At 45.4% G+C, this 61,761-nt stretch overlaps 5 protein-coding genes and 1 non-coding gene across 6 annotated transcripts; 5 read left to right on the plus strand and 1 right to left on the minus strand.

Annotated features, from left to right (window-relative positions):
• The first annotated feature begins 10,338 nt into the window (after window positions 1-10,338).
• Window positions 10,339-18,354, plus strand: LOC117865578 (nicotinate phosphoribosyltransferase 2). The gene is made up of 15 exons (XM_034749802.2): window positions 10,339-10,668; window positions 13,271-13,415; window positions 13,713-13,832; window positions 13,948-14,082; window positions 14,186-14,247; window positions 14,461-14,536; window positions 14,968-15,069; window positions 15,144-15,260; window positions 15,826-15,884; window positions 16,321-16,495; window positions 16,642-16,776; window positions 16,892-16,990; window positions 17,218-17,326; window positions 17,783-17,895; window positions 17,979-18,354. The coding sequence occupies exons 1-15, from the start codon at window positions 10,487-10,489 to the stop codon at window positions 18,054-18,056; spliced, it is 1,707 nt and encodes a 568-aa protein (XP_034605693.1). The 5' UTR covers window positions 10,339-10,486; the 3' UTR covers window positions 18,057-18,354.
• Window positions 18,355-21,149: 2,795 nt separating this feature from the next.
• On the plus strand, window positions 21,150-24,860 carry LOC117863371 (probable serine/threonine-protein kinase At1g01540). Its single transcript, XM_034747037.2, has 7 exons — window positions 21,150-22,573; window positions 22,868-22,972; window positions 23,088-23,210; window positions 23,296-23,466; window positions 23,553-23,682; window positions 23,766-23,975; window positions 24,423-24,860. Exons 1-7 carry the CDS (start codon window positions 21,939-21,941, stop codon window positions 24,564-24,566), a joined length of 1,518 nt encoding a protein of 505 aa, XP_034602928.1. The 5' UTR covers window positions 21,150-21,938; the 3' UTR covers window positions 24,567-24,860.
• Window positions 24,861-30,049: 5,189 nt separating this feature from the next.
• On the plus strand, window positions 30,050-32,496 carry LOC117863372 (small ribosomal subunit protein eS10z). The gene is made up of 5 exons (XM_034747038.2): window positions 30,050-30,172; window positions 30,275-30,323; window positions 30,709-30,991; window positions 31,586-31,718; window positions 32,237-32,496. The coding sequence occupies exons 1-5, from the start codon at window positions 30,170-30,172 to the stop codon at window positions 32,315-32,317; spliced, it is 549 nt and encodes a 182-aa protein (XP_034602929.1). The 5' UTR covers window positions 30,050-30,169; the 3' UTR covers window positions 32,318-32,496.
• An 854-nt stretch (window positions 32,497-33,350) lies between these two features.
• LOC117866042 (U2 spliceosomal RNA) lies at window positions 33,351-33,546 on the plus strand. The gene has a single exon (XR_004642740.1). It is a non-coding gene; the product is annotated as a U2 spliceosomal RNA (small nuclear RNA).
• Window positions 33,547-33,558: 12 nt separating this feature from the next.
• LOC117863370 (PI-PLC X domain-containing protein At5g67130) lies at window positions 33,559-36,961 on the minus strand. The gene is made up of 7 exons (XM_034747036.2): window positions 36,491-36,961; window positions 36,237-36,374; window positions 35,270-35,368; window positions 34,867-35,170; window positions 34,555-34,778; window positions 34,105-34,191; window positions 33,559-33,893 (listed from the first exon to the last, which is right to left on the minus strand). The coding sequence occupies exons 1-7, from the start codon at window positions 36,737-36,739 to the stop codon at window positions 33,741-33,743; spliced, it is 1,254 nt and encodes a 417-aa protein (XP_034602927.1). The 5' UTR covers window positions 36,740-36,961; the 3' UTR covers window positions 33,559-33,740.
• Window positions 36,962-53,850: 16,889 nt separating this feature from the next.
• LOC117862419 (probable receptor-like protein kinase At1g49730) lies at window positions 53,851-59,842 on the plus strand. Its single transcript, XM_034745887.2, has 9 exons — window positions 53,851-54,243; window positions 55,398-55,946; window positions 56,623-56,898; window positions 57,584-57,845; window positions 57,914-57,966; window positions 58,051-58,118; window positions 58,318-58,407; window positions 58,483-58,573; window positions 58,727-59,842. Exons 1-9 carry the CDS (start codon window positions 54,159-54,161, stop codon window positions 59,317-59,319), a joined length of 2,067 nt encoding a protein of 688 aa, XP_034601778.1. The 5' UTR covers window positions 53,851-54,158; the 3' UTR covers window positions 59,320-59,842.
• The last annotated feature ends 1,919 nt before the right edge of the window (window positions 59,843-61,761 follow it).

Here is a 61,761-nt window from a genome sequence, read left to right on the forward strand (position 1 = left end):
AGGGATACTGTCTCGCCGTGGACCAAGCACAAGCGCCTGTCAGAATGACCTGCTCACCACCCCTGCCCGTGGCGTCGAGTTGTGTATGACAACCACAAGCCTGTAGGGGAGCAGCCAGACGCTCCGCGGCAAGTACTACACAGGTGGCTGCCTGCCAACAACACCCGGTGTTGGACGGGGATCCCCTATGCTTGCTGTGTGCATTCAACTCCGCTTGTGGCGTCGTGGTGCAACAAGTCTCTGCCGGCAGCAGCTAGAGTTAGTGTTTTCCTCTCACAACAAATCAACCGTTTCAGCTTTTCAATCGGCTTATAAGTTGAAGCGAACAAGTCCTATGTTTTCTTATGTATCTTTTATGCTTTTTTACATTGAAATGATTCGTATTAATTAATTGGACTTGCATTTTATGTTTTTGTATAGTTTTTTTTTGCGCATGGACTATATTGTTTTTGGCTCAATTTTCAACCGCAATCACGCGTCGTTCTCTTTGAATAAAGAAAAATGGTCGCTTCTAATCGAATTCCGCACGGCGCAAGCGGCTCCTTCGTAGTACAAAGAGCAACGAGGAGCATGCATGACTGCTGTTAGCCCATGTGTTGTTATCTAGGCTCAGTTGGCCCATGCGTTAGTTTGCCTGTGGCAAAATCGGCGGCATATTTGTCGCGGGTCTCGTTGCTGTGCGGGAGGGTGGCCATGTCATCTCGGTGGCGCACGGCACGAGCGTTGGAGGTCGACGAGCACTAGGGGGAGTCCGGCTGCACTGCCTATTCGCGCGGGAGGTTAATTAGTTCGACTGTGCATTCTCGGTTCTCGCGCGCCTGCACCGGCGGCCTGGCAACTGGAGGAGCGGGTGCTGGCGCCGGCGACGGACGAGCGGGCGGCACGTACTAGCGCTGGCAAAGAAGACGGACCGAGACGCGCGTGGCGTCGGGGGCCGACCGCGCTGGACACGACGACGGTGGAGGGTGAGAGAGGCCCTTCCGACTGGGAGCTCCCTCTGCTCGGTGGTGGTCGTCATCCAGGCCAGGACGACTTCATCATTGCAAGGGCGCCCGTCGACCAAATTACCTCATCATCTGGCTTACAAATGCATCGATCCCCCTCCTGCTATTAATACGAACAGGAAATTCTAATCCCTAATCTGGTTCAAGTCAGCAAGAATTCGCGTTGGACTGACCAGGGACAACTATGACCTACGACTCCGCCGCCGGCGGCGCTCACGGTCTTCACCGTCGGCGCAATCGCCGTCTGAGCGTGCAGGCAGCTGACACGTGCGCCGGATGTTCGTGGGCCGGGCCGGATATAGAACGAGCCTCCGTGGGCTATCGTAATGTAAAATCTGCTTCACGCACGTCTAACTCCACACTACACGGTCGATAGTATTGTCGGCGTGGGCTGTCCCGGGCTGCAGCATTAGTACCACACCGAAAACAGAACCGCGCGACGCTGTGGGCGTGCCAAAATGCACACGCCGACCCACGGGCCCTCCGGTGACCACGCCGTGCGGCACGCCACGGCCCGCGATTCCTTGTATAAGAAAAGTTGTTGGGCCTCGGAGATCAAATTCTGACGTCTTTTCTTCTCTTTTTCCATCGGGGATCAAATTCTCATGTCCACTTCGAATCTTGCAAATCAGTTATTTACCAAAGCTGGGAAAGTCACAGCACGACGATCCAAACTCTCCAGGTGCATGATCTGAGCCGTGTCCAAATCTCCAGAGCCACAAAAATATTCAGGGAGTATTTTTCTGAAAATTCTTGATAGGGTATAGAACTGTACAAATTGTTGCAATTATTATGTCCGTACGGGGATATATGCGGTCCGGGGCAGGCCTCGGATTGCGTGCAGTGGGCTCGTTTATCATGTGTCATACAAATATGAAATATAGGTTGCTCTGAATTCTTGAGTTATTGAGAATGCCCTCTAAATCATGTGGATAAGTGGACCACATCATGTGTACAGTAGACAAACGAACCAAAGAAAAAAGAACTAACTTGGGCCGCACAACTTGGGCCTGACCCTTCTTTGCCTGCCTCGTTGCAACAGAGACAAAAGAAATGTATATTTTTTGAATACAATCACATCAGCCTCACACTCACACAGAATAATAAAAATGCTCCGTGATCCAGATGGTACCAACACACAGAGTCAAATTTGGCTCTTTGCCAAGCGCTTACAAATATGCTACAGCGCTACGCGAAAGTACTTGATGACCACCAATTCTGTCGCTTCCCAAGAACACGGGCCAAATCCAAATCCAGCTTGCGCGATCTGGTACCAGTGCAGCTCTTGCAGGTGGCGTTTTTAACAGAGATGATCCATCATAAAAGAAATAAGATAAACACCTCGAGATAGTCAGATAGCGACGCGTTCATTTGCTACTCCATGTGAGATCCTTTTCACGTCACCCTCTTGAAGCAACCACCTCTCTCTCCAACAGTGCCCATCAAGTGACGACGAAGCGTGCACATACCCCACCCCAGCATGGGCTAGACCTGTGCGAGTACTACAAGCTTTTGTACAACGAACTGATTTTATTGGAAATTCTTGACGAATTCCTGCTGGCCACGCACTAGAAAGGAATGAGCTGTGTGCGGACGTTTATCCGGAGGCCCATCACTTACGAATTATTCCTGAATTTGTTGGAAATTCCTTTCTTTTATTGCTAGCTGATCCTTTGAGAATTTTCTATTTACAAATGAACCGCGGTCTGGTCTTACGATTTTTTTTTTTCTTTTGGAGACGTGCTGGAGGAAAGAAGGATACTGGAGAGACTGTGAAAGCTACTGTACTTTTCGGTGGTTGGAATTCAATTTGAGAGGACAGTTTTGACCGCGACGTGCATGATCGGAGAGGCTGCCTGCCTTTGACCGTGACTGCGTTGATGGTGCTTTAGTTTGTATACGGATAATTACGCGTGATGGAGACGTCGATCGAAATGTGAAAATAACTTTGGATCAATGCTAAGGATTGGATTGGTCATATTTTTCAGTACACTAGTAAATCAACCCGTGCACACACGGGTTAGCTAGAAAACACATTTCAATTACAGCCATTTAATTTGCACCAGTTGATTTATACATTAACACCACCGTTCCTCTCAAAGATGTACATATAGCCGACACGGTTTTTTTTTAAAAAAATCTAATAAACAACCTCTTGTCCTTAAAACTTGAAGCATGGTAGCTAATTATGAAAGAAACAATTGATGTTGTGCGCTGTCCGAACAGGTTTCTTCTGGTTTTGCCTCTATGAAACATAAGGAATGCCTTTGAACAGTGGGGGCCTCCACCGCTATACAGTTTTCAAAAAAAATGAGCACCTTTGATTAATGATGAACCTCACTAAAGTAGAGCAGCAAACAAAATATACGAATTCATGCAGCACAATGAGACACACTGAGTAGCCCTATTTTTCTCCATGCTAGCAGAGACATCCAAACATGACACTTTCTTCCACACCATCCAAACAAGACACTTTCTTCCACACAAACATACGGAGTACACCATGTTTAGATATGTACTGGACCTATACTAAGCTTCCGTACTGCAGCTAAACTCAAACCTGTGTATTTAAGGAGTATTTATCACTTGATAAATTAGGAAATCGGGTCTTGGATGCCCCCCTATTTCCACCTATATGTACTACACCCAATAGTCTCTGCTAAGAATGTAGTCTCAACCCGAGCGAAACCTGAATGAAAAAGCTCAACTTGTTAGGCTCCACACCATGTTCAAACAAGCATTTTCAGGATATCAATCTGACAAAAATTTTCATGGCTGCAAGAAGCAACCTATTTTCTCAGATCATGACCAGGTTTTACCGGTAGTTTGGAAACACAAGCTATATCTGAAATTAGCAAGATTACATGCTATGCCAGGTGATTGGAATATTGAGCACACATCACCCTGCAGAAAATAGCAGAGCAGACCAATTACCCCCCACAAATTTCAGAGCAGCCAACTAAAGCAAATCCATCTCGGCAAGAAACACATTACACAAATAAGATTTGAAGCTCATGTGAGAGATACTTCATACCAATCAATATAGCAAAATAAAATACAGGAAAGAAATCAGGTGACATCTGGAAGAAAGGGTCATAATAATAACCATGAATAAAAATAGAATCTCAAAGCATGTTGATTATGAGAACAAGTATTCATAAAAATAGAATGAAATGAATACATTATCTGAAAAGGTTGATCTCCAAAAATGAATCCGAGTGATCATCCTTTGTCTTACAAATAATTTCAATACTAACAAAATGATAAGGGCACCGGATATAAGTTAAAAATTGGAACATAGACATAATTTTTCACACAGATGATCAATGATAAAAAGAAACACAATGGATGCCGTAATCCAAATATTTTTCATAAATGTAATATGCATGCTGTAATTACTTGAAAAATTACCAACTATTTTATCTGGGTGTACAAGGCTACAGCACCTTGCTGCCGCTCTAGAAGCAATGTCATGAAAACATTCAGGATTTGAGAGATGCCCTTGCTAACTCTCCAATTGCACAAGTGAAAACACGTTAGGAAATTTCAGGCTAGAAGGATAATTTGTGGACCATTCATATTCTACTAATTCTACTCGATAAACTGATTGCATAAGAAAATAATCTATATTGTCCAGATAAGTGTAACATATACCACCAAAACTAAAGTAGTAGGAAAACAATATCTCAAACAAAATGTGGATGTTGATTAACTATTTCTTAAAAGTAATTGGATTCTCTGGTGGATATTGATTAACAATAAAAAAAAGCTCTCATGCATATTGGTTGTTACTACACTACTACAAATGGGGTCACCTCAAGAGTCATCTAAATCTAATACATTGTTAGTCGCAGAACTGAAAGGATTAATCAGTCTTATTGGGTCATAAAAAGGTAAACACAACCTGCAAGCATGGTGATTAATTAAAGCGTACATGCCTCTGATTCTATTAGAACCACATGACCATGAGAATGATAAAATGAACTGACCTGCCCCTGATTCTATTAAAGAGACATGGCTATATTCTCATCTCAAATCTCCTTCGATAACAAGCAATGGCTAGCCTCTCCCCATCTGTGACAGCCTCTGCCTCTAAGCACCAAGGAGTCAAAAAAAGAAAAAAAATCCTAATCATGCTACTAAAAATTCACAGCAAAATATACTGCTGAAACAACATTAGACAGTAGGTAATCTCTAATGAAACATCTATCATCATCCACATCATGTTTTCTACTTGATTAGCGAATAATTAAATACAATATGGGTTATGCTTTTGCTACCTATATAGTATAAGCTAAGTCCCAAAGAGGATTTATATATACACAGATAATTACCTACAGTGAAGAGACTTCCATGCTTCCCTCCATAGATTTCATTTTGACCTCTCATTACATTGTTCTTGTATCCTAAAGAAATTGTAAACAAAAAGTGTTACGTCAGCATAATTTTTTCTATCAATAGTTAAAAGGACCTGAGACTTCCTAGTATGTCCAAACGTGTACCATCCCCTTTTTCTCAAGTGCCTTCCTAATGCGTAGAAAAACCAAAAACAAAAAGAAAAAATGGAATGCACCATTAAAACTGCAACTACATTCAAATTGCATTAAATCTGAAGGCCAGTTTACTGAACCATCCCAGTTAGCACCATGCTCCGTTCCATTTCAGGATCTATGAGCTGTGTGAAGATCAGATCATTATTTCAGTCCATAAATACTGATCTAAAACTTAGAACTCCATACCATGCACAGCAATAAAAATATGATCGTATATTAAATTGTGACCACCTATATTGTCAGAAACCAAAAGGCATCGAATTCAGTTCTTTTAGTACAATTTAAATAGACCAACTTAGTTTCCTTATGTTTCCGAATCACCAACTGCTCAAAACTTGAACCAAATCTATGATAAGTACCTGACAATTACACCACATGAGAGAGTAAAGGGCAAATCAGAGGTGGGTCTTACTTAAAGGTCAGAGGGATCCATCCCTTCCATTGTTGCTTTGCTAAAAATACATCAACGCATCCAATATCACTATGGCTGCATGACGATCAAAAATGTCAATTAATTATTAACAATTTGAAAGCTATCATGGTATGTAATAGATAAATATTACCATAGTCTAGCATCGAAACTTCTCTAAATTGTTCAAAGTGCAAAAGGGAAAAGTCCAAAAAAGGCATTCTCCCTCCTCAATCCCTCTGTTCTCAGATTTGTGAACACATGCACGATGAACCCAGCAGGAAAGGGAAAATCCTTTTCAGCATACCTTGTGTGCTCCAGATGCAGCAAAAACAGAAACATAATCCCTTTCAGTTGAACATTAAGAACCATATTGCAAGAAAAATTAAATAAAAAATCGCACTCACTTGGTCAGTCACCAGGCAGACTCCATCAACACCTACATCTGAAACTGCATTAGGGCATGCTACACTCAAGGCCAATGGGCTACACTATGATCAGAAATTTACTTTTCCTATGGAATTATTAGACACAACAATACAGCTAGATAGTCCATCAAGGCATCAAGTATACACTAACTAATAAGGAACGGCTCACAGTGCCCAATCTCCAGGACAAATGTCGTCGATTGTTCTCGGCCCATATGGAACCCTGGAGGTTCTACTCGTTCATACAGAGCGCAGAATAATCCAGTAGAAATGGCATCGTCCTCTTATTTGAAATCCATCTGTCATCCATGGAAATATGAAAGCTAGGTCCTTCTTACCATGGAAATCGAAACATGAAACTTTTTTTGATCTCACCGATGGATTGGTCGATCCAAGTAGCCAACGGTTGATATCCATGCATAGCCTCCCGCTGCCGCTGAGAGAGATTAGGAAGGGGCCAACGCGGAGAGGCCCCATCATCGAGATGCAGCGCTGCCGCTTCCTCCTGGTCCCATGGCCCTGCCGCCGCCACTGTCGAGGAGACGCAGACGGAGAAGGCGGCACGGTTGAAGGGAGGCACCAAGGTGGTCCGCCGTCACCACAACCGTTCCACCGTCGGCAGAACTGCCCAAATTAAACCGACTTAAGTGTGTTGACCATCATTTTAATGGTTAATCCGGTCACACGCACTTAAAACGGTGTAATCCGATAGTATGTCGGGTCAAGCCCGATTGAACCACTAAATACCTCGATTGAAACAACATGCAACAAGTCTCACACGAAGGTGAGCGCAGATGATACAATATGGTATTTCAGTTTACAAACATAGAGTTCCCATCTTAATTTATAAACCGAGTTCGAAATTCATAACAGATTACAAGCCAGAGTTCTTAAATAAAATACAGCGAAAGTCTAAATGATAGAGCGCAAATAAAGATACATGACGACATGAGTAGTCCGCCAACATGTCATTCAACACAAGACCACCTTAAAGCGAGGTCGAAGACCACTCAACTGACCACCCTTCAGATAAAGGACAACCATCCCAAGGTTGACCGGCAACCAACTCTATCATTTATTCACTAAGACCTGAAAGTAAACACCAAAGCAAGACTGAGTATACTAATACTCAGCAAGACTTACCCAACTATGGTATATACTTAGCCGACTTCTAGTATGCAAGGCTTTTGGCTGAAGGGTTTGTTTTGCCAGAAAGCAACTAAGAACGGACCCTTACTTTGAAGTTTTAGCATCCAAATTAAAGTTGAGCTAATCATTCTAAGTGAGCAACATTTTCAAAAAATTTCAGCGTGGAAAAACTATTAATTAGGTAACAACATCAACATCATTCTCATTTCTTTTCGTTCCACTTCTTACTACGATGTGACACGGTGATCAAGGTTCTCTTAACCGAGAGCGGCGGCGAATCGATTCGATTTATTAACCTTGCAAGGTGGACCTATACACACAGCATATGCATGCCCCGTCGAGCCGCATATGGTAAACAATTCACTTAAAGAACGATGGCATTTGAGAACTCCTGCGACCCTCGAGTACCAAGGGTGGGTACCTCATGAGTAATCACTCATTTCCTTTTGAACAACATTTCTAACTATATCCTCTACAAAACACGCAAAACTTTTGTTCTCTCGACAAGCTTTTTTTTTCCTCAATGACTCGTGAAGAAAAGTTGATACTTCGGGTCAAAATAAATACTCGATAGCTAGGACCTAACATGGTCATTATATGAAGAAAATTTAACCTAGCATATGTGTAAGTTGTGCACCTAGTCATCCATTATTACAAGTTCCAGCCAGTAGCTGTAAAATAAAATGCCAACTCATAGCATGAGGTTCATAAACAAAATGAGAAGGACTGCTAAGCACAAAGCCTTCTAGTAGGTATCCATCCGTAACTCACGAAGATTTATGACCATCGTTCCAAAGTATGCATTTTTATTATGTATGTTTATTAAATAACACAAATTTATGAGATTATGGAAGTGTCTTCATGCAGAAAAATCTGCACGTGTGACTTCAAAATGTTTCGTAATGGGTAATTCTAAAAATTACTTATGGTCAAGAATCCAAAAGTTTACCGATCTTGTCCAGAAGTAATATAATTGTGATTACAAGGGGTAGTATTATGGTGTATCAATCAGTCTAATCATTATTTATGTAGGTTGCATTATGGTTTGAAAAAAGAATCCTTCAAACATAAACTTTGACCATTGTTTCTCTAAGAATAGACTCCCTTCAGTCACAAATAAACGACAATTTTGGTTTGTCTTTTGGTTGCATATTAGCTTTGGTGTGTTCAATTTGGATAGTTGAAAGTGTTGTGAATAGATTTGTTTCAAACTGTAGTTCTATAAAAGTATACTTTTGCTATGTTTTAATTACTACTTTGGTATCAGTCAAATTTGTGCTTTTTGATAGGGTCTTGGTGCCCCCCAAACGTCAGAGACATGGGTGATCCTAGTAGCGCTACCATTTAGGCTGTCCTTGCTGCCCTTTTCATCCGAGAAGTGCTGCTTCTCCTCTCGCGCGGGACCAAAATAGCCACGCGCTCTGACTCTTGACGGTGGAAAATTCAAAGTTCCCCTGCCACACGTCGGGCGCCTGTCTGCGGGCTCCGCACGGCGGCTGCGGCCGCAGGAGATCCCAGCAACACGCCGGCGAGATCCACGAAGATTCCTGCAGGCCACGGCCACCAGAAGGAAAGAAAGGAGCGTGCGTTCCGCGCAGACCCAAAAGAAGGCACGCTTCGCTTCCCACCTACCGCCACCTGGCATCTCTCTTTCTCCCGTGGACTCGTGTCTTGGCGCAGAAACTCTCAGTCTCACTGGCAGTGGGACCAGTGTACTTTGGGACCCAGCTGCCGGTGGGCTCAAGTAAGTTCCCGACGGTGTTCCTCCGGATTGCTGATGAAAAAGGGCCGAAAAGTGGCCATAGATAGCGTCCAAAAAGGCCAGCAGTGGGCTGGACCGAAACGGAAACCTCAGAGGGAAGGATAATTCCGATTTGGTCCTCGGTATATGCTGGAAATATACTTTGATCCCGCAGTATGGTTCAAAGTTCACCATCCTGATAATCGATCGATCCGCAGAGAATAGACAGGGATTTGCGATAGAACAGGCAGGATTGGGATAGAAACAGTCGTGGAAGCCATGAGACGATTGTGACAATTTATATCCGTGAGTCATTTAAAAACTAAGCAATTGATGGAATGGCAACCAAAGTGAAATACTTATTGCAGTCATCACGAATGTGGTTACAATGTCGTTTTAAATCATGTTGAGATAGTGAGGAATCATTTAATCTATGTAGTCTGAAATGAGCGCACACGTGTATGCTCCCTTGATTTTTCGGTTACAAGTTTCATTGGCGATAGAATTGATGTCGCCGTTCCACTTGTCATGGAGTTATCCCAAAATGAAATGGCGTTACGTACAACTTTATTGTGACGTAAAATTTTGGCTAACATGTATTGCAGCAAAGAAAAAATCATACACACGCTACGTTCACCACTGAGCCCATATCGCACCATGCAACGCCAAATAAAATGGTGTTGACCAAAAAGATTATTGTTTCGCGCCAAATGAGATACTAACTATTAGTATAAATATGAGAAAGTATACACAAACAAAACTTGAACATGTTCCCTAATTGTGATGAGAAAAAAAATCGAAACAGTAGACATGGGAGACCCACGTGCCAAATCGGTGTCAAAGGATCAAACATCATGATGTAAACTCGCTTTCATCCAATCCGACAGACCAACACTGTTATCAGACGATGGTTCAAACCTGACGACCAGCAGGGGAGCCTGTGTCATTTACTCATTTGCCTTTTCCTCCGGTGCACGCCTGCAACCCTTCCAACGTATAAATAAGGACCGGCTCCCGGCCAAACTCCCAAATTCCAATCCGGCCCCTGCCTCCTTCCCGTCCTCCGCCTCCGCCTCCTCCCGCTCTCCAGTTGTCTCCTCCCGCCTCCCCTCCCCCTCCCGGAGAAGCCTCTCCCGCCCCCTCCTCCGCCAAGCCAGCCCTAGGCGGGAGCCGCCTCCCAGGAGCTCTTCCGGGAGGCCAGGATGGCGGCCACGTCGGCGCCGCCCGCGAGCGCCCACGCCAACGGGAACGGCACCCACGCGGGGATGGCGGCGCAGGTGGGGGCGCCCACCAACCCCATGGCCACGGCGCTGCTCACCGATCAGTACCAGTTCTCCATGGCCTACGCGTACTGGAAGGCCGGGAAGCACGCCGACCGAGCCGTGTGAGTCCTCCCTCTCTCCCCTTGTCCCGCTTCGTTGGGTGCCTTTGTTTGGCCGTGTGCGGACTGGATTGGATCGGGGGGGTGGTGATCTGGCGAGAGGGTGGTGAGCGGGACCGGCTTATCTGTGCCGGGTTAGGTTTCGAGGGATCGGGCTTTTGGGGGATGCTATTGGTCGTCGCTCATGCAACTCTCATGTTGCTGTTGCTGTTGCTGAATGAGAGAGATATATTATGATCAATGTGTTGGTATTTGTTCTCGTAGGATTGGTTGTTTGGTATTAGAATTTTAATTTTTCTCACTTTCTCGCCGTCGTGGTTTAACACGGCGCGGTCTTTTCCGCTGCTAGTTGATTGATTGTTGGAGTGTTTTTTTTTTCAATTTTGTTTTTCTAGTGGGTGCTCTGGTTTTGCTTTGGGAAGCCTTCTCGTGCGTAGTTACAGTTTCTTAACATTTTGAGCATCTTGTTCGTTTTTTTGTTACTACGGTAGTATGCATTTACTGTATGCCAACAGGGACTACCTTTTGCCGATACGATGTTGCTTATTAAAAAAAACTGCCAAATGGGATGCCACTTCAATAATTTTGCTACATGCACCTTTTTGCTCTGTCTTCAAATGGGCTTTCATTTTCATAGCTCAACTTTGTAATTGCTTTGGGGGGAGCCCTTTCCAGTGTGCAATTTTAATCAATCCTTGTCGAGGTTGGTATTTTAGCTGTGTTTTAAGTTGCTTGGAGTTGACGAAGATCCTTGTGCTTTTTTGTTAAAGGTATATTCCGGATTTTGTGTTAATTTATCATATATCGGGTTTCGGAGCCAAAACTTTTACCACTTTGCCCTTCTTGTGATAGATTCTACCAAATAAGTGTAACTAGTCTTGGATAATTTTCACAGTCTGTGCATAGAGAATTTTTTTTTTTACCGAAAGCATGATGTAATTCATTGGAGACAAATGGATGGAGACATCTAAGTTAAGACAAATAGATGTGCGAGCTTTACTACTTGAGTAAACAAATGAGACGACCATTTCATCTTTGGATTTCATATTTAATTGCTTTGGCCATCCAAGGTATGAAATGTGTACAGTCACAAACGTATGCAAGAAAGCAACATTTACTTAAAGAAGTTGCATATTTCAGTAGTGGTCTAGTGGACATCTCCTTTTTCTCAGGAAAAAAAGCAAGATGATATCATCATATATGATATATATGTTAGCTTGTTCAGGAACAAGGGAATTTCAGAAGAAAAGTCGTCGTGATTTTGTCATTCGAGGAATATTCCGGGTGGTACTTCTGAATTACACTAGGCAGTTTTGTATATTGCTGTTACCTATGTACAACATGACAATGCGAAACTATGGGCCTACCAAAACTATTGATGTATATTGTGCTAAACGAGGATCTTTGGGTGAAGTGATTTTCTCTATGTTTGTATGGAATATGTTCATGGTTCTTGACTAGGGCATTTGGGACCTATTGCTTTTCCTTTATTAATGATATGTGCCTCTGCACCCTCAGATTTTATCTGAATAAGGTAATAGGACTTGTTTTGCATGTATTGCATTAATACGTTGTTTGCCTACAGGATAAGATATTTGTCGGCTTCTGAAAATGCAGTGTGTTTTCTTTTGCCTTTTTTTTCAACAGCTCCCTAAATTACATTTATGAAGTGCTTCTACATGCTTCCAAACAAAACAACACCAATCTCACGTAGCTTTTTTCTTATCATGCCTCCAAACAAAGCGACACCAATCTCACGTAGCTTTTTTCTTATCACAATCTTAGGGGAATTTGGACATGCAAATGGTATGTTAATGCTAGGCCACGGCATAATTCAACTAGGCCAAGTTGGGAAAGTATCTTTCCCATGTTTCTCCCTGTTTAAGACAATTCGTCCACAATTATATTAATATAATCTACTGCGTGCATTTGTTTACAGGCAATTATTCCTTGCATATCTTTGTGTGGTATTCTTCTCCATTCAAGTGTGAACAGCAAAAACCTTCATACCAGCATAATTAGAAGAACTTTAGGTTTATAGATGAAACAGTAAATGCTGAAAAGTTGCCCACTGCCCTGCCCAGGGTGTATGTAGTTAGTTGTTACCAACATATTGCATCCAAAACTGAGAGGATAGTAACAAAAGGATCATGCTGGATTTGAGATTTTTATGGTTTCTTTCTTTAAGGTTTGATATATCTTGAGACTAACATATTGGGGTACACAGGCTTTGACTTGAAGCTTATGGTCATTGAATTTTAATCTGACAGCAATTTTCCGAAATCATCCTACTATAACGGACTCGTACATTTGGAAAAATTGAAACTTTAATCTTTGTAATTCACAAAGCATTCTTTGGCACAGCATGAGAAAGTGATTACCTAGTAGCAACTTGTATGTTCATCCAATGCTGTCCATTTTGTTGCAATTTTTAGTCTTTGTAGATCAAGGATACACTTTATGTTTGCTTCCTCATGAAGTGCTATTCTTCCGTAAACCTTTCAGTGAATGTAGTTGCTAATGCCAAGTCTATGAATGGAAAGAATGTATTACAGCTAATAGCTTTGTCAACCTCATTCTGATTTGGTTCCTTCTCCTTTCACAGCTTTGACCTGTACTTTAGGAAAAATCCATTTGGTGGGGAGTTCACAGTATTTGCTGGCCTAGAGGAGTGCATTAAGTTTATTGCAAATTTTAAGTTCACGGAAGATGACGTTTCTTTCCTGCAATCAGTCATGCCAATGTGTGAGGTATCATCTCATCCAGACATGAGTAAACTCCCTTTCCTCCCATGATTTTGGTGAATGGTTCCTTGATAGGCTGCTGGTTTTGCTGCAAATCAGCCTTTTAGTCACTCATATGTATATGTACATATATTGGTTGATTAGCATGAACTTAAAAAAATGGGTACTTTGAATGGAGGTAGAAGGAGCAACTTAAAAATACACGTGCCTTGGATATTTTCTTTTTTCACTCAACTTTTAATAGAATTATTAGGTTATTTTCCTGCTAAATGCTCATTTTCTTATGTAATATACAATTGCTAGGGTGCATTCTTCGATTATCTTAGGGAAGTTGACTGCTCTGATGTAGAGGTGTACTCCATTCCTGAGGGCTCAGTAGTCTTTCCAAAAGTGCCCTTGATGAGAGTTGAGGGTCCAGTTGCTGTAAGTTCAAAGCCCTCACCAGTTGTTTTACTAATATACCATATATTGTTTTGAGCATTGACCAAAATCTTGAAATGCATCTATGGTAACTTACCACTTGTTATGACATCATCAGGTGGTTCAACTTCTTGAAACTCCATTTATAAATCTTATAAATTATGCCTCTTTGGTAACTACTAATGCTGCGCGGCATCGTCATGTTGCTGGAAAATCAAAGGTTCTGTTGGAGTTCGGTTTAAGACGAGCACAGGTGTGATATTATTATCTGCCCCTTTTCAACTGTCATGCAACACCTTTTTGTACAGACTAGTATTTTTGTGTGATAAATATCACTGCGAATTTTATTACTGCAGGGACCTGATGGTGCAATAAGTGCCTCAAAATATTGTTTTATGGGAGGTTTTGATGCAACAAGGTGGGTTCTTTCATTTCTAAATTTATAAGTAGAATTAAGCAATATTTTACGCCCTTTGCTATTTATGATGATGCTTGATTGCCCTTTGCTATTTATGATGATGCTTGAAGAAGCGGTGTATTTTCAGTTATTATTGCGTTGCTTAGCCTTTTTTTCCTTTACCAAAATGTTAGATGTGTTCACCATTTGCTTAATTTCCTCTTGTTTTTGCAGTAATGTGTTGGCTGGAAATTTGTTTGGCATACCACTTCGTGGAACACACTCTCATGCTTTTGTTAGCTCGTACATGGTCAGTAAAATATCATTCCTGTTATGAATGAATGAGAACTTTCACAAATACAATAATTTTCTTCACTGGGGAGCATTATGTCTGTGCATACTGTAGTTGCATTATTCAAACAAAAACATTTTTTTACTATATTGATTGCTAGAGCCCCACTTTCAGGATTCTGGGTAACGTGTTCCATTCCTTCTCTTTTTAGCCATGCTACTTTTCTTTTGTCGTGTTCTTTTAACCTATGGATTAACATTTGAGCATAGTGATTCCTTTTCATGTCATTTCTGTACAATGTGCACAACAGTTGGTACTGTCCCTTGCATTTGCATCTACAGAAGTTCATGCTTAGAACACATTTTAGGGGTACATTTTTGTTTTTGTGCCATTTAATGTGAGTTGGTCCTTCCTGATTTAGTTATTAGTAATACTTTCAAAACTTTCAGAGCCTTGATGAGATCCCTGACAAGGCCCTCAGGAGTAAAGATGGTTCAAGAGTCTGCCAGGATTTTGTTAGTTTAGTGCAAGAATGGCTTCAAAAGATACAGGTATGATTTCAGAACCTTGTTGCATTGGTTTTAGTTCTCAGTATTCTTATGTCACTTTTTTCAATTAATTTCAGGTAGCAGATTCATTAGGTGGTGTATTTGGTTATACAAATCCAAGTGAGCTGGCAGCATTTGCATCCTATGCGTTGGCTTTTCCAAGCAACTTCCTAGCTCTTGTGGACACATATGACGTGAGTTAGTTTGTCTGAGCTTCAAGCTTTTCTTTTGTTGTTTGTACTTCTATTCGTGTCTGAATGAACAGGGCCAACACTCTTTTCTCGAGGTGGTGAGTAGGACCGAAACCTCCCATTTGATACTTTGTCAATTATGACTTCAAGATTTTCTGTTTATCTTTCGAATGGTACTCCTTTTCTCAATTCTGATGTTACCAAATGATCCTCATATTCAATGCTGGTATCAAGAAATCGTGATCTTTTGTTTAGTGTCATGCTTGCTGTTACTTTAGGCACAGACATGCATGGACTTATTTTTGCCTAAGATTATAGTGATCGGTGATTGCACGATTCCTGAACAAATGTGTTTTTACTATTATTGCTACCTTGGCATTTATTCAGAAGGCATAATCAATTGCTAACTGATTCATGTATGTCTTTAACCATGCATAAGCCATACTCACCATCTCTTATACCAATGATGCTCTTCACCTGCAGAGTGTGTATATTATCTTTTTTTGTGCTGCATCCTTAGTCCTTACTTTCTGCGGCATAATTGTTGTAATTATTATTTATCCTTCAGGTTATGCGAAGTGGTATTCCAAATTTCTGCGCAGTGGCTCTAGCACTACATGATTTAGGGTATGTCAAATGTCCTTTGGTGCTCATTACTTGTGTGTTTTGACCACAGCCCTATCTTCCCATGGAAATTTCATGAACTCAAAAGGAAAAAAAATCAAGAAAACATAGATGAAGCTTAAGTTTATAAAAAAAAGGGTCACGCCAGTAGCATACAATTTAGGATGGTTTAAACTTATAATAACTTTATAATTTGAGGCCCTACCAATCAGGGACTCTGTCAATACTGGTTTGCTTTGTTGCAAAATAATTTGCAATATCTCAGTACTCAAGATTCCTATATGGTTCGGGAATACAAATGAGAATTGGCTGCATGTTTTGTTATTTCTATTTGGTTTGGTTTCTTATGTGTCCATGGTTAACTGAGATAAGAAATTCCCTGATATTTATTTTCAAATTTTAAAAAGATCATTTTGCCTAATCGTATCTTCTTTTGTAGGTACAAGGCATCTGGTATTAGATTAGATTCTGGTGATCTGGCCTATTTGTCTATTGAAGCACGAAAAGTGTTTCGTGCTGTAGAGAAGGAGTTTAATGTACCTGGTTTTGGGAAGATGGTCATCACTGCTAGCAATGACTTGAATGAGGAAACCATTGATGCCCTCAACAAGCAGGTAATAAACTTATCTTGGGATCGATATCGCAATTTATCAAAACTTATCTTGCCAATGTTATCAGATGCATTTGTGTGTTCTGCAGTGTATTTTTCTTTCTTTTTAATCCTATCAGTTGTAGATATAATTTCTCCATTTCTTTGCAGGGTCATGAGGTTGATGCATTTGGGATTGGAACTTATCTTGTAACGTGTTATTCCCAGGCTGCTCTTGGCTGTGTCTTTAAGCTAGTTGAGATCAATAGTAAACCTCGTATTAAACTCTCTGAGGATGTGGCAAAAGTATGTCCAGTATTCTAATGTCTAAAGTAATTGGTTTCTATGTATAGTTTACTGATGGTATGATGTAATTTTTGGTTTCTATGTATTGTTTACTGATGGAATGATGTAATTTCAGGTTTCCATTCCGTGCAAAAAGCGATGTTTCAGATTGTACGGGAAAGAAGGCTATCCACTGGTGGACATCATGATTCGTGAAAGTGAACCATCACCTAAGGTAAAATACACCTCTGTTTTCTTTGTTCACATGTGAGCTTTATATTTAGCACAAGATTATTTAATTACCAAAGAACAGAATTGTAGAATATACCTTGGAATGGAACATAGCTAATCTAGTATTTGAGTTCATTACATGCTTCCTATGGTCTGTATCTTGTCTTTGACATTTTTGTCTGCATTAACCTCCAATGTTTAAACTGGATTTCATAATTCAAAATACTGCAGGCAGGAGAACGAATCCTCTGCCGCCATCCGTTCATTGAATCAAAAAGAGCATACGTTGTCCCCCAACATGTTGAGGAGCTTCTTCAGTGCTATTGGCCTGGGAGATCAGGTATGGATATTTTATCTTTCTTATAATGAGAATTTTGTTAGTGATCATGAGCTCATGACTAAATTTTGAAAGTGGTAATCAGAAAGGGAAGTAATCAACATTAGCACCATGTAGCCTTTAAAAGTTGAAAGGATCTTCCTTTCGCACTAAATCTTTAAAAAGAATCCCCCCCCCCAAAAAAAAAAAAAACAGGTGGCTGGCTCAAAATCTTTCCATGAGCATCGTGTCGGTATTTCCCTGCACTCATCGATCAGCAAAGCAAAACCCCTTTCATGTCGCCCCTGGAGTTTTCTTAAACAAAATGGGACACGTTTAGGAAAAAATAACGTCATCAGACCCTGAATAATAATTGTCTATGGGATCATTAAAATACTGTAGACTTGCAGTGTCCTCGCTCTCGACTTACTGATTGTCTTGTTACGCGTCAATGACAAGTGCACCTGCGTTTCCATGCAGATAAGCCCAGAGCAGAGCTGCCCTCTTTGGACAAGATCAGAAGCCGCTGCATGCAACAGCTTGAAAAGCTGCGGCCTGACCACATCCGGCGGCTAAACCCAACACCCTACAAGGTTTGTTCCTTCTCATTTCCCCTTATCATTCCCATAATGACGTATCATAACCAGTAACCTCACTAACTCTTCGCTTTGAGCAGGTAAGCGTGAGCGCAAAGCTGTACGATTTCATCCACTGCCTATGGCTGAACGAGGCGCCAGTAGGTGAACTGCAGTAGGAGGATGGTCACATGAAGTTTTGGGCCATCTTGGAGGTATAGCAGCAATATACCGCGAAAAAGGTTTAGAGATCTTGTGCAGCTGTGCACAACACCAGCTCATTGCTCATCCCTTAGGATTTTGCTCGCCCAGCTCTCATCTTGTACAACCCGGTTATCGTTGTAGATGCAGGCCTGATTAATACACCCCTTGATTGGTGGGGATATACTATATATATACATCGTTGTGGAAAAAACTGAACACATCAGTTATGAGTCCATGGGAAAAATTAACAGCCAAAGATGTTGAGATCCTGCATGCCGATGCCGTGTTTGTCCTCTTGCAGCATACGCAGGTGCAGGTGTCAGATCGAAATTGGAGTTGCCGCTGCAATTGCAATCTGCCAGTGCTTGAATTGCTGGTGTCACTGTTGTCTGTTATCGTGTGTTCTTATGCAAGAACCGACTGACGAGTCCGGCCAAAAGGCGCAGTCAGTAGAGTAAGCAGGAATCGGTGATGCGCTCGCCAACCACCCCTTCGCAATTAATCGCGGCACAGTGACTGAACACTTTGGTTTGGTTGTGTTTTTTTTCCCCTCTGAACTACCGTTGCGTTATGACAGCACATGTAACAGACCGGTTGGCTGCTTTTGGAGGTGGTGGTGGCACGCATGGCTGTTTGCTCAGTTCTGCGCGATTCCTGCCAAAAGGTGACTAGGTGCGCTAATTTTCGTGGAAAGGGCACACGTTACAGAATGGGGGAACTTGCAGGGATAGAGGCCTGTGAGATGTCTATGGTTAGGTTAGAAGCATCAAACACTACAGATTCGTATCACCAGTCTAATTTTACTCCCAACCCCTAACTCTCCGTTTAATTTACATCTCTCACGTCTAAAATCGGATAAAAGCATGCTGATTTCAAAATTGGTGCAAAGTATGTCCTAAACAATTCTAGGTTACCTTATTGACGTGCCGATCACGTAATCAAATTTACGTGATGAATATACTATCAGTACTATGTTAGCACACCTTTATCCATCTCCATGCAACATTAGCATAGACCTGTTGCCATCCACCTTTGCCACCTCCACCCAACTTCACCTCTCCATCAACCACGCTATTCTTCCCGGTGACGAATCCAACCAGTGAGTTTAGAAGGGGCTCCCCATCCTTCCTCTCCTTCCCTCCCTTCTCTTCTTCTTTCTTCTTCCTAAAAAATCATGGGGGGCTAAGGAGGGGCTCCATTGTCTGAGAGCGGCGGTAGGGGGGCTTGAGCCCCACCCGCCCTACCGCTGGATCCGTCGTTGATTCTTCCAGCATGTTCCATGGCTAATACTACCTATGTTCATTTTTATTTGACGTTTAATTTATTTTGTTATTGCTTTCTTGTCTAAAACGACATATATACTCGATCGGAGGTAGTATGTAGAGAAACTAAATGATTTCTACGAAACCACTGCGAAATCCTTCTGCATGGTTTAGATTTTTTTTCAAAATTAAACAAATTCAAGACGAAAACTAAACCAAGAAGATTGTATGGACTTAGGGGACCAAGAGTGGTAAACTTTTTTCCTACAGTTTGAACATCATTTATTTGTTTTATTTTGAGCGGGTATTATTACAAAACCTGGTCAATACTTTTGGTTCTTGAAAGAAACCTGGTAAACTGTGAAGAAATGAAGCTGCAGGTGGAAAAGAAATACTGAAACAGCTAGCTCTCCAAGGGAAACAAACATCATCGGCCAATTTGCACCTTGCGCTTCGAGGAGGACGGGAATCACGTGGCTGAGATGGTGCTGCGGTTGGCAACCAAAACGACGGCGTCGCGGAAATAGCGGCATCTGACCATGTACGGTCGTGTACGTACGTCCGTGCTGGACTCGGTGCACGAGCTACTACAGCAAAGAAGAATCTTTGCCACCATATTCCTTTGAAACCATTTTCCTTTGAAAACCCCCACTAGGCCGCGACTTCTATAACACTGTCAATCGAATGGAAAATGCATCTTTGTGTGCATTATGCAATGCCAGAGCTAAATATGAGGAAAACTAACAGGCGGGAGCCCATTGATTAAGTTGATAAAGACGAAGACCTTCCAAAAATATCCTGTCCATGCTAATAACATGTGTGGTAAGGAAATATAAATAATTAAAAAAATTATAACAATTAACATATCTAATTATATGATTGTGCATTATATATGTGAGTTGTACATGTGTTTTTATCTTCTGAAGAGATAAAGATGTGTCAGATATGTCAATGCTCGACGTGTTAAAACATTACTCCCTGAACCTAGAAAAACCAAAATGACCTACAATTTGAAACGGAGGGAGTACATTCAATCATTGACACCGAGAGGGGAAAAAGAACAACCAAACATGTCATGCTCTACATGTTAAACCATTACTTTCTATCATTGACATGGGCAAAAAGAGATATTGCAAAAGAAAATACTTTCAAGTATCGTTTAGAATATATAAATTCAGGTTAATCACTTGTTGCTGTACACTTGTACTCAAATATATCCTACTAAAAAAATTATTTATTTGTTTTGGGATGTATCAGGCATCGACTAGTGCAACGTGGCAAGCATCGCAGTTTGCTATATAGACGTGGCGATTGTGACAACCTACGAGTCACTGTTGAACACTAACTACTTGAGTATGCATCTCGTATGTGTACCGTGTACGGAGTCTACGTAGGCCCATCACAAAATCCTATGTCTGCGGGTGGTTTAGTTTTTGTCGGCAGATTTAATTGACAATAGTTGGTGATGGTTACCCCTCCCAATTTTACAATATCTTCTCATACATGCCTATACTACCTACAAACTTTCAGCTTTCAGGCTCAGAAGAAGTAGAAATTCCACATAAATCTCGCATATAAACTTCATAAAAGGAACCATCCAATTCCTATATGAACTTCATAAGAGAAATTCCTACCCTTTGAAACAGGGTTTGCAACTCTCCTCGTGGTCCTCTCTCGTCTGAAACTGAGCTCCTATGCGGCCTCAAAATATCCTGTATTTGTTTAGGTATCCGGTATTGACTTCCCTACCACCGAATTCCAAGTCGCCAATACAATTGTGCAAAGCCTGCAGGAACCTGTCAGGCTGTCACTGCTCCTCCTCTCTCCCACTGGTCCTGGATTCAGGAGTCCACTCCTCCATGCCCTGGCTGTTCTCCACTCCCTCCCCTCACCTGACCTATCTTCTCTCACTACTCTCTCTCTCTCTCTCTCTCTCTCTCTCTCTCTCTCTCTCTCTCTCTCTCTCTCTCACACACACACACACACACACACACACTCTACAGTCTACTCTGAGCAGTCACTTTTGTACTATCCAGGCCTTCCTGTACATTTCTTGTTGATTTGGGATGTGATTGGCCTCTAATGATCGCCACCAACCACCCAGCCACCCAGGCCACACCTCACCAGCACCACCCTCGTCCTCCGCCTCCACACCCAAAATCTTCCATCCTCGCATCATCAGAGCTAGATTAACCTCGCCCGGCTCCTCACACCCTCGAAATGATCCGCTCTCCGCGCCCCACATTGCCCCCAAATCCAACCTTTTCGGGCCCAATCACCCTCCAAATCCACCTTTTTCGTCACTCCATCCTGTCCTAAATCCCTTCCTCTCTCCCACCCCCAAAGTCCTACTTTTCCCACTGCGTCCCCTGCAGAAATCGCAGAGATTCTTCGTTCTTGGCCACTTTGTTTGCCCACTCATTTGTTTGTTCCCTGCGAGAATCAAGTCTAGCTCACCAAATTCCCTGCAAAACCCCAGTTTTCGGCGATTCTTTTCTTGGAAAAATTCGTTTTAGCGCCCAATTCTGCTCGGGTTTCCGGGGAGATCCGCCATTTCTGCTTGAGCCCGGGAGGGAGCTGGGCAACGCGGCGCCCATGTCGGACTCCGACCAGGGCACGCTGGTGTTCGGGCTCCACCTCTGGGAGCTCGTCGGCATCGGTGTCGGCGCCGCCTTCGTGCTCCTCCTCGTCCTCCTCTCCCTGGTGTGCCTCCTCGCCTCCCGCCGCCGCCGACGCCGGCGCGCCGTCCCGGCCACCCCCGTCCTCCACCTCCCCGTCGTCGTGCCCAATGCCCAGCCCAAGCACCCCGCCAAGCCACCCAAGGACATCCAGGAGGTGCCCTCCCGCGGCGCCGCGGCCCCCGCCGCCCCGGCCAAGGCGCCGCTCGCGCAGGTGCTCCAGGCGCCGCCGCCGGACTCCATCCAGATCGAGACCGGGAAGGAGCACCGCATCACGTTCCCGGAGCAGCCGCCGCCGCCGCACCACCAGCGGAGCGGGGGGCCGTCGTCGCGGGGCGCCAGCGGCGAGAGCCGCGGCGGGGGCGGGGAGCCGGGGGTCCCGGAGGTGTCCCACCTGGGGTGGGGCCACTGGTACACGCTCAAGGAGCTGGAGGACGCCACGTGCATGTTCGCCGACGAGAAGGTGATCGGCGAGGGCGGCTACGGCATCGTCTACCACGGCGTGCTCGAGGGCGGCGTGCAGGTCGCCGTCAAGAACCTGCTCAACAACAGGTACTGATGCTACCTGTAAGCTGAATCGTAGCCGTATTTAGAAGCTTATGTGTTGAATTCGCTTCCTTCATTTTTAGAAACTGTTGATTGTAGTCTAAGCAAGATGCACACGAATGGTCAATGGAGATGTTGACAATTCAGATGGTGACATTGTGCAAGAAACCCAATCAAGTCGTGTTTTTTATGATTCATGCTTAGTAGTGAAGTCTGCAGTACATAGATGATGAAATGTATGTTTGTATTAGTGACGTTAGTGTTGCTGAATTAGTAAAATGTGATGCTCTGATTTGTTAGGGGGCAGGCAGAGAGGGAATTCAAGGTTGAGGTGGAAGCGATTGGGCGAGTGCGGCACAAGAACCTGGTGCGGCTCTTAGGATACTGTGCTGAAGGGAACCAAAGGTATCTTCTTATAATCTTATATGAACTGTGAACATCAGTTTTAGCTCAGATTGTTTGAGTTGTAGAAGCAAGGAGCTTATATCAAAAATTTCATTGAATATGGTTTTTTCCCCAGGATGCTTGTGTATGAGTATGTAAATAACGGAAACTTGGAGCAATGGCTCCATGGTGATGTTGGTCCTGTGAGCCCTCTGACATGGGATATCAGAATGAAGATTATTCTGGGAACAGCAAAAGGGTATTCCCTTTTGAGATTATATCTGCAGTCTATATAATATTTTTGTTGTCACTGTCTGCTTACATTATTTTACCTAACTGTGCAGCTTAATGTATTTGCACGAGGGACTTGAACCAAAGGTGGTTCACCGTGATGTCAAGTCAAGCAATATTCTCCTTGACAAGCGTTGGAATGCTAAACTTTCTGATTTTGGGCTAGCAAAGCTTTTGGGTTCAGAGAGGAGTTACGTGACAACCAGGGTCATGGGGACATTTGGGTTAGACATCAACTCTCTACCTATAAAATTGGATCACAGAAGATACACAAGAATGCGGCGGCTTATTTTTATTTTATTATTTGCAGGTATGTTGCTCCAGAATATGCAGGCACTGGCATGTTGAATGAAACTAGTGATGTCTATAGTTTTGGAATCCTTATCATGGAAATAATATCTGGCCGGGTTCCTGTTGATTACAACAGGCCACCAGGGGAGGTTAGTAATGACCATGCTCCTTACGAGTGCTAATTAAAGAACCAGTGAAATGCATTTCTTAGCTGTGGTGTAATCATTTTCAGGTTAATCTTGTTGAATGGCTGAAGACAATGGTCAGCAACCGAAATTCCGAAGGGGTTTTGGACCCGAAGATGACTGAGAAGCCTACTTCTAGGGCATTGAAGAAGGCTTTGTTAGTGGCTTTGCGGTGCGTAGATCCTGAAGCTCGCAAGAGGCCAAAGATTGGGCATGTCATTCACATGCTTGAAGTTGATGATTTCCCCTACAGAGATGTAAGTCAAGGTGGCATTTGGATATTTATGAACTTATTTTTGGAGAGTCCATTATTTGGTTACGATGCTTTGCATTGATTTTGTCGCCCCTAAATATTACTGCTAGCTAATTCTGAACCAAGAAAGTCATCATGATGAACGCCTTGTGCTGTACTCGTTGTTTACATTTAGATTAACTGAGTAACATTTCCTTTTGACATGTTTGTCAAGTATCCCTACGGGTCAGTCTGAATTGCTTGAGCGTTTGTTTTCACTAGGTTATCACCACATTTGTGACACGTCTGAGATTCTTTTTATTTCTGTAAATCATGTGGGGTCTCCAAAGCCTTCAAGAACCGCCAAGTAGTTCTTTCCTCTAATAATTTCAGATTCTTGTAAAAAGTAAAGCGATATTTTTCCAAAACTATACAGACTTAGATTGCTAACTTTTTGCTACTCTCTTGGCAGGAACGTCGCGGTGGCAAGGCTCCAACTCAAGCGAGATCAGTGGAAACACCTGCAAGTGATCCGGGCGATAGCAGTGGGAACAACACGCCAAAAGACACACCGAAAGGAGGAGAGCCTTTCAAATGGAGAACTCAGGAGACCTAGCTGTCAGGAAAAGCGGTGATTGTTCCGAGTCCTCGTGCCCGACCGTAAGTCTGTACGCCGCGAGGCCACAAAAGGCTCATTTGCTGTCTCGTCAGGTGATCAGTTGGGCACACGAGCTCTGCAAGCACCAGTGGTGATCGTCGTGACAGTATCTGTACATTGTCGGATTAATATGTTAGGCATAGTGATTTTTTGGTTGTTTTGTTCCAGGGTCGTATTTATTCGAGAGATGATTTGTATGGGTAAAGGCGTGTCTACTCTTGAGGTGAAAAAAAATGATTGAGCATTGCTATAGCTGAAAAACCGTTCCAGTAGGATTGGCCAATGACCTCCAAACCATGCTGCCAGTATTGAGCATCTGCTTGACATATAGGTAGTGATTGGTCACTTGGTTAGTCCTAGCCTGGCTAGAAAACTAAGCCAGGCTAGATTTCACCGGGCTTAACCGATGCAATTCATATGTGTTTGGTTGGGTGGTGAAGGTTAGCCTGAATTGCTGAAGCTTGTAGCCTGAATTGCTGAAGCTTGGTTGGCTGCACAGTTTGATACTCTCACCATGTACTTATGGAGGTGAAGTTACCATCTCCTTAACTCCATTTTTAAACCTCATCCGAAGGCTCATCAGAGAGAGGGCAGCATCAGCGGAGGAGAGCAGCTGAGCCGGAGCCCCTCTAGCCTGGCAGCGGCGTCGGAGGTGGCTGCCGCCGCAGCGGGTGCAGAGGAGAGCAGCTGAGCCGAGGCCCCTTCAGCCTAATTTTATTATGTATAGAACTTTCTTTTTACTCGCCACTTCTAGTAAAATAGAAATTCTAAATTACTATAATCGCACTTTCTATTATACTGGAATAGAACATAGTAGAATAGAACGACTCTTTCTAGCGATGGCGTGGGAGGATGGCGCGGGTGGTGGCCGCCGCCGCCGCGGGTACAGAGGAGAGCAGCTGAGTCGGGGGTCCTCTAGCCTGGCGGCGGCGTAGGAGGACGGTGCCGGAGTTGGCTGCTGCCGCTGCGGGTGCAGAGGAGAGCAGCTAAGCCCGGGCTTCTCCAGCCTGGCTACGACGTGGAGGACGGCTTCGGAGGTGGCTGCCGTCGCCACGTGTGCAGAGGAGAGCAGCTGAGCGGACGGACGGCAACAGCAGCAGCACAAATAGGTGGGCCGCGGAGGAGGCAATAATTGGATCCGCCGAGGTTGGATCACACGGCCGCAGTGATGGCAAATCCAATGATGGCAAATCCAATGGCTTGGGAGGACGGCGGGGACAATGGGGAGGAGGACCTCTAGCGGTGGCACTGAGGAAGAAAGAGTCGGGGAGCGGAGCTCCGCGGCCGCACGGTTGGGAGATAGCTCTACGGGATGGAGGAGGTCGGCCGCAGCGGGCTCGGCGTGGAGGTGGCGACCGGGACGGCGGAGGAGGTGCACGGCACGGGAGGTGAGCGGATGCGTAGCATCGAGCTAGAAGAAACTCGGTTCCGCGGATGCGACCTCCCCTCATGTTTCCAGCTAGCCAGGTTATCTACGCTGTGGTGTATAAGTTGGGCCTGGCTAGGAGGCGTATGCATCCAACCAATCAAGCCTAAAGTGCATAAGTGGAGCCTGGTTAGAACTTATGCACCCAACCAGTCACTACCATAGTTCCCGGTTTCTGATGTCACACTAGCTACACTTCCTATCACATGACACTCTGATTATCCAACTGCTCAAACTGAATGCTAGGGTTGCTGGGGTGTACTGAAAGTTAGGGGTCGTTTGAATACCAGGGGCTAAACTTTAGCCCTGTCATATCGAATGTGCGGATGGTAATTAGGAGGACTAAACATAAGCTAATTATAAAACTAATTGCAGAACTCCTAGGCTAATTCGCGAGATGAATCTATTAAGCCTAATTAATCCATCACTGGCAAATGGTTACTGTAGCACCACATTGTCAAATCATGGACTAATTAGGCTTAATAGATTCGTCTCACGAATTAGCCTCCATTTGTATAATTAATTTTATAATTAGACTATGTTTAATAATCCTAAATAATATCTAAACATCCGATGTGACAGGGCTAAAGTTTAGCCCCCGTGAGCCAACAAGTATGTGATGATTCAATTGTTCAGACTGAATGCTCACGGTTGCTGGGTGGTGTGAGGGCCTGATGTAGCTGCCAATGTTTGGTACACAATCACAGGGTTTCAACAGTTTTTGACAAGCAATTGCAGTCAGGTAGCCACAAAAAGTGTCGATTCCCAGGAAGAATAGGTCACGTGGGCCACGTTTAGTTCACTTCAAAATTCCAACTTTGGCACTATGCAAAAAGAAGATTCCCCATCACATCAAACTTGCGGTACATGCATGGAGTACTGAATGTAAACGAAATCAAAAACTAATTGCACAGTTTTGTTGTACTTTACGAGACGAATCTTTTGAGCCTAATTAGGCAATGTTTGGACAATAATTCACAAATACAAATGAAATGCTACAGTGTTTAATTTTGACATCTCAAAGTTGGGCAACTAAACAAGGCCCTACTTTGCCTGGCCAGAGGTTCAGACAGCGATGGTGGATGGAACCTGTGATTGGTACAGGCAGACCGGAGAAGTAACGGATTCCATGATGAGAAATGAGCAAATCCGGCTACAGGTCCTGCGTCTTTTTTGGAGGTGAGATGACGAGCGAGGGGAGGTAAACCAGGCAAGGACTGAGAGCAGCTGGCTCCGACGAAGCCCTTGTTTAGTTCACCCCCAACTTCCAACTTTGGCACTATGCAAAAAGAAGATTTCCCATCACATCAAACTTGCGGTACATGTATGGAGTACTAAATGTAGACGAAATTAAAAACTAATTGCACAGTTTTGTTATACTTTGCGAGACGAATCTTTTGAGCCTAATTAGTCAATGTTTGGACAATAATTCACAAATACAAACGAAACGCTACAGTATGCTACAGTGCTGTAACAGTAATTTGATACCTCTACTAAACAAGGCCGAAGACGAGTGAGGTGAAGGGTCGGCCGGCGTCGACGTCCCCAACGGAATCGCCGTCCAGATGGTTACAGGACGGCCGTTGCCGTGCGTCCTACGCCGCGCCCCCGTACAGCCCGTGCAGCCGGCCGGCGAGCCGGGTCGACCGCCGCCGCCGCCGACGGGTCGCTGTCGACGGTGGCCGCGCGGCAGGCGGTGTCACCTCAAGGGACTCGCACGGCCCATGAAAGCTCAATACGCAGCCCATGGGGATGCAAGCAAGGCTCACGGGAGCGAGAGAAGCGAAAGGAAGATGCTACTGCCGTGCTGCTGCTTTGTTTTCTTCTTCTTTTATTTTTCCTTTTCTATTCATTTTGTTAGTAATTTCTTTCTCCTTTTATTTCTAATTCTATTATAGATTTTCTTTATTGTCTTTTTGTTTCTATTTTCTTTTATTTTTGGTAATTATAAATTTCTTTTGTTGTTTACTTTGTTTTATTACATTTTCTTTAAATTTTTTTACTAGTTGGCACTGTAAAAATATTTATTTGCTTTTAATAATAATTTGTTCGAAACGTGGACATGTTTGTTCTCATGTCCAATAATTTGTTCGTGGGTGGATCCATTTTATTCAATTTACATATCAAATTGTTCATGATATTAAATTACTTATTTGTTTTTTAGACTAATATATTTTCATGTAAGGACAATTTTTTCATCGTACGCATTTTGTTTTTTGTGTAGAGTAATTTGTTCGTGGCACCATCTTATTCACTTTGTAGATTAATTTATTTAAGATGTTAAATTATTTCTTCACTTTATAGACAAAGCTTGTTCACTGTGGGAACTCATTTATTTGCAATATGCATTTTTAAGATTATTCTATGTTTATAAAGTCAAAGAAAAAACAAATACCTTATTATTGGCCACTAACACTCAGGGAATTCCTCATGCTAATTCGCATCCCACCCGCCGCTCGTGCGCTTTCCTCTTGCTAACTGCCTGTATGCGCTTCTCCTGATCAGCGACCCATGGGCGTGCAGCAGTCCTGCAAATATTCTGACTTGATCTCCATAAAATCGTGCATGTACATATGCTGAGCCTTATTCAAATTTTAAGCTCGTTTTTTACGGTTCATTCCCTAATTGAATTGAAGGAAGATTCGAAGTAATGACGGAGCTAGCACGGGACCGGTGGGAGCCCATGCCCTCACCCCTCATGGCCAAGATTTTTTCTACTAAAATATTTTACATTAATGTTTTTAACTTTATGCCCTAGTGGTCTATGATTAATTTAGTTGGCCTCCTTTCCATCCTAGCTTCGACGCTTCGTTTTTTATTTGAAGTTTTCACCTGATTTAAAGTTTTATAAGCTCATGAACCATCTAGGTAGACCCTATTGGAAACTCAAGTCAGTTTTTCAGATATCAACATGCAAAACGTTCTTATACTTATTTGAAAGGAACGCAAAATGTTTGTCTAACGGAATGCAAAGTGTTTTGGTCAAAAGGCAAATGGGCGTCGTGGACTAAACATAGGCCAGCCCAGATTCCTCCAAAAAGGCCGCACAAGCAGACCAGATTTTTTAAATTTTTTTTATTTTAGTATTTTTGCAAAAATATATAGCCAAACAAAAAATTGCAAATCTATACCTATACCACCGTTTGAAACAGCGGAAGGTGTACTGTAGCAAACTACTGCCAGTGAACCGACGGTAAATTCCCTCCTCTGGGCAATACACATTCAAAAAATCATAAGTACATATTCAAAAAATCATAACTAATTCATATAAACTTGGATGGAGATAAACTTTGTATAAAAATTTTAGATACCAACGAGATCTACAACTTTATAGTTCAAACTTTTTTCATTTGGGATCATCTTAGTGCTCAAACAATTGATAAAAGTTTTAGATCTAAAATTATTTTAGATCTAAACCTTGTGTCGATTATTTAAGTATAAAGAGGTTACCAAATGAAAACAATTTGAACTACAAAGTTGTAAATCTCATTGAGAGCTACAATTTTTATATAAAACTTATCTCTATCTGAATTCATATGAATTAGTTATAATTTTTTGAATGTGTGCTGCTCAGTTTCATATCTAAAATTTGAACTTTAGATCTAAAACTTATGTCAATTATTTGAGCGTCAAAATGATACAAAATGAAAAATGTTTGAACTGCAATTTGTAGATAGATATACAATTTTCGTATAAAGTTTATCTCTACCCAAATTCATATGAATTAGTTATGATTTTTTGAAAGTGTACTGTTCTAGGTGGGAACTTACTGCCGGTTCAACTGGAGGTATTGCAATTTTTTTAGACATATATTTTTACAAAATACTAAAATAAAAAATAAAAAATAAAAAAATTCAGCAGACCACGGGGCCCTCTCATGCGACACTAAACATAAACGGGCCCTAGAATTCGGGCCTCAAGGCCCGGATACCGCAGGCCGCCTCCATTCTGACGCTTATGCCCCTCGCTCGCTCTCCCCTGCTTCCCGAACCAAACCCTACACCGCGGCGGCGGCTATATAAAAGCCTCACCCGACCCGGGCGCTAGGGTTCTTCTCCGTTCCTCCCACTCGCCGCCGCCACCTCCCGAGCCCCAGGCGCTCCAGCACCCGGAGCTCCCCCGCCCATCGCCCACCATGGTAAGCGAGTACCGCCGATGCTCAATCAGCCGCCGCACCTTTGGATTCCGTCTGCTCTGTTGCCAGTGTTAATCTCGCGTTCTTTTCTTTCTTCTCCCGCAGATCATCCCCAAGAAGAACCGCAATGAGATCTGCAAGTACCTCTTCAAGGGTAAGAAATTCCTGCCCCTTCTACATGCAGTAGAGAGTAGCAGTATGTTTCTATGCGATGTTTCTTTGTCTGGAGGGGAAAGATCCATTAATCTTTGCTAGAGTAGCACTAGTCTCTAGTGGAACAACTGCCCTCCCGGAGATAGATTAGCAGTATGGTATTTAGAGTTCGATTTATTGACGAAATTTGCGACACCCTATAATCTTCGGAATAGGATTTACCAGGTCAACAGAGCATTTTTAGGACATGATTTGTCTTCAAATATTTTGATGCTAGTGACCTTTGAAACGATATCGGTTCTTGTTTGTTAGAGATTTAGAGAAATGGAGGAATGTGATAATTAGTCACTGGAGCTTTTGCTCACTTGATGTATGTGTTGCTGCAGAGGGCGTGCTGTACGCCAAGAAGGACTACAACCTGGCGAAGCACCCGCAGATCGATGTGCCCAACCTGCAGGTGATCAAGCTCATGCAGAGCTTCAAGTCCAAGGAGTACGTCAGGGAGACCTTCTCGTGGCAGTACTACTACTGGTACCTCACCAACGATGGCATTGAGCACCTGCGCAACTACCTCAACCTGCCATCTGAGATCGTGCCTGCCACGCTGAAGAAGTCTGCCAGGCCGCCTGGCCGTCCGTTTGGCTCTGGCCCTCCTGGTGACCGCCCAAGGTAAAGCTTTTTCTTTCTATCTTGAGGCTTTGTTATATCCACGTTAAATTGTGCACTCAACAAACATGTGATATGATTCTGGATGTTTGCTGCACGTGTCTGGTGATAATTCAGTTGGAGAAGTACAACCACATCATTAGTAGTGTTGTGTGTTTCCAATTTTGATAGGAAATTTCATCATCTGATAGGATCATGTGCTTGTATTTGCCCATTGTGTTATGCTACACAATCTTTACTAGGAATTTGTCAGTAGCTGAGGTGTTGTCAGAATTAGACATGCGTGCCACTTATGCAGCTTGTTGTTGCACGAGTTAAATCAAACATACATTTAAATTAAAGAACTGTGGGTTTGTGGTGCTTATTTGTACCTAGTTATAATTTGTTTGATTGAATCTGTTCTTGGGTGTAGCGCATTGTTGTAGTGCTTCAAGAATATATGGGTAGATTAAGCTAATTTTAGGGCAACTAGGAAGATAACATCTACAGAATGCTCAGTTTTGTATTATTTGTAGATACTTTACTTATCCTGTTGCCCTCTTTTTAGAAATTGAACGAGGTAATTTAATTTTTTGTCGTTGCTTGTAATGTTTGCAGGGGCCCACCTCGCTTTGAAGACAGGCCAAGGTTTGGTGAGAGGGATGGGTACCGTGGTGGTCCTCGTGGTGCTCCTGGTGACTTCGGTGGTGAGAAGGGCGGAGCTCCTGCAGAGTTCCAGCCATCTTTTAGGGTAATTGTTTTCTTCACTAGTTTTGAACATTATTGATGCAAATCTGCAATTGTTCTTCCACATATTGCTGCGCGCTTCACCGTGCTGCATTTGGTCTTAGCCCCACTTTGATCATTTATTTAAAAAAGAAGCTATCAGCATGGTTTAAATCGTAGATCATAATGTTTACTCTATTTTTTATATGCTCAGAGCTTGAATTAAGTCATGATCACCAGTTAATTTACAGACAAAGCAGAGGCACATTCTAGACTTAGTTTGACCCTTGCTGCACCTGCTGTCTTGCATTGGCCCCTTGAGCTGTTCTTGCCCTTTCTATTGTGTAACTTGTCAGACAAATTAGCAATGTGAAACATGAGTTGGTCAGGAATTTGCACTGTTGGCGGGAGTTGCTTTATGGAAGAGTTCCTTGCTTTTTCCCTATATTCTAGGGATGTTGAATGGACTATTAGGTTGCAAACTATCATGCACCATCTGTTTCATGAATGCTAATGTTTATTTCCATCCCACAAACTCTGCAGGGTTCTGGTGGCAGACCTGGCTTTGGCCGTGGCGGCGGCAGCGGCTTTGGTGCTGGCCCAACCTCTTCATCCATGGAGTGAAGTTGCCCCTAGTTTGGACATGGTGTTTCCCTTCGCGCGAGGCGTTTAATTTTGAAGGACAGTTATTATGTACTAGTAATGTTATCCGGATCGGCAAGTGCTGACATATGCAGAAAAATTGTGCTATCTTGATACCTTGGTTCCAGTATAATAGTCTTTGCAAACGTGGTTTCATGTCATTACCTTTTCGAAAGCTATTCTCCTGTTTTGCTCGTCTTGTTTGTGATTCTCCCGTTTCATTGGTGCCTGACCGTCAATGATCTAATTTGGCCGGTTCTGTTTTGCTGTTAGTGTTTGTTTAAACTACAGTTCCGTGCCAGCTTATGTTAAGCTACCGCCTTATCTGCAAGATGGAACCCTGTATAGGTTGCACTCGTTAGACTGGAAGGAGGATGCTTGGCATCCTTCGTTGTAGAACGTACCTGGGGTATTTGTTGTTTGCTGCGGAGCTGAGCTGAGTTCCGATAGAAGAGAAGAGCATCGTCTGTTTGGCGCTGGATTTCTGCAGGTTTATATGACGTGCAGCATCATGTTTTTGCAGTCATTGTGAATGCCGTACCAAATGCCTCCGTTGCAGCAGCCCCATCGAGATGTCTATGACATTCGCAGATGAACTAGATTGCTGTATGGCTAAAGAGAGGTTGAAGTAGATCAAACGAGGTGTCTCTGATTTCGGTAGATGAAGTACTTGTTATACTGTTTGTATGTTAAAAGATAAAAGATGTCTTAGAAGTAGTAGCGTTGCTGCTGATTTTTTCAACTGTGTGAACAGCATATAAATTTTATGCAGTAGGAACGCTTAGGATTCAGACTCCGCATCTGCTTGGAGTATATCATAGAAAAGGAAAAGAATTGGATAACAATCTGGCCCATCAGGCTCCAGTTAAGACTTAAGAGGCCCAAATCCGCTAGTTAATGAGCCAGGGGAACACTAACACACGCCTGTTTCAGACTTAGTCCCACATCGAGGAGCAAGAGCAGGGCGACGCCCAGACATGGCACCAAAAGGAGAGCCGAGGCAGCCGAGCAATTCATACCTTTCTCGGCCTTTTGGCTAAGATCAAGTGTAGTATCTGTTCTTATCAGTTTAATATCTGATACGTGGGCCATGTGCCTACTTTGATATTAAATTTATTTTTTGTGGGGAGAACTTGTTACAGTGGCTTGCCACTAGAGGTCTCGAGCGTCGCTAGGGTGTTGCACTACTACCCTAGCTTGGCGCACCCCAACCAAACCAAATATGAAGAGTTTCAAATCAAATCAATTGCTAAATGCATCGTATCATACAGAGACTAATGTGCAATTGCCAAGCGCATCTTTCACCATTACTGTGTGTTTACTTTGTATGCAACCGTATCATACAGAGACTAATGTGGACTAAGCTGCTCCCTGGCTTCTGTACAGCAAACAAAACGTGGAGAAATTACTGGCCCAGAAGAACAGCGAGGAGAGCAGGTAGCAGGACGAGCCGCTGCCATTGCAGCACCGGCGGCGGCCGCCACGCCGCGGCGGCGGATGAGGCGTTGAAGATGCCTTTGGGAGTCTTGCCGTGCCGGGGAGTGCACGTGCCGTTGGCCTGCTCAGACACAAGACAGTTTCGCCTCAGTACGAAATTTCAGTAGACAGGATGCTTAGGATTTGTGCGTGACGAATTCATCAGAATCAACTTTCACAACCGGACCAGAGTCGATTAAGAAAAGCTTTCTTAGCTCTAAAATACTCATAATGCGATGATAGATATTATAAAGAAAAAGATGCTAGAGGTTTGTGCAGCCAGGAGGCATTACATTGCAAGCCGAGATGCTCCCGCAGCTGCAGACCAGGCCGCCGTTGGCCTTGTCCGTGGCCTCCGCCGCGCCGCCGCGATCGCTCCTCTGCATCGATGACGGCAACAGAGATTCAGAACACGAACACCACTACACCAGAAACGTGCTCCACCGAGACCACCGCGTCTGCAGTGCGGTGTTTTATAGAAGGGTATCGAGGCTATTTGGCTTTGTATGGAAGAGGGGCAGATCTGTGGGGGAGTAGTAGTGGCCATCTTCTTCTTAGTTGTCTCTGTAGTTGTTTTTGCTTGTAGTTGGCTTTTGTTGTTGCTGGAGCCCTAGGATCTTGTTGTATTAGCTTTATCTTCTCTTGAATATAATCGGCGGCTCTCCGGTTCGTCTCAAAAAGAGACCACCGCGTCCTGGAGACAGAGAGAGAGAGAGAGAGGCGATCGTCGACCGAGCACTGACCTTGTAGAAGTCGACGGCGATGAAGTTTGCCCACCGGTCCCCGGACTTGGCGTGGCAGACGTTGAGCACGTCCATCAGCGGCGCCGAGTTGTCCTTGCACGCCTCCGGGAAGTTTGGGAGGTCCCTGAAGTAGTTCACCAGCACCAGCGACCTCGAGAGGTCGTTCATGGCGGCCGACTCGGCGCGGTTGTGGCACGTCCCCTTCACCATCCCCTTGGTCCCGTCTGCACACAAAACAACGCCACGCGTCGTCAGAATCTAGCATCGCTCCCGGCGGGTACGGTCGTCGTGCAAGGAAGGACGGGGACGTACACTGGTTCTCGACGACGTAGCGCCACTCGTAGGCGATGCCCTCGGCGGCCTCCTTGGCGGACTTGGAGGTGAAGACGAGGAGGCGGTGGTTGTCGCGGACCATGTCGCTGAGCAGCGGCCAGTCGCCGCCGCTCTTGGGCATGCGCGAGACCGGGAACATGTAGCGGGCGAGGCCCGAGGCGTTGAGCACCCGTGTGAGGCCCATGGGCGACTCCACGTAGTCCTCCACGAAGATGGTGACCACCTCGGCCGGGTTCCGCGATAGGAAGCGCTCCACCTCCCGGAGCACGTTCACCGCCGGTTGCTGCCAGTGCCATGCCAGGGGGAATTAATTTGGATCGGATGGTGTTCGTTTGGTTGGTCAGATTGTTTCAGTTCAAACAGAGATGGACGGGGAGCTTACGAATGCGGTGAAGTTCTGGCAGATGCCGCCGAAGGAGTGGCAGAGCCAGATGTCGTTGCGGAAGTCGTACATGTCCAGCATCAGGCCCCTCACGCCGTTCTGCGCACACAAAGTTTCGCGTCTGACCAAGATGCAGAACATCTAATCTCACAATAGATTGGCTCGATGTACGTAGAAATATGAAGGAACAAGACATCAAGCGAGGGTATCTTTTGATTCTGATCGGTTGTTCAGAACCGCGAAAATCTATGGTTGGAACTTGGAAATCAAGGAAACATTGACGTTTAGCTGCTCAACATTTGACTCATGTAGTCATGTCACGAGTTGATCGAGGTGAGACGGCACCGAAAATTGACGCGCCAACCAAATTCTCTCACGAACCACACACAAGAACGCAGGGCGGTGCTAGGTAACCAGGACACGGACAGCCGGGCCCCGCGACCGCTACTCAAGAAAGCGCAGCCGCAGCGGCGGCGTGTGTGGGGGGCCTCCGCTGCTCCAGTGGTCTGCAAGTCCGCGCGCGGCGCCGTGCACGCGCCGCCTAGAGCGCGCGCACGCGTCGGCACCCGGGGCAGCGCGTCGGGACACCTGCCCCGTCGCGTCGCGTCCCGGCGGCGCCTGCGCCTCGGCGCGCCCATACCTACCAGCTGGACCGTAGCCTCGTCGCGTGTCCGCGCCCAATCAAGGCGCGAGAGCAACAGGAGGGACGAGCTGGCCGCTGCCTGCTGTTGCCGTTGCTCCAAGATTCGCGCCGGCGGTCGAGCCGAACGAAGAAATGGACAGCGTGCCGTATTGTCCCTCGCGTTACTATACGTGGAAGCCAATGTTTGCGTGCGTTGGCGCGCCGCCGGCCCCACAACAGGTCATCCAGGAGCAGAGTCGAGCCGAGCTCGGCTAAGCTGCGGCAGGAAGATGAGGGGAGCGGCGGCGAGAATGGAAGAAGAAGAAAGGAAGGGGGCGCACTCACGTTGAGCTGCTCGGTGACGGTGTCCTGCTGGTTCCACGGCGTGGCGATGGCGACCCCCGTCTGCGACTTCTGCCCCAGCCGCGCGAACGAGTTGTGCGTCGTCAGCCACGCGTACCGGTTGAACGGCAGGTCCCGCGCCTGCAATCACACGCACAGCCGAGGTGAGTGAATTGTGCGAGCAGCCGCGCCGGGCGCATTGGGCGGCGGCGGCGCCGGCCGAGCCGGACCAGCGGGAGAAGAGCTCGTCGTCGTACCTTGGTCTGCGGGTCGACGGGGGTGACGCGGGTGCAGCGCGGCCGCACGTTGCCGTTGGCCACGCACGTCTCGCAGTGCAAGCCGGCGGCGCAGTTCCGGTCCAGCGCGCACGTCTGCCCGATCGTCCGGGCCGACACCACCACCACGGCGGCGGGGGAGGAGCACAGAATCAAAATCAACAGGAAGCCCACCGCGGCGAGGCGGACAATCACCGCCGGCACAGGCGCCACCCTGTCCCCGGCCATCATCTCCTCCTCCTCCGGCTCCGGCTGGGTTCCTCGCGCTCCGTTCCTTGCCTGGACGGCTGGACGCGGCAATCCGGCCAGACCAGGGGGCGCGGCGGTGAGGTTGGTGCGTGGGCGGCTTCGCCTCGCTCTCGCACTCGCGTCTTTGAGTGGCGATTGTGTGGCTTGCAAGGCCGGACAATGGCAGTGGCGTCGGCGCCCGGGCGCGCGTGCTGTTTCTTCTCGGACGCTTTTAACTTCGCCTTTCCGCCCCCGTGGATCTTGGCCCTTGGCGGATGCCCCCATCCGCCGCGGGTCCCGCCCGTCATGTCACGGCCGGAGCCGCGGGGAAGGTGGGGCGCGGACGCGGCCAGCACCCCGTCCCGCCGAGGTGGCCGTTGCGGTGGTCCGGTGCGCCTGCCGCCGCTGCCGCCGCAGGGGTCCCAACCGCCAGGTGACCTGGCACGTACGGGCAGCAAATGGAAATGACCCAACCGCATCTCATTACGCGCGCATTATTATTATTATTCGTTACTAATACTAATTCAAGACCATGATTTTAGTTAGTTATTGGCCTATCTCGTGCTGAAATTGCTGAATGAAAGGATGGACGACTACGCCACTCGTGGTTGTTTGCATTGTCTACTCCAATTTGGTTTTGCTTGAGAAATTGGATTTCGGCACTCATCTTTCGCTCGTCACATGGAAACTATGGAAGTTTGAAAAAAAAAAATATAGAGAGCATTTGGAGAGGACATGTCTAAGACGTGTGGCATGGCAAATTGGCAATGATTAGCAGCAAACAAACACAAGTCTTTGTTATACCATTTCCCCTTAGTACTTCTTGTTGCTGTTTCTGGGACATGTTATTCTTGAGCAACTGGATTTTGCTAACAACATGTCAATTACATCTTCTTGCAACAGGTGCAAACTCCCCAAATGCTTGTCGTATGCAAATTCCACACCGAGCATTCTGTTTAAAATAATATGTATAATGAGTATCTTGCGTAGCTATCTTTTACGCAGCTAGGGTCCTAAATTTATGATGATGAATTGGTTGGAAGTTTTCAACGAACATGAATAGGATTTTTTTTTTGTTGGGTGAGGTAACGTCCCTATCTTAGAGCGATATTTTATCAAATCGTTTTCTCACAACCAGGGAATAAATGAGAAACAGAAGGGCTGAGAGAAAACCACGGAGATGTGCACTCATGAAAATGAGGAAGGCAAAAAAAAGGAGAAGAAAAATAGAGAAAGAAGATAGTTCTATAAAAGTATGCACTGAAAGAATATCAATACTGATCGACACACGTTCATACTCAAGGACTAAAAAACACATTCCCAGCTAGAACATCTTGCAAGATAAGCCCATTATCTTTGTACTCCCTACCCATGTGACTCTGTTCAATTGCACGAGTCAAATTTGCAAAAATGACATGACACCAAGTCAGAGTGGATTATGTCCTACTGCCTTGGAACTCGCTGCCATGGCAGTAACATATTGTTTATGTGTACGCCACCATTCAAATTGGTTGTGACTTAGTATAATAATAATCGCCACCCTAATCGTCAAGTACAGTGATACATGCATGGTGTCCAGTGTTAGCATAAAAAGAAGGACGCCTACTTGTACATGCCAAGTCATGAAGTGGTTGGTTGATTTGAATGCAAAGAAAACGAAGACCGGAAGATAAAGGCGGTCGAAATGCATTATATTCCAGCTAGTATTCGTATGTATGCACATCGAATGCTCAGCTATGGAGTTCTCTGTTGGTTGGATGTGAACACATGCGTGGAGTTGCCAACGACTCCATGATCTGATAGTTTTATGCTGCCGGCATGTGTGTTTTGTGCACGTTTGGGTCGGAGATACTCAGAGCTGCGAGACAGGCAGGCGGTTGGGAGCGGACGAGTGGTATTGGATTCGGACAAGAGCTTGATGGCAGAGAAAGGCGGTGGTTCTTCAGTTCCAGAGCGGACGCGGACAGCTCCCTCCCTCCGTAACGCACCTTTTTAGGCTGTTTTCCGAGATGGGCGTGCACAGCTGGGAAAGCGCTCTTGGGGCCTGAGTACCTCGTTATTAAGGGGTTTTTTTTAAAGTACCGGGTCAAATAACCGATATTAAAGGGGTTTTAGTACCGGCTGTTTAAGGTTTTTTTTCTTTTCTTATTTTTTTCTCATATTCTTTTCTGTTTCTTTATTCCATATTAGTATTTCGTATTTGTTTTCTTTACGTATACTAGTTCTAATATGCTAATATATAAAAAGTTGTATTTGATCTATAATATTACATTTAAGATAATTATATATATATATATATAGACATCTTCTGCATACACATTCATAAATAATATTACATTGCATCAACACTTGAGGTTCAACATTTGAATCAACTATTCTGAATCCGGAGTCCTGACGGTGATGCAGATTTGATCCATTATTATGGAACTCCCCTGCTGAATTTACTACCTCGTTCAGAAGAAATCCACTAAGTTGTTCTTGAATTGCCCTATTTTTTTCTGTCTCGAGGAGTGCTTCTTTCATATCTTTCATCTGTGTCATTGGCAAATGTTATTATATAGTAGATCAATGGGTCTGCACAATTAGAACTAATTTATTGTTAAGAAATTTGTATACGTACTCTGAACTCACATACGTAGTATCCGCATAAATTATTCCACGGATTCTGTCTCAAACACTATATATATGGCAAAAGAAGTTATAAAATATTTGTTGTGTTCAAGGAAGTGTCACGAGATGTGTAAATTCACCTGCGTGATGTCGACAGAAGCGAGCTCATGCTTTATTAAGAATGTCTATGAGATTTTTGTATTGATCTCTTGATTTCCTCAAAGAGTCCATGGTATAGACTGCGCTTCGATCAACCGCGATAACAAGGAGTATCCAGTGGAAGCTGTACATATATGCATAGTCAAAGCTAGTTAGTCTTATGTTTAACTGTTAGTTCGAAAAAGAAAACAGATAGAAAACACGCTCACTTGAAGTTGTATGGTAGAAGTATGTACTTCTTGTAATGTTGGTTAAGAACTTATATATGTTCTTCAAGGTCCAATTTGGTCTATCTCTTACAGTTGATTCATTAATAATATCCGGGTCCATTAAGCTGATGTCATAGTATCCTTTCCTCCGGCAAGTTTGAATCTCCATCTTGCATGATACAAAATCGAATAGGAGTTAAGACATCGCACAATGACTAGAGCGGAGATTTTCAAATTAGAGCAAATTAAAGATTTACAGAACCTTGTCAAGTGCGTTTTGATTGTAAAGGAAATAGAGTTCCTCCAGCGGCACATTTATAATGTCTTCCCCACGGAAATAATGTTGATCTCCAATCCGAACTTCGAGCATGAGTAAACCGTTGGCTGAAACCTCCATGTATCATTGATGCAATTTGTACATCTTCGTTAGAAGACGATCCACCAACTGCGGCCACACAAGCTCTTTCCCTAACTCAAATTTCCATTTACCAGCCCCAGGGTGCTTTGGGATGTGATCCTCCCCTCGAAGTTGAGCTGTGGTGAGATTTGTATCTTTGGCGAATAGAAGCAGGTTCTTATCAAACTCCGAAAGCACCTGGAGCGGAGCAATCGATTGGTTGGATTGGATTCCGAGCTGTGGAATACTTGACCCACTTTTGTTCTTCTTCTAAAATGCCTTTGTTATTGTGCAATCGAGTCAGATAGCGGTGGTTTTTCTAACTTTTTCTTTTTCTTCAATTTCATGCCTTTAATGAAAGCTCGAAATTTAATCTTATCAAGTGGTGGATCTTTCTTCACGGGAGGCTTTGGTGCGAAGTGAGCTTTAACCTGAGCATCCACTACCGCGTCGAGTTCCGCATCAGTCATATCATACAATTTCTTGGACTCTGGTTGCTTCTCCTTCGGCTTTTTCTGCTTCTTATTTGTAGGCGCAGTAGGCGGAACTGAAGGCGTCTTTTGTCGTGTAGCCTTGCTCATAATAGGGGGAGGTGGACTCGTGCTAGGATCCCTGTCAGCTGGTGGAGAGTGCGGACTCATGTTAGGATTCCTATCAGCTACTGGAGAGGGTGTCCTGGCAGATGACGTAGGTGATCTTGCCCTTGAGCCTTGAGGAGATGATCCTAAAGTCAGGGGATTTCACTATGTAATTGTTGTGTAGTGCTTGGGCCATAGAATCCAATCGTGGATGGTTTCTCTTAGATTCTTTTCCCCGTCACCTCCAGGAATCTCCAGTTCCAGGTCATCCCAACCGTTGATCACTCGGTCCACCCCAACTTTGGCATAACCGCGAGTTGGAATTTCCACGCCATGAATTGTTTGGCCTTGTGCCGGTTGTTCAGCCACACCATAAGCACCACGATGAGCTTATTTTTCATGGGAGTAACAAGCTCACAAGGGGCTCTCCTAGTGATTTCGTCCATGGGGTGGCGTTGGTTGTCCTCAAACATGTCAGAAGATCCTCCAGCTGGGGCTTCCGTGGAAGCGATGTTGCTTCAAAGTTGAGAGGGGCTTACGTCGACATTAGCCCCTGATGATGCAGCTGCTTGTTCACTGGCTTGTTTGCTAAGAGCTAGAGCCACACACTGATCGATTGCTTCCTCCATTCTTGCCTCTGTCAAAGCTATGTGTTGTTGCAACTCTCACAGCTGTCGTGCGTGTTCAGCCTTACTTCTTTGGCAACTTCTGTAGGAATCAATATGCTCATGAAAGGCAAAATTTCATGGAATTACTCCTTTTCCTCAGCAACATCGAGGGTGTTTTGGATTACCTAGTGCCACAGTCAGCTCATACTTTCCTCGATCAGGCATGAAAGATCCTTTGACTGTAGCCTTTATTAACTCAACAAGTCTCATAGCCGCTTCTCTTAATTCTTGGCCAAACACAAATGATCCATCTTCGGGATTGGGTGTGCTGCCTTGAGCATAATACCAATGCTTTGCTTGCTCCGGCCATTCGAGAGTCGCCGGTACTACTCCCTTAGCAATTATGTCATCTTCCATCCTCTGTCATTTCATGATCCCCTGGTTGTAACCTTCAGATCCAAGACGATGAAAGTATTTCTTCTGACAGGCATTGTATGTGTTGGTTTTAGTTGCCTTAGCGCTCTTTTGCGACTGCTTGAACTGCACAAATGAATCCTAGTGATCTCTTAACTTTGGGTGCTTCGTGAAATCTGGTATAAGACCCTTCTTTGTGTAGTCTTTGTTCATGCTCTTCTTGTACGTCTGAAAAGATTGCACCTTTCGGAAAGCCCCAATCTTTCACTTTTTTCTTTATCTACATCTTCGAACATGAAATTTCTTTTATCTGCTCCCATATCATTTCCTTTTCTCGCTCGGGGACCGTGTTTATGGGGATCATGCTTTTGGGGACCACGCTCTCATCGATTTCACGGGTTTTCCAATTCTGAAAGCTTATTGCGATGTTATCCCTAATAAGAAACCCAATTTGATTCACCAATTTGATCTTAGCATTGTCTGGAGCAGTTGGTTCACCCTCTTAATTAAGTTCCGTGACGGTGATACAACCCTCTAACTTCTTTTTCGGGCCTCCGTTTAGGCCTGCTCGATCTAGATCGCTGAAAAACGAAACAACTATTAATTCCCAATAATCTTGATAAATAGAGAATTCAAATTATGTTGACATACCAAAACAAAGGGATTTTCAAAGGTCCATAGTCGAGTTCCCGTATCTCCTCAATGACATCATAATATGTGTCTTTTTTTCTATTGTTGTCTATTGCATTTATACAGACACCACTATTTTGATTTGTGCTCTTTTGGTCTTGGGCTGTCATGTAAAATGTGTACCCATTTATCTCGTATCCTTGGAATGTTGATACTAAGATAGATGGACCCCTAGCCAACCATGCTAGTTGCTCTTCAATCGTGTCATCACCCATCAGTCATCGTCGCAACTAAGAGTTGAAAGTGTCAATGTGATGACATCTAATCCATGACTCTGTCTTCCCCTGGTTTAAGAACCGTACAATGGTCTTGTGCTCCTCCAACTATGGAGCCACCAAGGATGATTGTTGCATGACCATGTGCTTTACGAAATGTACTCTCATCAATGTCCATCTGAGCTTTCCTCTCTAGTGTGTCAGCTTCTTTCAAACTAGCAAATGCACTTTCAGAGCCAACTTTCCCTTGAGTCTCCAATCATGGCGTGATACAGGGACTCCAATCAAACTCAGGTCGTCAATAAAGTCAACACAAAACTCAATGACCTCCTCTGTTCCATATCTTTTTGCGATGTTTCCTTCTAGATGGGCACGATTACGAACATACTTCTTCAAAACTATCATAAACCTCTCGAAAGGGAACATATTATGTAGAAATACAGGACCGAGAATAAAAATCTCTTCAACAAGGTGGACTATAAGGTAGGTCATGATATTAAAGAAGGAAGGTGGAAAGACCATCTCAAAGCTGACAAGGCATTACACCACATCATTTTGTAGCTTTAATAGATTGTTTGGATGGATTGCCTTATGAGAAATCATATTGAGGAATGCACATAGCTTCATGATTGCCATTCTCACATTCTCTGGTAGAATACCCCTTAATGCAACCGGCAGCAATTGTGTCATCAGGATGTGGCAGTCATGGGCCTTTAGATTTATGATTTCTTCTCTTTAATATTTATTATTTCCTGTATATTCGAGGAGTAGTCCGATGGGACCTTGATACTATTCAAGCACACAAACATGTTTTCCTTCTCTTCCTTGCTGAGAGTGTAACTGGCAGGATGCAAGTAATGTCCATCATCTCTGTTTTCCAGATGTAGGCCATCTCGTTGTTTTATATGTTTCAGGTCCCGACGTACTTCAATTGTATCCTTTGCTTTTCCATATGTACCCAGGAAGCCAAGCACGTTCTCGCAAAAAAATTTCTTCAGGTGCATCACATCGATTGCATTACGAACCTCAAGAACTTCCCAATAAGGTAACTCCCAAAATATAGACTTCTTCTTCCACATGGGTGCATATCCATCCTCGTCGTTCGGAATAGTTTGGCTACCAGATTCCTTGCCAAAGACTACTCGTACATCCTTTATCATAGAAAATACACGTTTACCATTACAGTGATCGGGCTTGGTACATTTTCTTCCTCCCCTTCAAAATACTTCCCTTTCTTTTTTAACAGGTGCTTAGCAGGAAGAAATCGACGATGGCTCGTCTACACGACCTTCCTACAGTGTTTCAAATACATGCTGCAAATATCATCTAAATAGTGCGTGCAGACTCTATATCTCTTGTTTGTCTGTCCGAACAGATTACAAAGCGTCCGCCAATCATTGATGGTTACGAACAACAATGCTCGTAGATTAAAAGTCTCATTTTTATCCTCATCCCACACACGTACACCTTCTTCCTTCCATAATAGTAAAAGTTCATCAACCAACAGTCTTAGGTAAACATTAATGTTGTTGCTAGGTTGTTTTGCGCCTTGGATAATTACAGGCATCATAATGAACTTCTGCTTCATGCACATCTAGGATGGAAGGTTGAATATACATAAGGTCAAATGCCAAGTGCTATGACCACTACTGAACTCACCCGATGGATTGAATCCATCTATACTTAAACCAAATCGTATGTTCCTTGCATCCTTTTCAAACTTGAAAAAATTTTCTGTCAACTGTTCTCCACTGGGAACCATCAGCAGGGTGTCTGATCATTTCATTTTGCTTACATTCTTTTTTGTGCCAACGCATCAACTTTGCATGTGCCTTGTTTTTGAACAAACGCTTCAAGCGTGGTACTACAGGAAAATACCACATTACCTTCATAGGAACTTTCTTCTTGCTGGCCTACCCCTCAACATCACCGGGATCATCTCGTCTGATCTTAGGGTATGTTTGGTTGGGTTGTGGCTTTTAGAAAAGTTGCTGTGAGATTAGGACTGTAGAAAAGCAGCTGTGAGAAAGCAGCTGTGGGAGAAGTAGAAGATCGTTTTGTTAGAGCAGCTGTGAAACTGTAAGTTGTGTAAGAAATAACTGTAATACCCCTAAAGGTCCGAGGGTCTGTTTATATGCAAATTGCTTGTAACAAAATAGTGTGTTCACTAATTCTCATGTAAATGACTATTTTAGAAAGGATAAAAATAATTTTTTTATGTTATTCTTCCATCAAAGTGATTGGTCCACATAAATAGAACAATATCCATCAAAAGGCTTATACAATGATGCCATCCCTCAACATTACCGTCCTCCTCTCGCACTAACCAAAGCATCAACTATCCTAGTACGAATGGTATTCATGGTATCCTCATTCTCCACATCGTTTCTCATCTTCGGATATGACTTTTCTCATCTTAAGATATGACTATTTATTGATGAAATATTTTTTTATTTCCCATAACCATATCGTTTCTTTTCTTTTTTCGTTTTGCCACGGCCTTATCTTCTTGTGTTGGATGAGCATCGTCACCCAAGCTTAGTCCTAGGATGGAGAGAAGCTCGAGCTTGCTTGGGCCATGGCCGCCCAATGTGAGCTTTGCCTGCGCCATGGCTGCCCAGCTCGAGCTTGCCCACGCCATGGCCGCCCAGCTCGAAGACAAAGTAGAGCACCTTGGTGCGCAACAGGAAGTTGCGCTCGACGGCGAAGACGATGAGCGTGACGAGCCACTGGTTGAGGAGGTGGCTGGAGAAGCGGTGACCATGACGCACCACTTCCAGATCTCCAGCCCCTTGAGGATGCGCCCCCGCAGGGGTTGCACGATGACGCTAACCACGAGCAGCGCGAGGACGAGCAGCGGGCTGGGGCGGCGGGCGGTGGCCGGCGGTGGACGGCGGGGTGCGGCGGCCGGGAGCGGCGGCTGTTTAGGGGTGGGGTGTGGCAGGCAGCTAGGGGCGGCGGGCCGACGGGGGTGGCGCATGAAGGAGGTCGACGGTTGTGCGGGGGAGGAGTGGACGGAGGACTGCGCGTCGGGAGAAATAGATCAGGGGAGAAAAATGAACCGTTACCTTCATAATTAGTGGCTGGTGGGTAATTTTTTACCCTAAAGCACTTAAAAGCAGGGGGACATGTGCTTTTAGTTTTGTACTAGAGCAAAAACAGCTTTTGAGCAAAAGCATCTTTGGTTGGTTTTTGACTTTTGCAAAAGCAAAAGCAGGTTGAAAAGCCCAACCAAAGGCACCCTTATAACGATACATTTCGCACATAGGACAAGCCTCCAATTTCTCGTATTTCTTACCGCGATAGAGGATACAGTTATTAGGACATGCATGTATCTTTTGTACCTCCAAACCTAGAGGGTAAACAACTTTCTTCACTTCGTGTGTTGAGGACGGCAATTCATTCCATCTGGGAAGCATGTTCTTCATGATTTTCATTAATTCATCAAAACCCTTGTCAGAAACTCCATTTTTTGCCTTCCATTGCAGCATTTCTAGTGTGATACCTAACTTTTTGTGCCCCTGTTTGCAATCTGGGTACAACAATTTCTTATGATCATCTAACAGTCTTTGACTCCTTCACATTCTCGCAGTCTTCCTTTGCATCTCGCAACACCTAACCTAGATCATCGGTATGACCTTCTTCTGCAACCATCTCTTCTTCAGCCTTGCCCATTGCAGCATCTGCAAAGGCACCTCCTTGAGTCCAGTCAGGAATGTAGTTACCAGCTTCTTCATCATCATCATCTTCCATCATAACTCCTCTTTCCCCATGCTTGGTCCAAACGAAATAGTTAGGCATGAATCCTGAACCGTATATGTGGGCGTGAATATTCTTTCTGGACGAGTAATCCTTCTCATTTTTGCAAATTTGACACGGACAACAAATGAAACTAGATGGCGGCTTGTTGGACTTTGCCAGATTGAGAAAACCACGCAAGCCATTAATATACTCTATGGAGCGTTTGCCCGCGTTGTAAATCCATTGCCGATCCATTTACAAAGTATTACCGAACCAAAGATATTCAGATCATCCATAGAATTATACATGAAACATAGCAAATATGATACAAATACCATTAAACTCAAATGTTGCTGAAAGTTTAGATAGAAATACACAAATTTAAATTTCTTACTCAAACAATATGATACACTACGACAAACTCAAATGTTGCTAAAAGTTTAGATAGAAATACACAAATTTAAATTTGAGACCCAAACAACATGATACACTACGACAAAGGGATCACGGGGGGCTAATGGGAAACTAGCCGTTAGATCCGTACTAATACTCATATTATTATCGTGTCAAAAACCAACCATTACTAAGTGATAGGATCAATGCTCAGTTTTTCGATAGTGATGCCTTGCGCGGCTGAAAGTACACAGTGTGTAGCGCCACCGTTCCCTTGACGAGTCGGGAGAGTAAAGCCGGAAACGCTACCGGGGGAGTTCATCACTTGATGTCATGAGTTGATCGAGCAATGTGGCCAATGTTTAATTTTCCTGATTCGCCATATGATTGAAACAGTAGCGTTCCCCACTGACGATTATGATTTATTACTGCCATTTCTCGTGCTGAATAGAAGGATGGGCTCCGCCACTCACACGGTTGTTCTGTTTAAGAAAACGTCTCTTTGGTTTTGCTCGAGAAATTGGATTTCGGCACTCATCTAGCTCGTCACATAATCACATGGGAACTTAGAGGAGTAAGCTAGTGGACAACATATAGCCAACTAATAAATGCCACATGGGATCCAAGAAGATCTCCATGCCCTTTCGTTATTGTAAAAAGTCTCAAAGTTAGATTGAGTGTGGCTACCACACAAAACATGGGGGACAGAATGTCTGGCACACTTTCATGGCGAAGTTTGGGAGGAAGATGTATTTGGCATGTGAGCGCAAAGAAACTATGGAAGTTTGGAAATAACAAATGTAGCATTTGGATCGAGCACATGCCTAAGAAATTGTGACAAGTCTAAGACGTGGCATGGCAATAGTGTTTGATTACCAAACAAACAAACACAAGCCTTTGTTTTACCATTTCACCCTTAGAATTGTGGTGTTGTTTTTGGACATGTTATTACTGAACACCTGAATTTTGTTAACAACATGACAATTACATTTTCTTTGCAACTAGTGCAAATTAACTCCCCTGATAGAGCTTGTATGCAAGTTTGAGAGCGACCTTTTCTTGTTTAAAACAATATATATAATGAGTATATGGCATAGCTATCTTTTACGCAACTAGGATCCTAACTATATGATTACAAATTGGTGTGGAATTTTTCAACGAACATGTAATATGATTTTTTTTGTTTATTTTCATTTTTTTGTTTTGGGGGGGGGGGGGGGTTAAGAAAGAAAAACGTCCAAAACTTTTTAAGAAAACATCCCTACCTTAGCTAGAGAGAGGTTTCATTAAATCATTTCCTCACAACTAGGCGGAAGAGCAGAATATAACTGAGAGAAAAACACGAGGAGCTGCTCCGGTCTCATGAAAAGAGGAGGATGACGAACAAAGGGAGACGAAAATAGAGAAGGAAGACAGTTTTATGAAATTCTGTGTCGAGAGAAATACCAATACTTAAATACGTACAAACGCGAGGAACAGGGAACACATTCACATGCATGAGCTTACCAACTGCTCCATGACCTGAGAGTAAAACTAAATAGACACACAATAATATATATTTCGCCGGCATGTGTGTGCTTTACGCACGTTGGGTCTCGGAGATATTCAAAACAGGCAGGCAGTTGGTGTGAGTGGACGAGATGAGTGGTATTAGATTTTGGATACCCTGTTTGTTAATCATGGCAGTGGGCGACTGGATTTCAGTATCTGGATTCGGAGAAGGGATTGTGGCCAGACAAAGCCGGTGTTTCTTCAGTTGCAGTTGCAGAGAGCGGACGCGGACAGCTCCTCCTCCTGCTGATCTGCTCTCGTAACGCACCCTTTTAGGTTCTTCTTTTCGGCATGCCCGGTGGGGTTTGTCTACGTACGCGTACAGTGTAGCGCGGCGTTCCCCGAGAGGAACTTGCCGGCTCGAGAGGGCAACAACGGCGTCGTGACAACTCAATGCCCCCCCCCCCCCCCCCCCCCCCCCCCCCCCCCACCCCCCACCCCCATAAAAAAAAGCAACTGTCACTTCGAGTCCAACAATTTCAAGTTTAATTAAATTTATAAAAAAATAATAACATTCACGTCTCCAAATAAATTTAGTATGAAAAATTATTATATGATTAATTTATTGATATTTATTTTATATTATAAATATTAGTCTTGCAATTTTTTTTATACGAAGGGACAGTTGATTGACGACTGTGCGTGTGTTTTCGCCCAGCGGATTGGACTGCAGTCAGATGCAGCGCTTACTGTGAGCTTGTGCGTGGTGGGGGCGGTCCAGCTGTTCATCCTCCCGCCGTGCATCACGGTCAGCGGGTCACAGGGCAAGGCATTCAAGATTCTGCTGTCTGTGCATGCACAGCAGCAGCATGTCTTCTCTCGCTGGGAGTCGTGACGCGACATCAGGTCAGCGTCGTCTCGTCTCCGTGAACCGGAATGCAAGGGTAATCCCTCCGTTCCAAATTGTAGATCGTTTTAGCTTTTTTAGATTCATAGGTATTATTATGTATTTAGACCTACACTAAATTGCATAGTAAAAACTATGCACCTAGAAAAACCAAAACGACCTACAATTTGAAACAGAGAAAGTACCAACAATGCAACTTTAATCTGGAGTACGAGATTCTTGTGAGGGGAGGACTCTAACATTTCGGTTTTTCCGAACGTTGTGGTTTGAAAAATGTGGGTTTTAAAAAAATTTTGTGCATTGCTTGATCTTTAGCTAGAGCACTGTAAGAGTGTCTTCTTTTGCTCTTATCTAATCCTTAGAAATTAAATGAACCTTAAATTAAACATTTGGGGATAATTAAATGGTATTATGATGATATGAGTTATGTACGTGATAGCTACTGATCAAGAACGATCATAAGGGTGCAGGGAGTCGGATTCTTAGAAATGAGAATCTGGTTTGTTTCAGCAGAGGTGTTTCCGCCATACACGGATGAAACACGAGAAACAACGACAACGACAGAAGCAGCTTGCACTTTGACCGCAAGCCACCACGCGTGCCTTATGCGATCCCAATCTTGATGAGCAAAATTGAGAGGGACTACATATGCAATTGAGTGCGCTATCGGCCTCCGTCACCACTGGTAGGGCTAGCAACTGGAGGCAGACTAACAAGCAAAAACTTAGTGGGTTACCATATTTGTTGTTGCCTTACTGGTGACTGGGGGCAGGATGATAGCGTGAGCAGAGAGACCATCAAGTTGATGGAATAGGGTTGGATCTAGTAGTAATGCAATTTATCTTGTAGTGGAGCAACTTGAGGGGGTTGATTATGGCCCCTATGATCCCATGTACAGCACCAGCCATAGCCAATAAAGCCGTGGCACGTGTGAGCGGAGATGGCACACTATATACTAGGAGAACACAAGTAGTCCAACCCATACGATGCATCGTACATGGTGCAAAACTAGCGATACGAAAGTTGGAGAAGAACATCGAGGGTAGCGGGAGTGAGACAACCAACAGCAGGGAGGCGGAGAAGAACATCGAGGGTAGCGGGAGTGAGACAACCAATAGCAAGGAGGCGTCCTTGCTTAGATACGTATCAGAATGTGAGTTTATGGTGTCGTGGAGTTGGTATGATGGAGGGAGGCAGTGTACAAGTATATGCATTGACACCAACATGAGACAAATGAATCCCTGGATACCTGAATTTTGCAGCAAGCAGTAGCAGCTTGGAAATGAGAGATACTTCGAGTACAAACATATGTTGTATATAGATGTGATTGTAGCTATAGCACTCCTTCTATTTAAGATTATTGTTAGGAATAGACGAAAGAAATCGACATCCATAATGAAAAAAATACAATATTGAATCTAGGTGCGCTATTTACGTGGGAAATCTTACTAGTATAACTTATTTAGTAGATAATATTACAGTTGTGGTAAAAAGAGATCTATATCACATAATGTTTGAATACTAAATCAAGGAGAAAGAGCCTGGTGGCATAGACATCAGTAACCTTTCCGCTCAAGATCAATTATACTCCCTCCGTTTCAAATTATAAGTCATTCCAACTTTCTTAGAGAGTCTAAACATCTCAAGTTTGACCAAATTTTAGAATAAAGTACTAACATTCATGATACCAAATAAGTACCATTAGTTTCTTCATTAAATAAATTTTCATAGTATATCTATTTGGTGCCATAAACTTTTGTGATCCTCTCTATAATTTTGGTCAAACATAAAATGGTTTGACTCTCCAAAAAAGTTAGAATAACTTATAATTTGGAATGGAGGGAGTAGCTACTGTCAGGACTTATTGGATTACTCCTCAACCGTTCATCATTGGGTGTGTGGTAGTTTAGTTTTTTTTTTTGCGAATAGTGTAGTAGCTTAGGTTAGAAAAAAAAGGTAAACGCTATACCTAGTGATATGAATTTCCAGGATCATTCATCTCTTGGTTAGAAAAAAGGTTTTTCTAGTCCTGTGATGAAAGGTTGGAGGCCAATGTGATGTAATCTACAGCAACTAGAGGTGAAGATCTATTATTATTATTATTATTATTATTATTATTATTATTATTATTATTATTATTATTCCCTCCTCTCTTTCCCTTCTTCCTTAGTGGTGGTGGGGGGAGCCCCTCCCCAGCCCCCATTCTAGATCCACCCCTGTACATCAACAATTCCCGTTGAAGCTACTATATATATTTAGTTAATTTCATCATTCTTATCGAAAGTTTTTAAATGACTTATGGAAAGTTCTAAAGGCAAATTTGCCGTTACACTCATTCTTCTTCACAGTTTAGTGATAAGCAGTAGTCATAGTCAATGAGAGATTAACTTTACTTAAATATTGGTTGAATGTATTATGATAACATGTGATGTAGTGCAATTCAATCTTTCTTCCACATGCATTACAGCGTATATGCTACATATAAATCATACTGAAAATAAGGAAGCACTACAAAGAGGGAAAGTAGGCGAGCGTCTTCCTAGAGCCAGTGGTGGGAACCGAGCATCACACTGATTGCAACCAGCTCCTTCTGGCTTCGTCACGCCGGCGCACTACTGAACCCCAATGGGCTTAGGTATTTGTATTTCTTTAGCGCAGCCATCATCTTCTTCCCGAGTCTCGGCTCCTCCAAGCTCTCCGCGGGGATGACCATCGTCCCTTGCTTCAGTTGCCGCGAGGACCACATCACGCTTCTCACCACGTGAGGAAGGCTTAGGGGAGCCAGTGGTGATGGTGTCCTTGAACTGCCAGAACCGGAGGCACTCCACTCGACCTTGTGGCACGGAGAGGAGGTTTGGACCATGACAACGATGTCGCGGGTTGGGAGTGGGCCCATAGGCCACGACGTTGTTAGGGGCGGACGATGAGCCCGTCCTGAAACGGCGAAGGGCTCCCGCGACCCCCATGATCTGGAGCAAGCGCTCCTGGATTGGCGCAGTCTAGGAGGACTACAGGTCGAGCCATCAAGGGTCAAGACCGCCCGCGCATCATAGTCGCGGCAAGCAGTATAGGCAATTGGCATTGTCATTATCCGAGCCCAGGAGGATAGTATGCGGGCGCTTGTGCTCACCGGTGAGAGGGCTGCTGTAGGCCCGTCACCATTGCCGTCATCTTGCCCTGCCCTCAAATCGAATCCGCCTGATTGCCTACAACTTCTCTGCTGATGGAGATGAGGCGGAGTGGAGATGAGCAACGACACGAGAAAGGCAAGGCGAAGCGTCCACAGGCTTGCGACCGTGGATTGAAGATCCTATGGTGGAGAAATATATGGGATGTGGTGCAATGCTAAGCGATCTTCTCTGCTGATGGAGATGAGGCGGAGTGGAGATGAGCAACGACATGAGAAAAGCAAGGCGAAGCGTCCACAGGCTTGCGACCGTGGATTGAAGATCCTATGGTGGAGAAATATATGGGACGTGGTGCAATGCTGCGCTAGAGGTTGGAGGCATGATTCGGTATACACAAGATGTGTACTCCCTCCGTAATAAATTTGAAGTCATTCTGGGCGATGCTTCATCGATGCGAAAGGAAGTCGTTCTGGCTTGAGGGGCCGGTTTTTGACGCGTTTGCCCCTGCGACGCTTTGTTCCGCGCGCCTGCCGGTTCTCCGTTCGATGCCCAGCACGCTCGCCGCCCGCTTCGTTAATAGCCCAGCACACTCGCCGCCTGCTTCGTCGCTCGTGTCAAGGCAGTAAACACGCGCAAAATCGTGTTAAAACAAAAAAAACACCAGCCAAGGGAGTCAAACCCTGCCGGCAAGCCTCAAGTCCCACCCACCTGATCAGTCCAGCTACGAATCGTTCTCGTCTAGGAGTCACCCACAGACGTATTTAATAAAGGCAAACATGAAAAAATACCACTTAATTAATGACGTTTTGGTAAGTACAATCATATCCTAAACGACTTTTATTTTCTATATGGAGGGAGTATGTGTCCTAAGGATACCAGCAGTGGGTTTCCTGAGAGATTGTCGGGACTCGGGAGTGCCTGATGGTGGTGCGCGTGTGGGGGCGGCCCAGCTGTTCAACCTCCCGCCGTGCAGCCCGGTCAGCGGGTCAGGGCATTGGCATCCAAGACTCCTGCTGTCTCTGCATGCGCCGCGGAAGCATGTCTTCTCGCGCGCGCGCGAGTCGTGCGGGGACGCGTCACGCAACCATCCAGGTCAGCGTCGTCTCGTCCCCGTGAACGGAAATGCAAGGAGCAGGCACACGGAGCCGACAGCCGAGCTACGAAATCGATCGTATCGACGGCGCCAGTAAGCCCCAGAACTGAGAGACGGACGGACCCCGTGGCTCCTCACGTACTAGCAAGCGGAGATTCTCGGGGAACGCTCGGCGCCAAGCAAATCAAAATCAAGGGATCACTGCGTCTACGTCGGGCCTCGCCCGAGATGGTCGGGTCAGCGTCGCCCCGTGCCCCGACGAGACCGCCGGTCACGAGAGGCCCCAGCGGCGTCGCGACGGCGGGACGAGGGCGAATCCTCGAGCGCGGCGCTCGCGCGCGGCCCGGCCGGCTACTAGCACTGTTCTGGCCGCATGGGCCGGTCCACGCCACGTGCCTCATCATCCCCCCCGCCTGCTGCGCCGCTTGTGCGCCCGTGAGCCCAACCCAACCACGACGAGTCCACGACTAGATGAAAAGGGGGGGTGTTGTGCCTGCGCGCAGCAGCAGCCAGCAGCCGCGCCCCCGGCACGGCAAAGCGAAAAAGCGGCGAGCAAAGAGACCCCCCGCGGGGTATCGGGTTGCCGTCGGGTGGGTAGCCTGGCATCACATTCCTGCCTTGCCTTCCTCCTCGTCCCTCTCCGACGGGGGAGACCCGGATTCTTTCTTTTTTCCGCACCCGCACTGAGCCACTGCAACTGACCGCACGCTCTCCGACTCCGCTCTCCACTCCCGCGGTCCCTCCTCCGCTTCCACCCGCGCCTCCTTCGGCGGCCGCGCGCGCGGCTCGATGCGGCGCCGCCTCGCGCCGGCGCTACTCCTCGCCGCCGCGCTGCTGATGGCGGCGCGCCCGGCCCCCGCGGCGATCGCGGCAGGTAAGCGCCCCGCCGTGTTCCACCTTCCGGCCTTCCCTCTCCTTCTTCACCGCTCCCATTCTCCGGTACTCGGCCGTGCTAGTGCCCAGCGCCGTTCGCTTCCCTCGCGCCCGCTGCCCGGTGACGGTGATCACTGGGTGTCTGGGTTTTGGGCCCTGATAGGGTGGCCGCCGCCGGCGGCGGCTGTGCTCGCCAGTGGAAGCAGAAGCACGCTGCCCTCAACCGGTGCTTCGATTTTGTCTCGCTCTTTGCTCCACCATCTGAGTGGTGATTCGTTGAGTTCATGGCACCTTTCCTTTTGCTCGAGATTTTAGGTGACGATTCTGCATTTCAAGTTCGGATTAGTTCCCCAGAGCTGCATTATTAGGAAGTCGATTACATTCTTTTCTCCTGATGATTTGAGAAGGGGTAACCTCGCTGGGGAACAATGCCTAAGCACAAGTTCTTCGGGGGCGGCGCATGTACATGGGGGACCTGCTTCGCTCTCGCAGTTGGAGTCCTCGCGCCATTCAATTCGCTTACCTAATGGGGTTGCTGTACTGCGCTGGGGTACACACCCTGTGCGCCTTTCGGAGCCGCTCAGGTCTCTCTCGGCTTGCTTGTGTAGCCGTTGGATTTTGCTCTCCCCAGGCTCCGTCCTGCCATTCGGGGGTTACTGAATCACGAAATTGTTTTGACTTCACCTTCACCTGATGTTTTCACGTGGAGTGTTCAGACTTGTGCTCTAGAAAGAATACTGCTGAATAGTTGAATTTCATGACTTTGTGGTCATACACGCCTATCCGTAGCCCGTAGGTACGCTACATTCTGAAATATCTGGTTATGGCATGTCCGACAGTACGATGAAATCGGGGATCGGATTTGGAATTTATTGCATGTTCTGTTGGGCGTGTCTATCTTGTACTGGTCATGTGATCTGAGGCATTCACTTCTGTTTCTGTTTTCTATGATGCATTTGGTGTCATGAACAGAAAGAGCAAGCTGCACGACTTCATTGCAGATTTTGTTCTTTCTCTGTAATATCTCCCCCAAATTTCAGTAAAGATATGGAGTGATATGCTGGTCTTAAAAAGTTATTTATTATTTTTAAGCTTTCTTGTATCCATATATTTGTGGCACCATTCGTTATTCATGATCGTTCTTCAATCATGCAGATTGTCCTTTGGATTTGAGTTGGCCCAACTATGGACTGATAGCTTCCGTGTGCTCGGATCAAAATGGACACTCAAAATGTTGCCGCTACATCAATGCTGTTCTTGCAGTCTCATCTGCCATGTATGCAAACACAACAGGCACACTTGGGGTTCCGGATGAATTTTCTGATGCCTGCATTGCCAATATATCTGATACATTGGTGTCGAAGGGGATACTGCCCACTGCTGCTTCATTTTGTGGCCTTGGGATCAAAATTCAAGTGTCCTATCAATGTGTTGGGATGACCACCATCGTTCAAATGTTGCAGTCTCCAAATTTCAGTGATGTTACAAGAAGCTGTGCAACTACACTTTCAGATGATATCACTTGCAAGAGGTGCTTAAACTCTGGTCTGTCGTATCTCCGCCATCTCGTGGGGGAGCAAGATAATGTCACGTTGAATACCTGCCGTGATGCTGCTTTTGTTGCATTTGTGAGTCAAGGGAATATATCTACTGTTGATACAGCCGGTTGCTTTTTTAGCGTTCAGGGGCTTAGTGCTCTTCAAGGTTTGCATATTTGATAAAATTAATTTGCCTTCCTTTTCTATAGAATGGGCAGTGTTATTAAAAATTTGTTGGGCATAAGTTCTTGTAAATTCTGTAAACTTAGCCGTGCAATATCTTCTTCTTGTCATAAATGACTTTTCTTTCTGTTATGTGGAGCGCATCACCTTATGCCTGGCACCTCACATAATCATTACCTAGTTTTTTCTTAAGTGCATAAATACCAAATGATTTCTCTGGATATTTCTTCTGATTCTGTGAAGCAAGTTTTATCCATATTAGTATGCTAATATAAATATGAAACAATAGGTATGCATCTTAATGAGGCATTCATAGTAAATATTTATTAGTACCAATTTTTTGATGATATTTAGATTTTTTTTTGTAATAGTTAAGTATGAACATACTGCTTTTTTTAGCCTCTGCATATGTTTTCATATTAGAAAAAAATATTTCTATATATTGTTGGTAAGATGAGCTCTTGCTTTACATCTGCTTTTGTTATGCATATTTGTAGCTGTATTTCTTATACTTCTTGATATGCTTCTTTTTCGTTGACAAGTTCGATACTTAGGTATAAAGTGTGCTCTTCTGAAATTATTTGCTTGTTGTTGTTCAGTAGTTTGTAACTTGACTTTGTCCAATATGTGACCTTCTCAATGTTGAATATATAATGCAGTGAACATCTCTGGATCAGCCCCAGCTGGACTTCTCGCGCCAGATATATCCCCTAGCCCACTTACAGTGCAAGTTCCTGCAGTGCCACCCAAGCATCATCGCAGTTACAAGCTTGTTCTGTTCCCAGCAATTGGAGCTTTGATTATAGGACTAGCAGTTTTACTAGTGACAGTACTGATTCTGCTAATCTGTAGAAAGAATAAAGAACTCAAAAAGATAGAAGGGAATAACCCTATCGATGCATGGAGCTTCTCCTGTGTCAAAAAGGACCAAGAAGGTAAGAATTTCCTGATTTTTTTATTGTGCAGTTGTAATTCTTTCATGAATGTTTACTCATTTGGATGTCCAATTGTCCTCAATAATAAGGTTATTGAATACAATACAATTGCTGGATACTAGCTTACCATTTTTTTGTGCAATATGCTTGATTTAGATGACACAAACACTCTTTTATGGATTATGAATGTGATGATAAGGGAAAGGAGTCAGAATGAGAGTTGTAGCACATGATCCATGGCAAACATGAGGGAAAACATAAGGCCCTAGATCCAGTCAATATGTTTGACTGCTTGCAGCTGTTCGATTAGGTATGCCATTTGTACCTAGGTGGACCTACATGATTTCTAACTAAAATGGAAATCGGCATACTCAAGCCAAGGAGGACTGAACTCGGGTGGGGGTGTACACTCACATCTCCCATAAATTGTGCTAGGCTCAGTTCCTTTTAGCCATTATCCTTAAGCTATCAACCAATAATATGGAAAATTATGTGTGGTCTGAATTTTCTCTTGCTGCAGTGCATCATCCTAAATTCTATGATGGACTTCCTGCAATTTATTTTGCAATCTTATGGTTCAAAACTGGATAGGTTGATGCCTGAGGCTGAATCTTCTAATTACTTTACAACCAGAATCAGTTCAAGAGCCATTTCAATTTACTTGACTAACAGGAGGCTTTTGCAGGGAATTCCACTATTTTTGGCAGATTTAGTTACAAAGAGATGAAGAAAGCAACAAGGAACTTCAGCACAGTGTTAGGCAGAGGTGAAAATGGTACAGTATTCAGAGGCCAACTGAGTGATGGATCTGTGGTTGCTGTTAGACGCGTCGAGAGTTCGCCAAAACAAAGTCAGCAAGAATTTTGTAAAGAAATGGAATTTCTTGGGCGGTTGCATCATCGGCATCTTGTCGGACTAAGAGGCTTTTGTTTAACAAGATTTGAGAGGTTAGTATCTATCATACATAATTGAGTTATCCACCAATTTATGGTTCTTACAATGCCCTGTAATCCAGGTTCCAGGTGCATGAATACATGGAAAATGGAAGCCTCCAAGATCACCTACATTGTAATATGTTATGTTTCGTTCTCATTCTTCCTATGGCACATCATTTTTCGAATTGCGTACTGAAAAGCATTTTGCTCTTCGCAGCGCCAAATAAACATCTGCTACCATGGAAAAATAGGATCCAAATTGCCATTGACGTTGCTAATGCTTTGGTGAGTTTCAGGAAAACAGTGATCTCGATTGTGCATAGGCTTGTTCTTTTTCTTTTTATTTTTTTACAGAAGTCATTGATCCTTATAGTGCTAGACTCAGTAGTTGTTTGTTACAATTTTATCAATGTGTGCCAAACCTACATCAATCTTTACCATGCTCGTTGTCGTGACTATATATATTTCTATCGTTTGGTTGCAGGAGTACCTTCATATCTACTGTGAGCCTCCTCTATACCATGGCGATGTTAAGCCTAGCAACGTCTTCTTGGACAAGAATTACCTGGCAAAGGTAATCCGTGCAGAACTTTGTCACAATTTGCAATCCTTACTCTGCATAATAAACTAACCGTTTATGTTTCAACAGCTTGCTGGTTGCGTTCTTGTGCACCGCCCAAGTAGTGGCAATACAACTCCCAGTTCCACCCCAGTGAATGTCAAGATCCAAGCAACTCCTGGTAAGGCAGCACTCTGTTTGAACTAATACTATCTGCATTTTTCACGGCATTTGTGATTTTTTTAATCCAAGAGCCAATGTCATGACTAGTACTGTACTTCGTACTTGTATCTCTCATCAGTAGCAATGTGTCACCAAAATCTCTTGTGAGCAGGGTACATGGACCCTGAGTACGCGGTGACGCAGGAGGTGACCCCGAAGAGCGACGTGTACAGCTACGGCGTGCTGCTGCTGGAGCTGGTGACGGGGAAGCCCGTGGTGCAGGAGGAGAGCAACCGGAGCCTGGTGGAGTGGTCCCGCGAGCTGATCGGCACGGACTGCCGGCTCCACGAGCTGGTGGACCCGGCGGTGGCGGGCGCGTTCGACCTGGACGAGCTGCAGGTGGTGGCGGACGTGATCCACTGGTGCACCCACCGGGACGGCGCGGCGCGGCCGTCCATGAAGCAGGTGCTCCGCATCCTGCACGAGCGCCTCGACCCGCTGTCCGGCCGGTTCGCGCGCGCCGTCGAGGGCGAGGAGGGCTACTACTACTGCCAAGCCGCCGGCGGCGGGTGGCGGGCCAAGGGGAAGCAGGCGGGCGGCGGCGAGGTGGTGCAGTTCAGTGGCGAGGTGGCGCGGTCGTGGCTGCCGTCGTCGAGTAGCACGTCCCGGTCGCACTGCAGCCGCAGCGTGCTGCTGGAGTGCAGCTCGCCCGACGAGCAGCGGCTGTCACCGCCGACCCACGGCAACGGCGCGTTCCTGGCCTGAGACAGTGAGACCGGCCCGTTGAGTGCAGTGCAGTGCAGTCCGTTCTTTTTGGTCAGCGGTAGTGGAGGAGCCAGCGGCTAGCGCTGCATCGTCGCGTCGGCAGATTGTGCAGGCCTGGCCTGATGCGCCATTTTTTGAGGGACTATTCATGGTACGGTTCAGTTTCATGGTGGTTCGTTGATGAATGATGATGGCCTGGCCGGCCGACGCAGTGCAGGATCCTGCTGCGAGATCGGGAGGGCCAGGGCCCAAGGGGCCAGGGGAGCCTGACCTCTGCGTAGGAGTGAGTGATGGGAGATTGAGAGCGACTGACTGGTATCTTTCAGTTCCCTAGGTGTTGGTGGTTGTTTGCCATTGATCGCTGCATTGATGTGCGTTTGGAACGTGCCTGCGCATTGAAGTCGTGATACCAGCTTTGGCTTCTTGCTGAGGCTGGGAGGTTTCCCTGTGGACTATGGTTCGATCGATCGCAACTTTTTGTCTACTCGCTTCTCCTACTCGTATGTTTTGGCTTCCCATTTTATTTGAAGCTTGAAGCAGAGTTTTTTTGAGCTGCATGCGAGCGAGTAATGGAGTAACGTGCAACAATCCCCGGAGCTAAGCACCTGCGGACAAGGCACGTCTCACGCGCGCCATCCGCCCTCGACGCCGAGGCACCAGGCTACCAGCACCACGCCACCACCCCTCCAAGATAGGGCGAGGCGGGTGCTCCGTCATGGGCGACCAGCCGTCCATGCGACACGCAGTGCACGAGTCCTGCTGCTGTGTGTAGCAGAGCCGAGCAGAAGCACAGCACCATCAACCGTGGTCGAAACTTGAGACTTGAAAGTGTCACACCCTCGCGTGGGGTGGAAGTGGTGAGATCAACCCGTGTCTGGAGGACGTGGAGCAGGAATTCGGAGCTGAAAATCCGTAGCTCGGCGTCCAGAGCGGCTCATGTTGTTGGTCGGTGAACGGTCGGGAGTAGCGGGATCGGAAGCCCGAACCGCTCGTTTTCGTGCGGTTCCCAGCTTCCAGGTTCGAAATTGCAGTTGAAGCTCACCGGTGCACCGTGCACGGCACCACGCGCTTGTCGATTGAATGAACAGAAGAGCCGTACCGACTGCCCCGAGCCGAGGGGTGCCGTGGTGCCCCCGCCACCGGAGGTCAAGGGCGGCATGATCAGCCGATCACGCCCGCCGTCCCGCACGCACGCGCGCGGCGTGCCTGGGCTGCCGGCAATCCAGGGGGGCGGGGTGCCGCCCGCGCCGTGGGGCGCACTAGCAGTTCAGTTGGGCGGTTCCGCCACATGCCAGGCAGGATGACCAGATCCCGTCGGCGTGCGCGCGGCCGCAGCCTTGCCTTGCCGCCCGCCGTGGGGTTGTCGTCGCGGCCAGCGAGCGCGGAGTCGACGTCAGATCGGCCGCTGCCCGCCGGCGGACACGACAAGGCTGACGTACCTCAGGCGCGTGCCTGGCGCCAACTGAACTAGCAGCAGCTTTTTTACCCGCGAGCTTATCATCTACCACGACGGAATCAAAATGCTCCCAACACTTGCACATATCGGCTGATCGGCGGAGGATGGTTTAGCAGGAGCACTGGCTAGATCGAGGGCACGTGAGCTTAGATCGGTCGTCCGCCAGGTCAGGCGGGGCGAGATCACGAAGGATCTCATTCCCGTCTCGCCGTTTGTGCTCTAGTCTGCAAGTCTGCACGGCCTGCACGGATGGCTGGATCGATCGTCAGGGGAGCCGGACGCGGCGGCCATTTGTTTAGGGATCAGTGCCGGTGCCCGCTCGGAGTTGGTAAACTTCTGTCGGTGGGATCCAAAGTCAATGCTCCCGTTCACGGATCACGGCTCACGGATCACGACGCGGCCGCCCGCGGTCTGCGCTCCACGGCTCGCGGTCGCGGCCCCACGTACAGAACGGTCGCCGCGTTCTGCAAGAAATCCATCGGTGCTGTCACAAAAGGCAGCTGCGGTCTGCACTATTGCGTCCGGAAAGCTGGGCATGTACAACGGTAATTAATATGCTGTCTATTTTGATGCCACATAAGCCTGTTTTGCTGAGTTGGATCAGAGAGAAAGAAGAGAAAGGGAAGACGTCATCGCACGAGATAACGACGCGCGGCCCGTGCTCCCACACCCGTCAACGGCTTTCAACCTCCGTTGTCTGAACCACCGTTGTTCCGCTCAGATCCGATGAGAAATCCCCGAAATCGACCTCCCGCTCCACCTCTTACCTCCTGCGCAAGCCTGCCGACCTTGTCATGCCTCGCGGGTCGTCGTACCTCGCCTCACCGGCCTCGTCGTGCCTAGCCACGCCTCGCGTTGCAGGCCTGCCCCGATGCGCCTTGGAGCGCCAGCCTGCCTCACCGTGCCGCCGCGGCTAAGCTGCGTCGTGCCGCGCGCACCTTGCTTCGCCGGCTAGATTCACGTTGCCGGCAGTGGGTAGCGCCGTG

The sequence above is a fragment of the Setaria viridis genome, chromosome 7, assembly GCF_005286985.2.
Source record: "Setaria viridis chromosome 7, Setaria_viridis_v4.0, whole genome shotgun sequence".
Taxonomy (NCBI): domain Eukaryota; kingdom Viridiplantae; phylum Streptophyta; class Magnoliopsida; order Poales; family Poaceae; genus Setaria; species Setaria viridis.

Coding starts and splice junctions, on each gene's coding strand:
- LOC117865578 (XM_034749802.2), top strand. CDS start 10,487: ATGGCGGCCACGTCGGCGCCGCCCGCGAGCGCCCACGCCAACGGGAAC. Junction 13,416..13,712: donor CAGTCATGCCAATGTGTGAG/GTATCATCTCAT, acceptor TACAATTGCTAG/GGTGCATTCTTCGATTATCT. Junction 13,833..13,947: donor GAGTTGAGGGTCCAGTTGCT/GTAAGTTCAAAG, acceptor TGACATCATCAG/GTGGTTCAACTTCTTGAAAC.
- LOC117863371 (XM_034747037.2), top strand. CDS start 21,939: ATGTCGGACTCCGACCAGGGCACGCTGGTGTTCGGGCTCCACCTCTGG. Junction 22,574..22,867: donor AAGAACCTGCTCAACAACAG/GTACTGATGCTA, acceptor CTGATTTGTTAG/GGGGCAGGCAGAGAGGGAAT. Junction 22,973..23,087: donor TGTGCTGAAGGGAACCAAAG/GTATCTTCTTAT, acceptor TTTTTTCCCCAG/GATGCTTGTGTATGAGTATG.
- LOC117863372 (XM_034747038.2), top strand. Junction 30,992..31,585: donor CCTCCTGGTGACCGCCCAAG/GTAAAGCTTTTT, acceptor TAATGTTTGCAG/GGGCCCACCTCGCTTTGAAG. Junction 31,719..32,236: donor AGTTCCAGCCATCTTTTAGG/GTAATTGTTTTC, acceptor CAAACTCTGCAG/GGTTCTGGTGGCAGACCTGG.
- LOC117863370 (XM_034747036.2), bottom strand. CDS start 36,739: ATGATGGCCGGGGACAGGGTGGCGCCTGTGCCGGCGGTGATTGTCCGC. Junction 35,369..36,236: donor CCGTCACCGAGCAGCTCAAC/GTGAGTGCGCCC, acceptor TTGTGTGCGCAG/AACGGCGTGAGGGGCCTGAT. Junction 34,192..34,554: donor TCGCCGTCGACTTCTACAAG/GTCAGTGCTCGG, acceptor TCATCGATGCAG/AGGAGCGATCGCGGCGGCGC.
- LOC117862419 (XM_034745887.2), top strand. CDS start 54,159: ATGCGGCGCCGCCTCGCGCCGGCGCTACTCCTCGCCGCCGCGCTGCTG. Junction 56,899..57,583: donor TGTCAAAAAGGACCAAGAAG/GTAAGAATTTCC, acceptor AGGCTTTTGCAG/GGAATTCCACTATTTTTGGC. Junction 58,119..58,317: donor TTGACGTTGCTAATGCTTTG/GTGAGTTTCAGG, acceptor GTTTGGTTGCAG/GAGTACCTTCATATCTACTG.